At 47.8% G+C, this 72,089-nt stretch overlaps 1 long non-coding RNA gene and 1 pseudogene across 1 annotated transcript; one reads left to right on the forward strand and one right to left on the reverse strand.

Annotated features, from left to right (window-relative positions):
* Positions 1-1,898: 1,898 nt before the first annotated feature.
* LOC125991446 (DNA (cytosine-5)-methyltransferase 3B-like) lies at positions 1,899-5,858 on the reverse strand (annotated as a pseudogene).
* A 19,348-nt stretch (positions 5,859-25,206) lies between these two features.
* LOC125991485 (uncharacterized) lies at positions 25,207-37,092 on the forward strand. Its single transcript, XR_007489311.2, has 3 exons — positions 25,207-26,394; positions 36,512-36,813; positions 36,882-37,092. It is a non-coding gene; the product is annotated as an uncharacterized lncRNA (long non-coding RNA).
* The last annotated feature ends 34,997 nt before the right edge of the window (positions 37,093-72,089 follow it).

Genomic DNA, 72,089 nt, shown 5'->3' on the forward strand with positions numbered 1-72,089 from the left:
CGCCTAAATATTGTTATCCAATATATCTACTGCAATTTCACATTAGATTGCGGAAATGTATTTTTTTATTATTATTATCATCATCATTATTATTATTATTTTAAAAACATTTGTTAAAATTTGTCTGGTGTTGTATTCTTTATTTTTATATTCGCCAATCAAAACATAAAAATCAGACATTTGGTTAACTGCTTTATATGACAATATGTACATTGTTATATGAGTTGGTGTCCCCCAAAATAATAAATGTTGGCATAACGTTTTTTTTCCAACCTTTTATTCAAGTACAACACATTCGGTATAATAACACCATCAACTACAAGCCAACAAATACAAAATTAAAACATCAATGTCGGCATAACGTGTGTCGGCTGGCATAGCAGCGATGCTGTCTGTCACTCACTCGTGAATCTTCGCGAACGACCAATCAGCATCAAGCGATAGATGGAGAAGGGACTTTACGAGTCAGTGACGTAATTTAGGGGATTTTTTTTTCTCATACATAAGCTGCACTGTACGATAACACCCATGTGCCCACGAGTTATTTACAAAGAAAGATGGTAAACAGTAAGAGTTTTCAAACTTTTAATAACATACCTTAACCTTTCTTTCCAAACAATGTCTGTGACGCGGCGGTAACACAGCAGCAACACAGAAGTAACACAGCATTAATAGGGCTGGATAAAAAAACATACCGGTAAAAGTCACTGAGACGCGGCGGTAACAAAGCAGCAACACGGTAGCACAGCACGAACAGGGCTGGTAAAAAAACATACCATTAAAAGTCACTGAGAGCCGTCTTCATCTTCCTCCTGTGCACTGAAACCATCGAAGTGTCCGAATGGAATAGCGTCAGATATACTTCACCACACACTTTCTCAGTCTCTCTTTCGTTGTCGCTTTTATGCATTTTTTCTAGCATTTTCCATGATGAGGGTCTGTTCATGGTAATTTTAATCATGCAAAAGCGCTAAGTTACATTAAACTAGCGAGCTACATGTATAGCTCCAGAGTAGACGTGACCTGGAAATAAAGAAAGAAAAGGGTGACAAGATGTCATCAACAATAGCCCAGTGTCCCCTAGTGACTGTAAGAAACCTCTACACTGCATGTTAAAAGCCAAATCGACTGCCTTTAACTTAAAAGCGGCATCAAATGCATTTCTTTTGTCCCCCATGAGGGTTTGTGTATAAAACCTTCCTTTCTTTAATGTCCGTCTTGATCTCGTTCTGTCTCTTTTTGTGTCAATTATACGGCACTATTTGCCTGCCAATACACCATTCTTCTCCCCAGTGACCGTCTCTCATATCCCTCCGCCCAGCAAAGCGGTGCCCCACAACAGCGGTCCACAGACTTTTTCGAGCTTATAAGCGTATTAATCGTCACAAAAATCACGAAAAAGCCATAGATAGGCCGCACCGGACAACAAGCCGCAGGGTTCAAAACTTGAGGCAAAAGTAATGGCTTATAGTCCGGAAATTACGGTACACACTTCCCTTTAACCAAAGTAACCACAAGTTGTGACATTAATTTGTTTTTATTTTTCTCAAATTACATCCATCGACTATCTTTTTTCTTTAGTAGGGTTGTAAGAGGCAGGCTCACTGGACCAGTGGGCAGCCATTGCAAGGCACGTATTGAAAAATAAAAACCAACATTCGCATTCTCACCCAAGGCCAATTTACACATGTTCTTTGAATTGTGGGAGGACACCAACACATAGTGGCAAGCATTTGGTTTTCCGGGAAGAGCTCTCGCGCTCGTGAATGGAAGTACCGTATTTTCTGGACTATAAACTTTTTGCACAAGCTTTGAACCCTGCATTTTATAGTCCAGTGCAGCTTATCTATGGATTTTTCATGACCTTGATGATTTTGTATGATTTGTGCATATGTATGGAAATTAAACATTAAAACACCTCGAGCTTATTGTCCCGTGCTGCTTATATATAAACAAAACCAGACTTTCCCCTAATCTTATCTGGCGTGGGTTTTATTCGGCTGCGGTTTTTAGTCCAGAAACAGTATTCATGCATCTGCGGCCTTACGGACTTGGCTGGTGCGATTCACATTCGAAATAATCCTTGAGTAGCGCCATCAGGTGGCGAATGACGGCAATGCTCCAGGAATGCCCCAGGACCTTCTGGCGCTGCAGGCGGCCCATGTTGTTCACATCCGTGTAGTGTTTGGGGAAGCCAAAAATCTGTTCCATTTCGCTACACCACAGTTGCCGTTCATGATGACCGGAAGTCTCAATTTTCCTTGAATCATGGAGTTTGTCTTTGTTGTGATGGTTCACACCTCGTCCAGTTTTGCTACACAGCCAACTTCCAAACAATCCTGAAGATTCACTTTTTGATCCAGGGTGTCACGGTCGGGTGGAGCATGGAGCAGGACGACCAAGTGCAGCTTGGACAAGGGTTTATTGGCGGAACTCAAAATACAGACTCGGTAAACTGACATGACTTAGCAAAACAAAATGACTTCCCAACGAAAACATTCTTGACACCGACAGGAACCAAAACGACATGAAGACGACACGACAGCAACCAAAACCAATGATCCGACAGGGAGTGAGGGGCAGACAGGACTTTTATACACGACAGGTAACGAGAGGCAGGTGGGAACAATCACACTGATCATGGGCACACAGGAGGAGAGGGGCGAGCACACAGACAGAAACCAAGACAGACACATAGTGGAGCAGTTGGGGACGAGACGTGACACAGGGATGCGGCCTGTGTATTCTTGCCTGGGAGGTTTCCCCAGAAGTAGCGAGCTCGATGTGCGGGGCTGACAGTCATGGCATCGATGATAATTGGATTGCACTCCAGGAATCTGCAGATGTCCGTCTTATAAAGCAGACTTTGACTTTGTCTCTGCTGGACATGAACACCACATTTTCAAAGAGCCAGAAGGAAGGCCGGTCATCACCCTCCTTCGACTTCAGCAGCGTCAAAATGTGGTAGAATTCAAGGAAGAGCCTTCCGGTGCCCTCAAACAATCCTTTCTGTAGGGGATTGACCATGGAGAGGTCGTTGCAAGGACTTCCTCCAATCAGCAGGTCAAAAGGGCCCCATTCAGCAAGGTGTTTCCTTGTGATGGTGCAGACGTCGCTGACATTTTCAATCTTGCCAGCATGCTTGAGCATACCCACCGTGAAGAAATTCTCAAAAATCTCTGACGCAATGTACCGTTTCACCTTGAAGCCAAGGTCTTTGAGCACCAGGTACCTTGTTGTGATGCTGCCAAAGAAAGACAGAACCTTTAAGGACTTGCGTCTTTCTGCGGCGATGGCCGGGTAAGCTCTACGAGGCTCAACCTCCATGGCGCTGTTGTTGGCAAAGAAGTCTTGGGCCTTAACGCTCCAGTCTGGCCTGAGTTTGAGCTTTCCCTCGCACTGTGTGGGCTGGGAAATGTAGCAGCTCCACGGATCAATATCTTTCAGCTCACAAAAGGTTACCCATCCCACCAGGATCTCCACGCACTCCTTACAGAAACATCTGCAACAGCTGGCGTTGCCACAAAGAATGACCTCTGACCTGCGACAGCACACGGTACGACTGGTAGTCATCTTCATCGTAGCGATGCAGTGTTTCTGTGAAGTTTTCCTTGCAATTGAAACAAAGACCACCTTCAAAGAATGGGTGCTGCACAACCACATCAGGCGACCCGCAAGCCAAACAGCAATCTTCGATTTTTGTGCCTTTGTCTCGAAGCCTCTCAATTAAAGTGTCCCTTGTGAAAGTGTAGTTGCAGGTGCTTGCTCGACTCTTACAAGCACAGGCGGCTGGTAGTCCGACTGAGTCGAATCTGAATTGGACAATTGGTCAGCTTCGTGAATGGCAGGTGGCGCAAATCCCTGCGGCCACGATGGCAGAAATCCTTTCACTGCCCAGTTCAGCATCAGATTCATTTATTTTTCTTTATCTCTTTTTGCCTCTTCAAAGGACTCTCAGAGCTTTCACTTGCCAGCTCTATGACTTGGAAGATGGCAGCCTTGTAAGTGGGCAGGCTGGCATATGAATTTTTGCAGAAACATTTAGTGAAATTCCGAAAAGGCATCAAAGCTTCCGTCGGGATCTTTGAGAAGTTTCCATCGCCAAACAATGGTGGAACTGGAGGTGAAAATGTGGTTTTCCAAGGAATCACCAAGCCGGGCCACCAAGAGAAGCCCTCGATCTTCCCCCATATGAGCTCTCCAGCCAAAAAGCCGTTCCCATCCTGGTAATTGGCTTTCCGTCGTCCTTTGTGTGTTGTATATCTGGGTGGTGCCTTTTCCACCCTTTTGCCTGAGTCGCCGTTCTCTACCAGTAGGCTGTCATTTATTGTCAGGTCTTAACTTTGTAAGGGCTATGTGACATGGCTTTATATATTTCGTATAGCGTTCCTTCGGTTCCATAACTGTGTTAGCTTGCGGTATTGTTTGGCTATCGGGGCTGTCTGGCATGTGCCCGCCATTGCTCTCTGTCGAGCATTCACTATCAAACAGAGAGTCATCATCCGTAATTCCCAGGTCCTTGCCTTTGGCTAGCGGCTCAGGTTCACACTGCCTTTTCCACCGTTTTGCCAGAGTCGCCGTTCTCTACCACTAGACTGTCATTTATGGTCAGGTCTTTTAACTTTGTAAGGCAAACCCAATTGCACAAGGGGCCAAAATTCGAAACACACTTTAGGTCGCGGGCCGAACAGGACAAACATTTATTGAACACACTAAAATTGAAATTTTTTGGAACATAAATATGAATGAAAACAGACAGGAATATTATTCTGAAACAAACTTAAACCTTAAATAACTTATATTTAATATTTTGCTCTCCATAAAAATATCTTGTTAAATTATACAACTTAGAACTTAACTTAAACAACTTAACATTAAAATAACATTCAAATTCCTATGCTCCTATGTCAATGTATATAAAAAAATAAACTTAAATATCCCAGAAGATTTTGCTCTCCTTAAAAATATCTCCTATCAAAATTATACAATTTAGAAATATGATCATGCTACAAAACCTGGAAATATACATAAAATGTGTGCTTTTCAGCAATAACAATTCAAATCATTCAGTTTTCTTTGCTCTTATGACTCTGATCCTATCATATGCTCTGATTGCAGCTGGACACCTGTGATCTTTTTTGGCAACAAGTTGGTTTATGTGTTGGTGTGAAGTCCTGTGTTGTGGAGATTCTCAGGATGGACTGCAGGTGCTCATCAGTGAGACGACTTCTGTGTGCTGTTTTGTTAATCTTCATCACTGAGAAGAGCTTCTCACACAGATATGTGCTCCCAAACATTCGAGCCGCATGAAGACGGAGCTGGGGCATTGTTGCAGGGATGGAGTGAATGAACTGTGCGGGCCCTGCAGTGTCGTACTTTGCCTTCAGTGTCCCATTACACTGTAACTCATCAGTTCCATCTGAATCTGCACAGGTGCAGTTTCAACAGCGACAGCAAATGGGTTGCGAGCTCAGTGAGTAGTGTGCTCAGTTTGTCGGCAAAGTGTGTTTTGGGGAACACAGTTGTGCTAACTTGGTTCAACATTACTTAGCAACAGGGAAAGTGAGGCAAGTTGCACTGTTGTATTTGTGTCTCCCATTTGTGTTTCCCCCGACTTAGCCAATGCACATCTGTATGATAAGGAATGTCGGCAAACTCTGAATCTATCTACTTCATGAAGGACCGAAACTGCCGGGGATTTAACCCTTTAGCTCGGATAAATTTTACAGTTTGCGTTACAGTGCTCATTACATGGTCCATCTTCAGGACTTTTGCCACATAGTCCTGGTGTATGATGCAGTGATATGCTGTTAACTCACCGGTTCAGTTGAGCCGGTCTCCTGCATCTTCACTCGCATCCTTCCCACTAGTCCACTTTTTTCACTGCACATAGCCAGTGCTCCATCAGTTGTAAGTCCAATAAGTTTGTCTCAGGGCAGTTTCATGTCGGTTACACTTTGACATACGTTTTCAAAAATGTCTTTTCCGGTCGTTGTCCCGTACATCGATTTAATGTCCATTACTTTCTCTGTGAGGTGCAAATTGGAGTCCACTACAAGGATGAAGATGGCCAGTTGTGCAGTATCAGTCATGTCAATACTTTCATCCACAGCAAGAGAATAGGCAATAAAGTCTTTGCTTCTTTCACTCAACTGTACTCTTAAATCAGTAGCCATCTCACAAATTCAATCAGTAACCATATTTCTACTCAGGGTTATATTTGCCAGCATCTGCTTTTTGTCTGGACATAAGACATCAAACACCTTGATCATGCAGCTCTTCAGAAATTCTCCCTCCGTAAATGGCCGGACTGATTTGGCGATCTCCTCTGCCATGATAAAACTTGCTTTCACAGCAGCTTTACTTTGTGATTTTGCACAGATAAAAAAACATTTGCTGGAATGTCAGATTCTTCTTTAACTCTTCTGCTTTCTTCTTCTTCTCTGCATCCAGGTTTTTCAGCTTATCCTTATGTTTTGTCTCAAAGTGCCGTCTTTGATTGAATTCTTTAATTACAGCCACATTAGCTTCACAAATGAGACACACGGGTTTACCGGCAATGTCAGTAAACATATTGTGTCGGTCCCACTCACGTTGGTGATTGGAAGTGAAGATGGCGAGCTGCTGTTAAATGGTTAAATGGTTCCACAAGACCATCACTCTGCGGATGCAAAGGGGTGGTGCGTGTCTTCTTCATGTCCAGGCGCTCACAAATCGCAGCAAAAACCTTGGACTCGAAATTTCCACCTTGGTCACTGTGGAGAATGTCAGCAGTCCCAAACCGACAGAACATGCCCTCCAGCAGCGCGTTAGTCACCGTCTCTGCCTCCTGATCTGGAAGTGCGTATGCCTCTGGCCACTTAATGAAGTAATCCATTGCACACAGCATATAACGGTTCCCTCTGTCCATCACGGGAAAATGACCCATGGTGTCCACAGCAACACTTTCCATGAGCGCCCCAACCCTCTGTTGCTGAAGCGGTGCGTGTGACTGGTCCTGAGGCCCCTTGTAGGCTGCACATTCATCACAATGCCGGCAGAAGTCTTCCACGTCTCGACAATGCTGACCCCAGTAGAACCCTTGCCCCAGCCGTCGGAGAGTCTTCGCGCTGCCAAAGTGTCCCGAACCGGTGCCCCCGTGGCAGACCCTCAGTACAGCCTCTCGGAAAACTCTGGGCCCTACCACCTGCCACCTTTCCTCCCCGGTGGCTGGTTCCTTCCACGCACGCTGAAGCATGCCATGGTGTCGATGATCACTTCCGCAGTGATGCGTTGAGACTCCGCAATCAGGTCCACATGCTGACCATCCGGCAGGATGAGAACTCCAGCACTCAAGTCCACCACACACTTTGCAGCTGTCAAAAAGTCTCGGCCCAGAATACAAGGGTCACTCACGTCCGCTACTCAAGCTGAGTAAATTGTTGACAGCCCCTCCAAGGTAAACGCAAAGGTCCCTTTTCCTTTCATCTGGGCTGTTTCACCGGTCACCGTCCTCAGTTTGGTAAAAGTCCATTGCAAGACGGTTCCCACTGGAACATTGTCATGCCTCACAATTGTGGCTGAAGACCCTGTGTCCACCAGGGCCATGCAGGAAACATTTCCAATCAGCACGCGAACATGGCTGGGGTCCCCCACGTCTGTCCATCCGACCATCACAACAGGCTCACTCTGGACATGGGGGTCTTGGCGCACAGCCCCTCCGCATGCAGGTTTCGGTTCCCGGTCACCATCTGGAAGGGTCTGCATCATCCGGGTTACACGGACCTCTTCCCGTTTCCCTGCTGGTTTGTCATCTTCAGGCAGCGACGCAGAAGATGACCAGACCGCGGGGCGCGCACGCTGACTTCTCCCTTCCTCACACTGTGCTGAGCGAGCGTTTATCGCACACACCAACACCTCCACCCACGCCGATTTGCGTTTATCCCCTTCTAACAGCGACGTTGCCAAAACGGAACAGGTTGATGATTGTATCGTCCCCTTCACTACAATTTCCCTTTCCATGGCGAGGGCCAGCGCCTCTCCCAGCGCTGTCGGATGAGCTAGCTGGACGTGCAGGCGCAGCTCATCCGGTCTGAGAGCTTGAATAAACTGATCACGTACCTGTTCATTTTTAACTGCAACCGGCATGCCAGCATACGCGCGCCGACCCAGGCTCTCGATCTCATGGGCGAGGCAACGGAGCGGCTCATCCGGGCGCCGAACACGCTGCTTGAACTCACAGCGCAAAGAGTCTTTTAAATTGAACTCCCCAAAGCGCCTCTGTAACGCTCTCACTAGCGCGCTGTAATCTAAAATCTCCGCCAATTGTACCGCTTTCACCCTCTCCGACCAATCCGCTGCATCAGCCACCAACTCGAACTGAGCTTGATACACTTCCCAACTTCCCTTCCCGGAAAACTTAAGCGCTTTCATCGCCGGCCACACGAGCTCAAGGGGGCCGCCATGTTTATTTACGTCCAGCGCCGCCGCTGCGTCATGACGTAGCTTTACTTGGGTGGTTCACGATCAGGAAGGCGCGAAATACCACAAAAATGACGCTCGCGCTGGGGCCAACTCGGCTCGGGCATGTCAATAACACACGGCGGCCTCCTCCTTTACCTTCGGCCGCTCGCCGTAGCCGTTGCACGGCTCGGCTTCCACCTTTACCTTCGGCCGCCTGCCGTCGCCGCACAGCCCGGCCTCATCGTTCACTTTGCGACGACCGACAAAGTCGCCGAACATCCTGCCACACAAAAGCCACCGTTCAAGTGAACCCAAGACTTCTGACACCAATGTAATGCCCCTCAATGTGTCAAGGCTGTTCAGACTGTTTGATCGCCGCTTTTATTATAACAAAAGAGGCAACAGAAAAACACATTCAAACAAGAGTTGCTGGTGGCCGCAACTCACGCCCATGCGCCTCACACACAAACTGATTGCCAAGCTAACCAGCCTGGCCAGAAGAAGGTGTTTGAGAACGCTTAACTTGAACAAAATAACCCGCAGGCTCTATATGGGTTTTCCTTCTTTTTTTTTTTTTAATAAAAAAGCCACAGAGCAACGCTCGCATCCTACTTTGTGGGGAGGAGATGACAAACCTCTGGAGAACGTTTTATTAAAAAGGTTTGACAACCTTCTTGCAAGAACAACAACCAGTATGATTTTATGTGTGTGGAGTAAACGAAAAAACCTATAGCATAACACTTTTCTGAACACTTAAAATGTAATTGCGTTTAGACTACTGGTATTAACCGAAAGACTTGTTAACATAACGCATGACATGAACAGACATGCCAAAATGTTTAACAATGCAGCAGTGGTGGGCGAATCGATCTTAAATATCAGTAGTATCAATACCAATGTGGGTATTGTATTGATCAATACTGACGTGATGAGATCGGTACTTTAGTTTCAGTTAATTTTCTCTACATTGAGTACACCAACCCCGTTAAATTATACTGCTCGGGCAACAACGTTCCTCCTTCACTATCTCTCGTGTCTGAACCCCACACAGCTCTCTCATTCTCTATTTGTCACTTCCCCGCTCCCCTCTACGCGTGCACCCTCTCCGCACAGCGCGCACACCCTTTCCACGCAGCGCGCGCGCTCTCGTTCAGCAGCGTTGCTGACTTTGAGTCGTGGTGGCTGCATGATGGCAAAGGAAGAGGAGTGCCATTTGGCGCTTTTTTACATGTGTAAACAAAACTACAGCAACGTGATATTTGTAGAAAAGAAATCAAGTACTGTGGCAACACCACAAAATTTGTACAAGCACATAAAACATTCTTCTTTATTGAAATAAATAAGAAAATAAATAATAGTAACTATATTGTTACAATATCCGCACAAGACTTTTATTAACCTTTATTGTAGTTTTGTACACTTTATTGTTTTTTAAACACTTTTTTTGTATATTTAAACACTTTTGTAAATATTTTAAAGTCCAACTGACTTTCAGAAACATTCTTATTTATTTAGATAAATCAAGTCAAGTCAAGTCAAGTTTATTTGTATAGCCCTAAATCACAGACAGTCTCAAAGGGCTTCACATAGCCAAAATTGACAATTATTCTCAAAGCATCCCCTGATCATAAGCTCCCAAAAGGGCAAGGAAAAACTCAAAAAACCCCTGCCAGGGGAAAATGAGAAACCTTGAGAAGGGACCACAGATGGAAGGATCCCCCTTTCAGGATCACCAGGTTGTAATGGATGCAGAGAGTGCACAAGTAATACATAATATGAAAATCAATGAAAAAAAAAAAAAAGGATGTCGGAGGTGCCCTCGATTGTCCTGGCAGTGTCCTCAAGGGGGCCAAGCCGCAGCTCCCCCATCCCGAACTGGTCCCCGAGAATCCAGCCAATGTAATTCGGCTAATATTGGGGTAATGTGATCAAATTTTCTTGACCGTTAGAGCAGCCTCGCAGCGGCATTTTGCACTAACTGTAGACTTTTAATACTGGATTCAGGAAGACCAGAGAATAATACATTACAGTAGTCCAGGCGCGACGTGACGAACGCATGTATAATAGTTTCCGCATCCCCGGTCGAGAGGATAGGACGAATTTTAGCAATATAGAGAAAATGAGAAAATAAGAGTAAATATATCATTGCAATACCCACACAAGATTTTTATTAACCTTTTTTTTTGTTGTAAACGTGTCTGGCTCCTCTCTGCTCGCGTGCTGACACGCCCCCGCGGCCCAGCACGAGGGCATCCGCACATTGCTACCCACTGATCCATAGATGTCTATTAGACCTCTCGTCTATGTATAGAACACATTTAGACGTTTTATAGTCTTATAGACATGGATTGTCAATAATGAACACCATGTTCAAGCATAAGGGTGTCCATGTGTGCACTTGGCACCAGGACACCCTAGGCCGCAATTCGATGATCGACTTTCTAGTCATGTCATCGGATTTGCGGCCGCATGTTTTGGAGAGTCGGGTGAAGAGAGGGGCGGAGCTGTCAACTGATAACCACCTGGTGGTGGGTTGGCTCCGATGGTGGGGGTCGATGCCGGTCCGACCTGGCAGACCCAAACGCTCTGTGAGGGTCTGCTGGGAACATCTGGCAGAATCCCCTGTCAGGAAGAGCTTCAACTCCCACCTCCGGCAGAGCTTTTCCCACGTCCGGGGGGAGGCGGGGGACATTGACCTAGACATACACCACGTTCCGCGCCTCCATTGTTGAGGCGGCCGTAAGGTCGTTGGTGCCTATCGTGGCGGCAATCCCCGAACCCGCTGGTGAATACCGGCGGTAAGGGATGCCATCAAGCTGAAGAAGGAGTCCTATCGGGCCGTTATGGCCTGCGGGACTCCGGAGGCAGCCGACAGGTACCGGATGGCCAAAAAAAACGCGGCTTCGGCGGTTGCTGAGGCAAAAACCCGGGCGTGAGAGGAGTTTGGCGAGGCCATGGAGGATGACTTCCAGATGGCTTCGAGGAAATTCTGGTCCACCATCCGGCGTCTCAGGAGGGGGAAGCAGTGCAATGTCAACACTGTTTACAGTGGGGATGGCGTGCTGCTGACCTCGACTCGGGACGTCGTGAGTCGGTGGGGGAGAATACTTCGAAGACCTCCTCAATTCCACCGACACGCCTTCCATTGTGGAAGCAGGGCCTGGGGACTCCGAGGCGGACTCTCCAATCTCTGGGGTCAAAGTCACTGAGGTAGTTAAAAAACTCCTCGGTGGCAAGGCCCCGGGGGTGGATGAGATCCGCCCGGAGTTCTTAAGGGCTCTGGATGTTGTGGGGCTGTCATGGCTGACAAGCCTCTACAACATTGCGTGGACATCGGGGACAGTACCTCTGGATTGGCAGACTGGGGTGGTGGTTCCCCTCTTTAAGAAGGGGTACCGGAGGGTGTGTTCCAATTACAGGGGAATCACACTCCTCAGCCTCCCTGGTAAGGTCTATTCAGGGGTGCTGAAGAGGAGGGTCCATCGGGAGGTCGAACCTCGGATTCAGGAGGAGCAGTGTGGCTTTCGTCCTGGCCGCGGAACAGTGGACCAGCTCTACACCCTCAGTAGGATCCTTGAGAGTGCATGGGAGTTCGCCCAACCAGTCCACATGTGTTTTGTGGACTTGGAGAAGGCGTTCGATCGTGTCCCTCGGGAGGTTCTGTGGAGGGTGCTTCGGGAGTACGGGGTGCCGAGCCAACTGATAAGGGCGGTTCGGTCCCTGTATCACCGATGCCAGAGTTTGGTCCGCATTTCCGGCAGTAAGTCGGATTCGTTCCCAGTGAGGGTTGGACTCCGCCAAGGCTGAGTCACCGATTCTGTTCATAATTTTTATGGACAGAATTTCTAGGCGCAGCCGAGGCGTTGAGGGGGTCCGGTTTGGGGACCTCAGCATCGCGTCTCTACTTTTTGCAGACAACGTGGTGCTGTTGGCTTCTTCAGGCCGTGATCTCCAGTTCTCACTGGAGCGGTTCGCAGCCGAGTGTGAAGCGGTCAGGATGAGGGTCAGCACCTCCAAATCCGAGTCCATGGTCCTCGATCGGAAAAGGGTGGAATGCCCTCTCAGGATCGGGGATGAGATCCTGCCCCAAGTAGAGGAGTTTAAGTATCTTGGGGTCTTGTTCACGAGTGAGGGGAGGATGGAGCGCGAGATCGACAGGCGGATCGGTGCAGCGTCGGCAATAATGCGGACTCTGTACCGATCTGTCGTGGTAAAGAGAGAGCTGAGCCAAAAGGCAAAGCTCTCAATTTACCGGTCAATTTACACTCCTACACTCACCTATGGTCACGAGCTATGGGTTGTGACCGAAAGAACGAGATCCCGGATACAAGCGGCCGAAATGAGTTTCCTCCGCACTGTGTCCGGGCTCTCCCTTAGAGATAAGGTGAGAAGCTCGGTCATCCCGGAGAGGCTCGGCGTAGAGCCGCTGCTCCTCCACGTTGAGAGGAGCCAGATGAGGTGTCTCAGGCATCTCATCAGAATGCCTCCTGGACGCCTCCCTGGGGAGGTGTTCCGGGCATGTCCCACCGGTAGGAGACCCCGGGGACGACCCAGGACGCGCTGGAGAAACTATGTCTCTCAGCTGGCCTGGGAACGCCTTGGGATCCCCCGGGTTGACTTGGATGAAGTGGCTGGGGAGAGGGAAGTCTGGGAGTCCCTCCTGAAGCTGATGCCCCCGCGACCCGACCCCGGATAAGCGGAAGAAGATGGATGGATGGATATATAAAAAAAAAAAAAACTTTTCCTCACCCCCCCGTGGGTGGTCTCTTTTTCCCTTCAAGCTCGGGTCCTCTACCAAAGGCCTGGGAGCTTGAGGGTTCTACGCAGTATCTTTGCTGTTCCTAGTACTGCACTTTTCTGGACTGAGATGTCAGATGTTTTTCCTGGGATCTGTTTCAGCCACTCCTCCAGTTTGGTGGTTACTGCCCCTAGTGCTCCTATGACCACAGGTACCACTGAAGTCTTCACTCTGCAGGCCTCCTCCAGCTCTTCTCTGAGCCCTTGATATTTCTCAAGTTTCTCATGTTCCTTTTCCTAATGTTGCCATCATTTGGGATGGCTATGTCAACCACAATGGCTTTCCTCTGCTCTTTGTCCACCACCAAAATGTCCGGTTGGTTCGCCATTACCATTCTGTCTGTCTGGATCTGGAAGTCCCAGAGGATCTTGGCTTGGTCATTCTCTACCACCTTTGGAGGTTTTTCCCACTTGGATCTTGGGACTTCCAGTCCATACTCTGCACAGATGTTCCTGTACACTATTCCAGCTACTTGGTTATGGCGCTCCATGTATGCTTTACCTGCCAGCATCTTACACCCTGCAGTTATGTGCTGGATTGTCTCAGGACCTTCTTTGCACAATCTACACCTGGGGTCTTGTCTGGTGTGGTATATTTGGGCCTCTATTGCTCTGGTGCTCAAGGCCTGTTCTTGTGCAGCCAGGACCAGTGCCTCTGTGCTGTCCTTCAGACCAGCTCTTTCTAGCCATTGGTAGGATTTCAGGATATCAGCCACTTCAGCTATGTTTCGGTGGTACATCCCATGTAGGGGCTTGTCCTCTCATGATGGTCCCTCCAGCACCTCATCTTCCTTTGATGCCCATTGTCTGAGACATTCACTGAGCACATGATCCGTTGGGGCCTTATCCCTGATGTACTTATGGATCTTGGATGTTTCATCTTGGATAGTGGCTCTCACGCTCACTAGTCCTCGGCCTCCTTCTTTATGGCTAGTGTACAGTCTCAGGGTGCTGGACTTGGGATGGAACCCTCCATGCATGGTTAGGAGCTTCCGTGTCTTGATATCTGTGGTCTGTATATCTTCCTTTGGCCACCGTATGATTCCTGCAGGGTATCTGATTACTGGTAGGGCGTAGCTGTTAATGGCTAGGGACTGGTTCTTGCCGTTGAGCTGACTTCTTAGGACTTGCCTTACTCGATAGAGGTATTTGGCTGTGGCTGCTTTTCTTGTTTCCTCGTCAAGGTTGCCATTTGCCTGTGGAATTTCAAGGTATTTGTAGCTGTCCTCAATGTCTGCTATTGTTCCTTCTGGGAGTGAAACCCCCTCTGTGTGGATTACCTTTCCTCTTTTAGTCACCATGCGGCCACATTTCTCAAGTCCGAATGACATTCCGATGTCAGAGCTGTAGATCCTGGTAGTGTGGATCAGGGAGTCAATGTCCCGCTCGTTCTTAGCGTACAGCTTTATGTCATCCATGTAGAGGAGGTGGCTGATGGTGGCCCCATTCCTAGTTGGTATCCATAGCCCGTCTTGTTGATTATTTGGCTGAGGGGGTTCAGTCTGAAGGAATGAGGTCGAAATACAAAAAGTCCTGCCTCGCTACAAAAACAGATATGCTCAAACCTCATTGAATAAAGTACATAAGCAGACAAGTATATTCACATATTAAATAAATAAAAGAAACATTTTAAGCATATAATTATACCTACACACCAAATCAATAAAGAAGACATAACTAGACATTTTTGATAAGTGGTGATGAGAAATGTTTTTATAACTTTATGATCTGATATATTTCTGAGGACTTTGAAAAAACAAATGACTTTTGATATATTGCCTAAATAGCTTAATGACCCTTAAAGAACTGTGGAATGCATGCCTGATGTTTTTTCTCTGAATCATGGACACGGCCAGAGTCGTCTTGACCGTTCAGTACTTGATTGTATCTTATGTTTTGACTAATGCTAGACGCCAGTTTTTGATTACTACTGAACGCTCTGCACAGAGGGAAATAGTTTGCCTAACAAAGAAAAGATACGGTTGAATGAGGTACGACAGTGTCTGTCCAAGATTGGAGAAGAATGTTCACAGGAAGGTCACGTGGAGATAAAACCAGCAGGTGCCAGAAGGAGCCACCCAAAAACTCGGCCAAAGATGATCGCCAAGGCCGAAAGACGGGACGGAAGACAACAGCCCCCCTCCACACACACATACCAACAGCCCCCCACCTACACACCGAATCGCCCATAACCAGCACCACTCCCATGGAAGCAGACTCTCCTTCGAACTTGCCCCACCCCGAAGACTCATCGCCCATCAATCCCGGCCCACAATGTGGTACTGAATATAAAACTGATCTAACAACCTTGGACTTTGCCTTTTCTGAATGGAGACTTTCCGCTCTTGAAGGGCCCAGCGCTGTATTGTACTTTCCTGAAAACAGAGCTTTTTGAACAAGTATTGTGATTGAACTCAACCAATCTGTCTAAGTCTAATTTCTGCTTCAGTGTCTTTGCATTTTCCTAAATCTGAAGAAATCAAACGAGCACGCAGTGAGTGTTAGATTAATTGTATATATATGTTATCATGCGTTCCCTAATGAGTACTTATTAATAAAATTATTGCACAGAATGCTTGCTGTTTCGCCTTGCAGACGTCCACCAGACCACAACAAGTCATACGATGCTGTCTGGAGCTTCCTGACCTTCTACATCTCTGGGAATCCAAGAAAGCTGTTGATAGCTCAAACTATTTTGTTGATGTCTGCACATGGCATTTTGTCCTTGCACTCTTTTCTCATGGTGTCTTGTCTGTGACTTCTTATTTCACATAGCATTTTGTCCTTGCACTCTTTTCGATTCTCATGACATCTTGTCTATGGCTTCTTTTTGTTTATAGAATCTCGTTTCTTTTCTCATGAGACAAAGCCCACGCTTCCCCCCACCTCAGGGGCTAGTCTCACATTGTGGGTAGGGCATTCCTAAATAAAAGAGTGAGGAGTGCAATCAGACCTTTAGTGCATTTCGGGACTGCTGTAAGTCTGAATGCACTCCTCGCGAGAAAAGACTCAACATTCTGCCTCACTGGTTTTGTCTGCTGATCCTTTTTCTGATTTTGAACCTAACAGATTTTTGGGGGATCGTTCCGGGGTCTCAATAGACCTATTTCGGGGTTCCGGCCGACTTTTCGACGCAGGACAAGTCCTTGGCCAAGGCATATAGATAGAGAAACCCTTTTCACGGGGCTGTCTCGATCAGTCGGTTGGACGCCGGAGTGGTTGACGAGATCATCCGGGGAGAAGGCCCAGCAGACTGTGAGTATGAATGTTGATTCTGTTAAAAGGAATGAAGGTGCGGTGACAAGAGGTCACTTAAAACCTTGACAATTCTAGACCCTATCAAGTGCAATTAGAAACAGTAAATTCCGCTGGGATGATGGAGTCCCCTGATGAGTCAGTTAAATTCCATGGGAGAGCGGACCCATCTGTTTTCTAAAGAAGTACAGGTAATTTGGAGCAGTTAAATTCCGCTGAGGTGTCGTGGGGCCTCCTAATTAACCTTCCTAGTGTGTTAGCTTTCTGCTGCCATATGAGGTGTTTTTCTTAACTCTTGTTTAGCTGGTTTGGCTTCTTTATCCATGAAAAGATAGGTTTTATATCTACTTTAAGAAAAAGGCAAAAATAAGTTTTTCTTACACAATAGGAAGGTTAAAGAGTTTAGAGTTTGTTAGGATCCACGGGAGGGCGGACTCCCCTGCTTGCCTGTGAGACGATAAGAATGCGCATTGTGTGTGTGTGTATGGTTTGACTGAGAGTGATCTCATTTGAGCTCTCCTTTATGTAAACAGTGGTTTTGTGTAAAAGCAGAGGGAAGGAGACTTACCACTGAATATTTTACCACTGTCCTGTGAATTAAATTGGCTTTAGGACACTGTAGGTGCCATTCGAATTGCCAACTCCGAAATTTAGAAAATAAACCATGGGGACAGCAAGTAGCAAACAAAAACCGCTACCCCGACATGAATTAAAATGCAAAGATTGGAAATTGATGGAAGAAGTCGACACCGAAAAAATAAAATATCTTGACAAATGCATATTTTAGAGAGAGGTGGGGCGTTGCATTATACGATATGGCGGTGGTGAGGCTCTCTGCACTTCAGTTGCTCCCCCCACCCTTGTTATCAGCTGGGAAGATTGTCATGTCTATGTTGTGGGCCCGTGTGTTCGTTTCTGTGTATGTTTGTCTTTGTGTATCAGTTCGTTCATAAAGGTTGGAATTGCGTTAAATTGGTGCACGAAAACGGTGTGCTAGACGATGGTTTATCAGATTTGCATTGTTAAATGTAAAAATTAGAAATTATAGAATAATATGACGGTTGTGGGCAGAAACTCGTCCAACGAGGAGAGTGCCCAGCCCTCATAAAAATGTGAGAGTAAGAGAGAACATACATTGTAGAATTGGATAAAATTAAATTATGATTGCAGATTTTAAATTTAGGAGGAATTATTGATTGGTTATGACATAAGACTATACAAGGACACATGTAAGGACAAGTCAAAGATTTGAATCACTTAGAGTTAAAAACAACATTGCAAGGGGGGCACTTTTTATCAAAAGAACACCAAGTAAAGTATTAAGTAGTGGGCATTCGTGATTGGGATTGAATTAAGGATAAAATTAGGTCAATGATTAGAAATCAATGGTGCTCTACACAAAAAGGCTTAAATTTTAATGGGGAAATATTTGGAGTACTGTGTTGGTTTACATAGGTCATGGGCCTAGTTTATTTGGTTTTGATTGTGGTTTGGGTTTATTTTGTTTATTGTTAAGGTGTTCCTTGTTATTCTCTTATCCCCTGCATTGCAAATGTCCTCTTGATGCAGATAGGTTAACAGGCTGGGACTTTAGTGAGGAGGTAATTTGTCGATTGATGGGGGTTAGTAATTGTCCAAATTCTGGTCACATGTTTTGATGGACCACAGCAACAACATTATATTTAATTTCCAGGCCATTATTTAGTATGATATGACAGTGTCTAGCTAAGTAGACTCAATAAAAAATAAAAAAATAATAAAAATAATAAAAATGTGAGAGTGAAGGAGGAGGTTTGATTTGTAATCTGACATTTGGGTCCCATTTTGAAGAACATAGATTGTTTTTGTTTGTTTATTTTTAAAGATATGTTTAACAGTTTATCTCGGTGCAGTAAGGATATAGCAATTTTGCAAGACTTAAAATTAAAAATTAAAAAGCAAAATTACATTCTCATTTTCCCAGATGTGAGGGAAATTGAAAGATAAGGAAGACGAAGAAAAGATAAGAAAGAACTTGCTGTTGCACAGACAGGAAGATGATGACACAGTGTCAGTGCGAGCTCGCTTAAGACCCGCAGCTGAGAATGTGATGAATGAAAATGAGAAAAATGATCAAATTACAGAGACAGATGTTGTGGCACGGCAAAGCGAACCATACTTTCCGTCTTTGTACCCCAAATTAAACAACTCATTGCTTCCTATAATTTGAGAGGTGATGAATTACAACAGGTTTTCATGGCATCCTTAACCAAACATTGGGCAAGCGTTAAAGGCACCTGGAGTCCTTTTGATCTCCAGGGCCGTCCATTGGAATATAACGGGGTGGCATTACAAATACAAATTGACCAACTATTGCAGGATAGAAATAATATTTCAACGTAGAGCAAATTACACAGACATTGGTCGGACTAAACAAAAACAAGATAAGTTGTTTGAAGACTTTAGGCACAGACGAGAAAGAGTGTTCAACTGATGTCTATGATCAACAACTCAAAAATGCTCTACATGCAAATTTGCGACCAGTATTATGTCAACAACGAATAAATTCGACAATTTTTTTCCCTATAAAATGGTGCTGTTTGGGTTTGAAGTACATAGTCGCTTCAAAGGAGGAAAACCATGATTTCAGATACGCGATTGATCTATGAGACGGCTATCCCTTGTGCCAGGGGTGTCAAACTCATTTATCCGCGGGCCGCAGTGTAGTCATGGCTTCTTTTGAAGGGCCAGTATGACTGTCATACCCGAGTAGATGTGTGAGCGCCTCATATTGTGGGAGCTGCAGAACAAGCTGACGAGTACCTCGCTTTCAAATCGGACAAGTACAAACTGGTCCAATATTTAAAATTTAACATATTACTAAAAGTGAAGATAATTTGCAATTCGGGTAATGGCGCATGAATATGATGCACAATTTGACACCTGTGCCTTATACAAAGGTAAAGTTGGATTGGAATTTGATGAAACGGATATGGACATCCACATATTCCATTGGAGTTTAAATTGCTTGCAATGTAATTGCGAATTAGTTAACACCTGTGTGGTTGATTGATTGATTGATTGATTGATTGATTGATTGAGTGAGTGAGTGAGTGAGTGAGTGAGTGAGTGAGTGAGTGAGTGAGTGAGTGAGTGAGTGAGTGAGTGAGTGAGTGACTTTTCTGTCGCCTGCACGTCATCTTTCCTGCATGGCTACGTTGCTGTCTCAGCTGCATCTGACCGTTGAAAAGATGCACGACACTCATTCCTGCCACTCTCATTCCCCTTCCTAACGACGGCGAATTCCATGATTGTGTCGAAGCTGCCCAACAGATTGCAAAGGCTCGGCCTGATTTGGAAGATACGCCTCTGCCAGATGGTCATGTGGTTTATGGGTCTTCTAAGAAAAATGAATCTGGTGTGACCCTTACTGGGTATGCCATTGTTACTGCCGACGTGGTTTTGGAGGCTGCTAAACTGCCATCCAATATGTCTGCGCAGGCTGCTGAGCTCATTGCTTTGACTGGGGCCTGCAAATTGTTTGCAAACAAATCCGTCACTATCTGGACTGATAGTCAGTATGCTTTTGCTACAGTGCACGTGTTTGCTCAGCAGTGGAGCAACCGTGGCATGATAACTTCTGCAGGGAAGCCCGTCACCCATTCCACATTACTGACTCAACTTTTGGACGCTGCCCAGCTGCCTTTAAAGATAGCGGTTTGCAAATGTGCTGCTCACACTGCGTGCTCTGATCCTGTTTCTCTCGGTAATGCTTTTGCTGACAAATCCGCGAAGGCCGCTGCAGAAGGCCTGCTCCGTGTCCTCTCGTCTCTCACAGCTCATGATTTGTGTGTTGCTTGACATGCAGTCTCAGAGCCCCTCCCAAGAACGGCTCTCTTGGGAAAAACGGGGTGCAACTAAAAACACTGTTGGTCTTTTTGTGTGACCTTTGGGCAAACCTGTCTTGCCTCGTAACTTGTTCAAATGGGCTGCTATTTCGAGTCATGGGGTCACCCATGTCTCGACGGGGGGTATGGTGAAACAAGTTGAAGCTATTTATACAACATACGGCTTTGCAGCTTTTTCACAACAATTTTGCAGAGCGTGTTTGATCTGTGCTAAACATAACCCACAAGGCAATTTAAGACCTCAGAGAGGGAAATTCCCGACTCCGTTGTATCCGTTTCAGACAATACATATGGATTATATCCAATTACATAAATGTGAAGGGAAAGAATATTGTTTGGTCATAATAGACGCATTTTCTAAATGGGTAGAAACATTTCCTACCAAACATGCTGATGCACTCACGGTGGCAAAGGCCTTATGCAAAGACATCATTCCAAGATACGGTATTCCCAAAAAAATTTACAGCGACAATGGTCCACATTTTGTAAATCAGATAGTGCATAACATTGGGAGAATGTTCCACAGAAATCTAAAGAACCATTGTTCCTATCGTTCACAATCAGTTGTTGAGAGATCTAACGCGACTATTAAAAACAGATTAAAGAAATGTATGGAAGAAACCAAACGACCATGGACTCAGTGCTTAGACCTGGTCAAAATGTACATAAATATTACAAGTACAACAGGGCTAACTCCCTATGAAACTATGTTTGGAAGACCTTACAGGGTTCCCCAGTTCAAGAACACATGGGAGATCCCCGAGGAAGCCACGTTAGCTGATTACATGAGAAAAATGTTGGAACGTCAAAAGAATCTAACCAATAACACTGATGGTGAACCCATTTCTCCGCAGGAAGACCCCAAAGTGGTACTGGGAGACTGGGTTTTGATCAAGAGTATCAAGAGGAAGAATTGGCATTCACCTAAGTGGGAAGGTCCCTTTTTGGTACTACTCACGACACCTAATGCTTTGAAAATAGCCGGACGCAACACGTGGATTCATTTATCTCATTGTGAAAAGGTGATCTCTGCAGACCCAACCTAAGTATGGAAGGTGAGCAAAGTCTGGTAATAGTGCCTGATCCTGGTGCCAAGATCCAGGGTTGACACAAAAGCTAGCAGAAGCCAATTTCCAAGAGGCGGGTTTCAAGGCGGTCCACTCCCAACTGGCCGCTACTTCCCTCATGGCTTTCCAGAATCGAATGGCCCTTGACATGCTACTCTCAAAGGAGGGCGGTGTCTGCGCCATGTTCGGTGAGCAATGTTGCACGTTTATTCCAAATAATACTGCAGCCGGCGGAAGCCTGTCCCAGGCCCTTGAGGGCCTGCGGACCTTGAACGGGAAAATGAAGGAACACAGTGGGGTGAACACAGAGGTTTGGACCGACTGGTTGAACGTGTTCGGAAAGTACCGCACCCTGGTTTCCTCTGCCCTGGTCTCCATTGCCGTTTTCTCTGCCATTTTGACCTTGTGTGGATGTTGTTGCATCCCTTGTCTCCGATCCCTAATTAACAGGCTAATTGCAACTGCTATCTCTCCACCAGCTGAGACTTTCCCGTTGCTCCAAAGGGATGACCTTTCGATTGACGGGGTTCCTTCTCTAGTGACGACCCCGTCGGCGATTCTATTGTGGTAAACCTGTCCAGTTTGTTGCCTGAACCTGGCTTTGCCGATTATGACTCAGTTTCCTCCCGAGTGTAAGTTAGTTCTTGCGAAATGTGATCCCTTGGCTGAAAATCTTTTTGAAGTGGCCATATGGGTGATGTGTTGGTCTCCGGGAACTTATGATAAACAGGGGGAATTGTTAGATAAATTGTATGTTATCATGTGTTCCCTAATGAGTACTTATTAATAAAATTATTGCACAGAATGCTTGCTGTTTCGCCTTGCAGACGTCCACCAGACCACAACAAGTCATACGATGCTGTCTGGAGCTTCCTGACCTTCTACATCTCTGGGAATCCAAGAAAGCTGTTGATAGCTCAAACTATTTTGTTGATGTCTGCACATGGCATTTTGTCCTTGCACTCTTTTCTCATGGTGTCTTGTCTGTGACTTTTTATTTCACATAGCATTTTGTCCTTGCACTCTTTTCGATTCTCATGACATCTTGTCTGTGACTTCTTTTTGTTTATAGAATCTCGTTTCTTTTCTCATGAGACAAAGCCCACGCTTCCCCCCACCTCAGGGGCTAGTCTCACATTGTGGGTAGGGCATTCCTAAATAAAAGAGTGAGGAGTGCAATCAGACCTTTAGTGTATTTCGGGACTGCTGTAAGTCTGAATGCACTCCTCGCGAGAAAAGACTCAACATTCTGCCTCACTGGTTTTGTCTGCTGATCCTTTTTCTGATTTTGAACCTAACAGTGAGTAAATTGGATAACAGGTGATTGGCAAAGGCTTTTGCCATGAGGCGCAGATAACGCGCTCCCTAAATTGTGGACAAAATCCAACAAGTCCTATACAGAACAGCATTGGGGACAGAGCGTCTCCTTGGTATATACCACATTTGATGGTCACGTGTGCAAGTGGCTTGCCATTGGCTTCAAGTATGGTTTTCCACTGTATCATCGAGTTGGCGATGAAGGTTCTCAGAGTCCCATTGATGTTGTACAGCCTCAAGCATTCAGTGATCCAAGTATGATGCATTGAGTCATATGCTTTCCTGTAATCAATCCAGGCAGTGCTCAGGTTGGTGTGTCTGGTTCTGCAGTCTTGGGTGACTGTTCTATCCACCAGGAGTTGATGTTTTGCTCCTCTGGTATTTTTACCAATCCCTTTCTGAGCACTGCTCATGTATTGATCCATGTGCTTATCTGATATTATGCCCGACATCAGCTTCCATGTTGTGGAGAGGCAGGTGATTGGCCGGTAGTTGGATGGGACTGTACCCTTTGAAGGATCCTTCTGGATCAGGATCGTACGCCCTTGGGTTAGCCATTCAGGGTGAGTCCCATCCCTTAGCAGCTGGTTCATTTGTGCTGCCAGGCGCTCATGGAGAGTTGTAAGTTTCTTGAACCAGTAGCTGTGGATCATGTCAGGGCCTGGTGCTGTTCAGTTTTTCATTCCTGAGACTCTTCTCTGGATGTCTGCCACTGTGATGGTTACTGGGTTCTGTTCAGGGAGCTTGCTGTGGTCCTTTCTCAGAGCCACCAGCCACTGTGCATCCTTCTTATGTGATGCCTCCCGCTCCCATATATCCTTCCAGTACTGTTCAGTTTCCAGCCTTGGTGGGTCTGCTCTGCTATTATTCCCCTGCCACTGAGCGTACACTTTCGCTGGTTGTGTTGTGAACAACCTGTTTATTCGTCTGGCTTCATTCTCTCTTGTGTACCTCTTTAGGCGGCTGGCCAAGGCTTGGAGTCTTTGTTTGGCAGTTTCGAGTGCTTCAGGTATGGGCATCTGGCTGTATTTCTTGGGAACTTGCTTTTTCATTGCACCTTTCTGGGCCTCTGTCATTTGGCTCAATTCTCTCCGTGCTATCTTGATTTTGGCCTCCAGCCTTCTCCTCCATGGTGGGCACTGTTGTGGTCGCATATGGTCATTCTTCTTGTAGCCAAGCATTTCCAGGATCACTACTGCTGAGGTGTATATCAGCTCATTGGTTTCAGTGATGGTAGCCGTAGCAATTGTTGTCAGTGCTGCATTCACATCTTCTAGGAGACTTTCTGAGGGTACTTCACTTAGCCTCTGCAGTGTGTATCTAGGTTCCCGAGCATTCATTCTCACCGTGATCTTGTTCTTCAGGTCAGTTGCTGCCTCGTTTTGCTTGATTGTGCTTATTGGGGTTTCGTACCCAACCTCTGGACTTGTACATGGATTTAACTCATCTCTGACCTGGTGCTCTGGTTGACCTTCGCTATGGCATTTGTGTTGTATCTCATCAATCTCGAGCTGTGATAGCAGGTGCCGTTTATGAATATTGGAACATTGAGCTACTAGTTGCTTGGCCGATAGTGTTGACTGTGGGTATCGAAGTTGCCATTGTTCCCGCATTCTCCGCATGTAACCCCTCTCGCTCGGGTTGCTGGAGTAGTAGAACAGATCCTTATTCTCGCATCTCGCCCATTTTTGTCATGTTCCAGTAGCCCATTTTTCATCAGGGTGCTCTGGTTCCCCAGCACCTGACGCAGACCTTGTTTGTCCGGGCGACGTCTGAGCCGGCATGTCTTACGTTTCTTGTACTCTCATTATCTCTGAGGTAGGCAGTATCGTTAAGGGTCTTGCCTAAGGACCCACACTGACTGTTGGTAAGGTAATCTCATTGCTCATATTGTGCCCCACCCGGGAATCGAACCCGGGTCTCCCGTTTGTAAGTCATGTGACTTACTGATTGAGTTAGTCAGCCGTATATATATACAGTGGGGGAAATAAGTATTTGACCCCTTGCTGATTTTGCAGGTTTCCCCACTTGCAAAGAATGCAACGATCTATAATTTTAATCATAAGTACATTCTAACAGTGAAAGACGGAATTCCAAAGAAAATTCCAGAAATTCACATCATATGAATTTATAAAAATTGATAACCGTCTGATGAGGAAAAACAAGTATTTGAACCCCTGGACAAACAGCATGTTAATATTTTGTAGAAAAGCCATTATTGGCCAGCACAGATGTCAAACGGTTTTTATAGTTGGTGACAAGCTTTGTGCATATTTCGGCAGGGATGTTGGCCCACTCCTCCCCTATATATATACATACATATATATATATATATATATATATATGTATATATATGTATGTATATATATATATATATATATATATATATATATATATATAATATGTAGTAAGTCTTGTCACCGTGAGATAGTAGGAAACGTAATTACTATTATCTTTGTGTGTCTTGACATGTGAAGAAATTGACAATAAAGCAGACTGACTTTGATATTAGGTTTATGGAATAACCTAATATAGACTAAGGCTAAATCAGCTAGGATCATCACTGGTCAAGTTCTCTCCACCCCATTAGATGCTGTACTCCATGAAGCCAACCTCCCACCTCTCATCCCGTCTCCAAAACCTCTCCCTGCGCAAAGCAGATGACTGGGCACATCTCCCCCGTACTGATGACGGACAACAACTGTTCTACAAACCTGTTACAAAGCGCCTGGTACGTGGAAACTGGCGGAGTTCCACTACCCCTGTCCTCTCCCAATTCAACCTCCTACACAAACCCCACGGAAATTGTACATACCCCTAATATTCCGTGGCCGCTACCGACCCCTCCAGACCCTCTTTTTACTCCCATCCTGAAATCTGCATCCCCCTCCCAACAACTCTCAGCTGAAAAGACCATAGCCATGAATGGTCCTACAGACCTCCAACTCTATACCAATGGCTCAACGGTGAACGGCATCATCAATGGAGGAGCAGGTGTGATTGCCCAATGCGGAGAAGACGCAATCCACTCGTGGCATGCTCCCATTGGGACCTTTAACAGCTCTTTTTACTCTGAGAAATCTGCCTTGATTGCCGCCTTCTCATGGCTTAATCAACATGAAGACTGGTCCTTGGCCTCCATTATCAGCAACTTTAAATCCGTGGTCCAAACAGTCAGCAACCCTCACTCCTCAGACCCCTCCATCCTCTCCATCCAATCCTCCATTATGGCTTTTCATCCCAAAAAGATACAAATCATAAGGGCCCAGGCCATTGCAACCTGACAGGCAATGACCTTGCTGATAAACAAGTGAAGATTGGTTCCTCACTAACCCAAGAAAACCTACCACTTGTGTTGTTATGAGCATATAACAGAAACTACACTACGCAGCATGCCACACTGATGTTGCACATGCTCGGTAGCTCCGCTACTGGTGGTGGCGTGGCGGTTAGCAATTAAAGACTACGGTTAACACACCCTCCTGCTTCGTCTGCGTTTTTGAAGAATAAGGCAGACAACACATGGTGTCAGAAGTGGTCGTAAGCAGCTTCGGAGGAAAGGTTTGCTATGGAGGAGCCACGACGGCGGGAGCGGATAAAAAAGAGAGATGAAAAGTGTCTCCGATCACGTGAGTAGAATGTGCTAGCTTAGCATGATGTAACGGAGTTTGCGATGCTGTGATAGCTCGCATGATAAGCAGCGGTGAAGTGAATTAGAAGACGCGGGACGGATTGAACAAATAGAAGAGAATCTTGTGGCCAAGTGGGAGGACAACCACCACAGTGCTGTATAATCTGGGTTCACTTACTCGACGTGCCGTCATGGATAGGCTAAATCCACCGAGCTCTATGCAACTGACTGGTAATCTTGCTGATAACTGGATGCGTTTCAAGCAAATATTTAATATATATTTAGCAGCAAGTGCAGCAGGAGGTGATGATGACAAACTAAAGGCTCACATTCTTTTGCATGTCATTGGAGAAGATGCTTTGGATATACTATATAACAGCTTTCAGATGGATGAAGCTATCTTTGGCATTGCTAATGACGAAGTCTGAAGAATACTTTGTGTCTAAACAAAATGTGACCTTTGAGAGATACAAGTTTTTCACACACAATCAGCAACAAGGGATACCTTTTGATCAATACCTAGCAGAGCTCCACACACGAAGCAAAACTTGTGAATTTGGCACTCTGGCAGACTCATTAGTGAGAGACAGGATTGTTTGTGGTACAGCAGATAATGCACCAAGAGAAAGACTGCTTAGAGAAACTGGACTTACATTGGATAAGTGTCAGTATGTGCAGAGCAGCAGAAACCACTCGACCACAAGCAAAAGAGCTGCGGAGAAGTGACACAGCAGTGCATGATGTACATAAAGAACAGAGAAAGAAGAAAACCTGTACCAAACAAAAAGACCAAAAACAGAAATATACAGTGTTTAAATGTAGGAGATGTGGAAGCAGCCACAAAGCAAAATCTTTTCCTGCTTTGGAAAATCCTGTAACAACTGTGGTAAAAGCAATCATCATGCAAAATGTTGCAAAGCAACGTCAAAACAGAAAGTCTATGCAGTTGAAGATGATGACAGCGAGGAGTTTATTGTGGATGTAGTACAAGCTTGTACACTGGAAAAAGAGGAATGGATTGTGCTAATCACAGTGAATGAGACAATACCATTTAAACTAGATACAGGTGCTCACGTTAACCTGTTATCTATAGAAGACTACAAAACACTGACTGTAAAGAGCAAAATCTATCCGGTGAAAACAAAAGTGACTGGATAGACTGGTGAGCGAGTTCCTGTCAAAGGCGGATGCATCGCTACCTTCAAAAACAAAAATCAACAGATAAGAGCACAGCTACTGATTGTGGATATGAGAGTACAACCAATCCTGGGACATGCACAAAACTCAATCTGGTGAAAAGAGTGTTTGTAGTGACTTCGACAGATACAGAAAAGACTCAAGACTTGCTAATGGAGGAGTATAAAGATTGTTTCAAAGGACTTGGATGTCTACCTGGACTTCATAAGATATGTCTGGATAAAAATGTGACTCCTGTTAATAATAATAATAATAATAATTTATTAAATTTGTATAGCGCTTTTTAAAGACCCAAAGATGCTTACAGGGAAACACGGCGAGGACGTACAGGGGGGGACAGGGAGGAGACAATAGGATAAAGTTAGGAAAAGGACACCAGTTATGGGTAGGGGAGTTCGTAAGCTTGAGACAAGAGGTACGTTTTTAGACGGGACTTAAATATGGGGAGTGAGGGTTAGTCACAAACAGATTGAGGGAGAGAGATCCAGAGTTGGGGTGCTGTGCAGGAGAAGGCTCTGTCGCAGAAGGATTTGAGTTTGGATTTTGGGACTGTCAGACGTGAAGTAGAGGAGGATCGGAGGGAACGGGTGGGGCAATAGGGGATAAGGAAGTCGGATAGGTAAGGGGGAGCCAGGTGGTGAAGGTGAGGAGGAGTATCTTGAAGATGATACACTGCTTGATGGGGAGTCAGTGAAGAGAGTGGAGAATGGGAGTGATGTGTTCGCAGGACCGGGTGTGGGTAAGGAAATGGACAGCAGAGTTGTGGACTAGTGAAGTCTATGGAGTGAGTGAGCAGTGATGCCAGTGACAAGGGAGTTGCAGTTGTGCTGCCAGGATGAGGATGGAAGGACAGTGTAGGGTCGAAAATAACGCCGAGGTTCCGTGCCAGAGGGGAGAGAGTGATGGTTGAGGGGTCAATGGTGAGTGGGATGGGTCCAGTTTTATTGAGGGAGGATTTAGTACCTATGAGGAGTAGCTCTGTTTTGTCACTGTTGAGTTTGAGGAAGTTTTGGGTCAGCCATGTTTTTATTGTAGAGATGCAGGTTTCAAGGTGGGTGAGGGTTTCAGATGGGTGCGGTGCGTATGTAGATCTGGGTGTCATCAGCGTAACAGTGGAAGTCCAGATTGAGTTTGCGGATGACATAACCAAGGAGGAAGAGGTAGCAGATGAATAGGAGGGGGCCAAGAACTGAGCCCTGGGGGACACCCTGTGTGACTGGGGAGAGGATGGATGTGTGGCCGGAGAGAGAGATGAACTGGTTCCTGTTGGTGAGATAAGAGGTGAGCCAGTCGAGTGCAGTGCCCTCAACACCTAGTGGGCGCAGCCTTTGATGAAGGATGGAGTGGATCATAGTGTCAATGGCTGTGCTAAGGTCGAGTAGTAACAAGATGTTGAGGGCACCGGAGTCTGCAGAAATGAGGAGATGACTTTAACAAGAGCGGTTTCGGTGCTGTAAAGTGGGGGGAATCCGGACTGGAAGGGTTCATAGAGGTTGTTGGACTGGAGATGTGTGTGAAGTTGGGCGGAGACAATGTGTTTGAGGCCTTTAGAAAATAATTAAAGGTTGGAGATGGGACGGTAGTTGGAGAGGTTGGCTGGGTCCAGGATGGGCCTTTTGAGGATGGGGGCGATGGCGACAAGCTTATAGACAGTGGGAAAGTGGCCAAGGGATAGAGACTCATTAAAAAGGGTGGTGAGGTGAGGGAGGAGGACAGGAAGGCAGGCATTAGCGTCGTTGGAAGGGGGTTGAGAGAGCAGGTGGTTGTCTTAGATGCGGTGATGATGTCCAGAACCATTCTGGAGGAGTCGACAAGGGAGAAGGCAATTAGAGAGGGGAATGGCGGGAGGTCAGGAAGGGTGGGCAGGAGAGCAGGGGAGGTGGGGGAAGAGGAGTTATTGATGGTGGCGGTCAGAGAACTGTTGATTTGGGCGATTTTGTTGTTAAAGTTGACGAGGAAAGATTTACAGAGGGCGGGTGAGGAGGGTGGGTTGGTGGCCAGTGGCTGGAGCAATTTGTTGACGGTGGAGAACAGGATGTGGGGGTTCTGGTTGGTGCTGTTAATGAGGGATGAGAAGTAAGCGGATCTGGCAGCAAGAAGACCATCATGGTAGGAGGAGATGTGTTGTTTGAAGGCTTCAGCGTGGACGGTGAAGCAGGTTCTTTTGTAGAGGCGTTCAAGTTGACGGCCAGTTTGTTTCATGGAACGGAGTTCCAGGGTGTACCAGGGGCCAGAGTTGGTGAATGAGACAGAGGAAGTTGATTGCGAGGTCATCAGGGGAGGAGGGAGTGGGGTCAGAGGGAAGGGCAGAGGATATGAGGTGGCAGAGTGTAAGTGGGTTTACTGTCTTGATGTTGCGATAGGAGATGGTGTGTTTTAATAATAATAATAATAATAATAATAATAATAATAATAATAATAATAATAATAATAATAATAATAATAATAATAATAATAATAATATATACCATTTATAAGGCGAATGACTGGAGAGCAGCGGCAGCAAGTCGCGCCAGCAAGTCGCGCCAGCGTTCACTCACATCCGGTAGACAAAATTACAGCATATTATCGGAATGAGAAAAAAAAAACGTGACCTACTCATACACTATGTACAAAAAAGCTGCGTTAGCTCAGGCGCCGCGCGGCTAGTTGGCGAGGGCCATGCGCGTGTCGCCGCTGAGGAAGTTGAGCATGGTCTGTACCAGCTCAGGCAGGTCGTAGTCGTGTTTCCAAGCCCAGTCACGTTTGACGATATGGGCGATGGCCTGCTGGACCGGTCCACGTTGTACGGGACCTCCAGCTCGGGCATGTGCTTGTGCAGCTCCCACACCAGCTCTTCGGGCGAGAACCTCATGGCGTTGATGTTGTACGCATGCTGAGCGCATCGGCCAGCGTCTCTAGTACCTCCAGGGTGGCGTGCAAGCAGTCGTCGATGTACATCATGGAAATCCGCGTGTCGGGCAGCACTCAAACTTGCCCGTCTTGAGAATGAAATGTGTGTGCTTTCCGGTTGTAGCACACAACAGTTATGAGTTCAAGAGGATGGCAAATTCCATAGTTTCTTTTTGGATGCCAGGAAAGAAACTTCGGAACGATGTTTAACATCCTCTTTGGACAGCACTACTGCTGATCATGGTGCCTCGGGCGTGTTGTGGCTGGATGCTGCCGTCCAAGCGCACATGTCAGCGCAAGACAGGCTCTCCCTGACCTCTCTTGTGCTGGGGGTTGAGGGGTTGGGATGGGGGAAGCTCCAAGGAGGGCCCCCGGTTCCATCACATCCCTTCCAATTACTGACATCCTGCCGCCTTGAACATGTCCAGCAGTGTGAATAACTTCAATGGCAGTTTCTCTTCGCTTGGTTGAGAGTAAATAAATCCAGGGGTTGTTGCCATGTTTCACAGAGGAGGAGCAGATCCAAGTTATTGTCCAGTAGTAATTAAAAAATAACGGGCGGTTTGTTGGAAAGTTCAGCCTTGCGAAAGAGATGGATGGAAGAGCGGGGGGGAGGGGGAGCGGCGGTTGTTGAGGTTGGCAGTACGGGAGGTGGGGGTGACGGAGGGGGAGGCGAGAGGTAGCCATAAAGAGGGGATGGGTGAGCCGTCAGGGAAATGTCTGTTCAAAGATAGTCTAGAGCTAGGGTGGATGTAGCGGCGACGGGGAAGGATCCCAGCCTTGCTGGCAGCTGAAGCAGCAGCAGCAGGGAAAGGGTGGTTATTGTTGAGGCGATGAAGATCAGCAGCAGTGGAGATGAATGAGCGAGAAGTTGGTGGAATAGGAGCCTGGAGCAGTAGAAGTGATAGTCCATGGAAGAGATGAGATGTGACAGCAACTGAGAATAATCCAGCTAAAATGCTACCAGTGGCTAGTAGCTGGTTACCTAAAAGTTGGTGGGGAGTGAAATGCGTGGAAGCAGCAGTGGACCGGGTGGTGACGTTGGTGCAATGGGTGGTGGTGCTGGTCGATTCCGACAGTACCCGCACAAACGGCAAGCCCCAGTGTGCCATGGCGGCACACAGCCAAGCCACGGCACCCCCCGAGGACGCCGGTTGGGTGGCCAGAGAGCTGGGTCAAAGCTGTTGCAGAGCCCAGAGCAAGCAGTCACAGGCTCAGAACCGGGAGGCAGGAGGGTCCGGTGGTGGTTTGGCTAGCTGGCTAACGTAGCTCGGAGTCCGAGGGAGCAGGAACAGAAAGGTGCGAGCGGAGCTGCAGAGATGCGCGGTGGACGGGAGGAAACAAGGAAAATAAAAGAAGAGACGGGCACACTTAAAACGGAAACGCAAAACAAATAGCGGATAACAACAGTCAACAATTCAGACGTCAGCGTTGCTCTAACCTGGAAGACAACAGACGGACGCATGCGGAAGGGGCGGGGTGATGTTGTGCACCCTTGCAGGAAAATGCCTTTTGCGCTGTGGGAAAAAGTGAAAGATTAATTGTGTCACGCCCGTGCCACAGCACGCTCGGCCTGCACTTTGCTCGGCCACACCCCTTTCGTTACCATAATGTCTGTCACCTGCTTCCTATTGTTACCCTGTGTATTTAAGCCCTGCCCGTGTGTTTCTCCCTGTCGGTGTCTACTGTTGTGTCCATTCCTGGTCGTGCCCAGTGTTCCTGTTCGTGTCATCTGGTTTTCCCTCGGTCTGTCTGAAGGCTCACGGTCAGAATTTTAATCTTGTCCAAGGGGACTTCATGTCGGTCAGTCTGTCTGTCTTGCTGGCCGTGAGTCTTCCTCCCGTCTGTGTCGTTCGTTCCCCACCTGCCTCCCTTCCAACTCCTTTTCCCTGCAATAAATCCTGGTTCAAGCTGCATTTGGTCGCCCTGGCTCAACTCATTCCTGACAGAAGACACCGACCATCACAGCGACCAGCGCTTGGACCAACCCTTTGCCGGCTCCCGCAACTGTTCCATGGTCGCCAAGGAGATGAGTTCAAGCGACGCAAGATGCACGGTTGCCCCCCCCCAAAACAGATCCGACGGCGCGGATGTTGCGGCCGCCACTTGTTCCGGCGGCGCGGATCCAGCGGCTGTCACCGTCGGCCTTCAACGGTGCATGACGCACGGCCGCCCCCCGACCCAGTCCCGACGGCGCGGATGCTGCGGCCGCCACCAGTTCCGGTGGCGCGGATCCAGCGGCCGTCATCCCGTCGGCTTCAACGGCGCATGACGCACGGCCGCCCCCCGATCCAATCCCGACGGCGCGGATGCTGCGGCCGCCACCAGTTCCGGCGGCGTGGATCCAGCGGCCGTCACCCAGTCGGCCTTCGGCGGTGTGTGACATGCGGCCACCTCCCCATTTCCTCCCGGCTCTTGTTGGACAGTCTTGGACTTTTTCTTTTTTGGGACGTCGGGAGCCGTCCCTTGTGGGAGGGGTACTGTCACGCCCGTGCCACAGCACGCTCGGCCTGCACTTTGCTCGGCCACACCCCTTTCGTTACCATAATGTCTGTCACCTGCTTCCTATTGTTACCCTGTGTATTTAAGCCCTGCCCGTGTGTTTCTCCCTGTCGGTGTCTACTGTTGTGTCCATTCCTGGTCGTGCCCAGTGTTCCTGTTCGTGTCATCTGGTTTTCCCTCGGTCTGTCTGAAGGCTCACGGTCAGAATTTTAATCTTGTCCAAGGGGACTTCATGTCGGTCAGTCTGTCTGTCTTGCTGGCCGTGAGTCTTCCTCCCGTCTGTGTCGTTCGTTCCCCACCTGCCTCCCTTCCAACTCCTTTTCCCTGCAATAAATCCTGGTTCAAGCTGCATTTGGTCGCCCTGGCTCAACTCATTCCTGACAAATTGGCGTGCATGGAAAGACTAGGAGTCATCAAGAAGATCGACGAGCCAACTGAGTGGGTCAGCTTTGAATGACTCTCCTGTACGGATACAGCGCATGCTAATCAGGCTACAAAAATATGACGTGCACATGATGTATACACCAGAAATATATATGTATGCGGCCACATTGTCTCGGGCAGTGGACAAGGAGGAACGTGCAGACAATGAGAAAAGCACAGAAATACAGGCAAATGTGGACATGTTTGTGACATCTCTACCTGTAACTGCTGACAGAACAGAAGAAATACGAAAAGAGACTATTGCAGATGAGACAATGCAAGAGCTCAAGAACACAGTATTGAGAGGTTGGCCTGACAACAAAAAGAATTGCCGCATGGAAATACAAGATTATTGGAATTGTAGGGCTGAGCTCACAGTAGTGGATGACATTGTGTTGAAAGGGATCAACTTTGTTATTCCGTCTTCTCTACGCAAACAGATGCTCCAGAAAATACATGAGGGCCTCCTTGGAGAAGTTAAGTGTAAGCAAAGGGCTAAGGAAGTGATGTACTGGCCAAGAAGCAATCAAGATATTAGCCAGACAACAGCGTCCTGTGAACCTTGGTGCATCTACAGGCTAAAACAACAAGCTGAGCCACTGATGAATCATCCAGTGCCCTGTCATGTAACATGGGGGTAGAGATGGTGCAAATGGTAGAATATGGATTGTTCACAGGAATAAATTGGCAGAGCTGAAATTCCAAATTTGTCCAAAAGATGGCGCCAGACCAAAACGGGAGACCAAAAGAGGGGCCAGAATAAGCTAAACCGGTTAAAATGGATATAAAAAAGGAACACGGTGTCAGAGTGTGAGTCACGCATGGAAGCACAAATGTGGTTTTTATTTTTATTTCTTTGCTTGGCTAAAAATGTATTCTGTAACCGCTTTAAGCAATATTATTTGTCAATTCGATCAAGGGACCCGTCACTGAGAATAGTGGCGTGACATAAATTGTTTAGAAAAGTAGGTCAAGGGTGAAAAGGGGAAGTGAAAGGTTTTACCACTAGCTGTGCATTTGGTGGAAAGTACTGCATGGTCAGGGCGGAAACAGCTGCTGAAGGCCACAGATAACCAAGCGTGGGGAAACTGGCCAGTTCCCTCTATAGGCGTGAGAAAGCTGGCCAGTTCCCTCTATAGGCGTGAGAAAGCTGGCCAGTCCCTTCTATAGGCGTGGGAAAACTGGGCAGTCTTACCCTATAGGGAAAGTACAGGAGAAAAGAAAGGGGAGGGGGGGGGACGGAGAGGTCTATAAAAGGTCCTGCAGGAGCAGCTTCAGGGCTTTTCCCCCCAAAAGAGCTCTCATACGTGAAGAGGCCCGGAGGAGTTTCAAGATTTTTTTTCCAAAGTCCCAAAGATCTTTGTGTGAGACGCAGGATCACTGGACTGAAATTAACTTGGATTTACTCCTAAAAATTGGACTGGACAACTTTAAACGAGAAATTGGTGAGGATGACCGTTTTTATGTATTTTAGCGAGAGGGGGGAATAGTCATCGGGCCGCCGGCTTCCTCGTGGCCAGCCTGTTTCTCTAATTTGGATTTTAGAAGCAAGATCGAACTGATCACTCGACTTTGCTTCCACCAAAAATAGCACGCAACTGGTATTTACCTCTTCCCTTTTTTATGAACTGTGTTTTGCAATCGAAATGTTCTGGGATTGAATGATTTTATTAACACGGGTATCAGTGAGTGAAATTGTTCAGTTTCTGGAGTAATTGAGATTTGTAATTCTATTCCATGTTTCTACAATAAATGTGTTTTGTATATTACTTACTTCGTTGTGCGCGGATTTGTACTGAATATGCAACCGAAGGCTCAGGCCCGCTTCCCCTTTTAGACGGGCCGCGTAAAAAGGAACTCCGAACAAGTTAGAGACTTAAATAACTTCCGTAGTTATCTGAGCCACGAGTGAATTTCGATCCGTTCGAAAGTTGTTTCGTCTGAATAAATTAAAGGAAGTGTTTAAATCAGATTATTGGTTTTGTGTAGAACGGAAAGTTATCTAACTATTTGAAAGGCTCAGGCCCGCTTCCCCTTTTTGACGGGCCGCGGAAAAAGTAACTCAGAGGAAGGTGGAGAATTAAATAACTTTCGTAAATATTTAAGGGAGGAGTGGATTTCGTTAAAAGTGAATTGTTGGAAATTTACTTCTTCTAAATAAAATAACGACGACGGTTAAAATGAATCATTGGAACTGGAGGAGAATAAAAGTATTTAGATTGCCCGTCGGGCGCGGCCCAGTTCCTAAAATTGTCGGGCCGCGTCAAAAGTTAAACGGGACACGATCAAAAAATAGACTTGCCTTCTAAAGTAATTATTGGGCAAATCTAAATAGAGCACGACATTTTTATCCGGTTTAAGAAAGTTGTTATTCTTTTTAAAGCAATTAAGAGGGGTGAAGAACTCCGATGGTTAAGTGCTAGATCTACGTGTACGAGGTTAGAATTAATCATGTAAAGTGCATTAATTTTCTTCTTAAATGCTATCATTCTCACACTTTTATTAATTCGATTCTCTTTCGAATAAAAAAGTTGGTCGGCTCGCTGCATGAGCGACCAAGTGGAACGGACCCATATCAACATTTACTTCGGCAAAACTAGTGCTTGGGTGCGCTATACAAACGAATCCCTGAGGTCTTAACAAAGACATCTAAAAAATATCCGTAACGAATAAGAACTTCAAACATTAGCGGGGAGCCATCAATACGATGCGGTCACTTCGAAGTCCTGCCTCGAATTGAGTTACTCGGCACGAGCTTCGGGTGACTTGAGAGGGATTGGCGTCGTACAGAAATTAGATTGATTCCGGTGGAGTTAATTTAACTCGGGTGGTTAGATTACGGACGAATCTCCGAACCCGGCTAAAACAAACCCATTACCGGGAAGCCGGGGGCACCTTAATCCAAGAGGTGCGTTTGACAGCCCCACAGACCTTACTACAAGGTAGGAGCTGATTTGTTGACTGTGATGGAAAGAGCTACATCAGGGGTCGGCAACCCAAAATGTTCAAAGAGCCATATTGCCGCGGCCCGACAAATTTCATGCATCCTATCTAATATTAATATCGCGAATTTACCATTTATCCTCATTCTATGTTTGCAGAAGCAGTCCAGGGATCATACCCGGAGGCCACGGAGGATTCTGTTTATAAATCCATAGGACTTAGTAACTTAAAACTGTCAGTGTCCAGGAGATTTCCCTCTGGTCCACAGGAGGCAGCCGTGAGCAGGGTGGAGGAGGACCCAGAGGTGTGGCTGATCAGGCTCGTTATGGGGAGGCTCTTAAGGAGCGTGCTGCCAGCAACTCGTCGCCTGAGTGTCTACCTATGTTGATCACCTCTACGGCTCTGCCTCTCGCTTCTTGATCCCACCCTGCTCATCGGCGCCGCGTCTCTTGATCCTTCGGTCTGCCGTTCGATCTCCGCCACAGTTCTGCCGAATTCTCTGACCTTCTCTTGTTGCCTTCTCCACAGACCTCCGACAAGATCCACCCCGTTCTGGCTATACTCCACACGCTCCAACATCGCAGCTCTAACTCCATACCCCTGGCTTGGACCCTCCTGCTCTATTGCTACATTATTCCCCTCAAATAAATATTCCACATTCATCTTAGACTTCTGAGTCTGTTTCTCATGCAGTTTCTGCATGTGGGTCAAAACAATCAATAAAATGATGACAAAAACAGGTGCCAGCGTGTTCTAGTGGTGGGGGCTATCAAAGTAAAATGAACTGATTGCTTATCCCTTTGTTTATTCCCAGATGCTAGTTGTACAGTTTTTTATTTTTTTTTATTTTGTAAACTTACCCCCTCCGCGAGTCGTCACCTTATCGTGGTGGAGGGGTTTGCGTGCCCCTATGATCCTAGGAGCCATGTTGTCGGGGGCTTCATGCCCCTGGTAGGGTCACCCATGGCAAACGGGTCCTAGGTGAGGGGTCAGACAAAGCACGGCTCACCCAAGCCCCTTATGATGAGTGATATAAATGGACTTAGTTTTCCCTCGCCCGGACGCGGGTCACCGGGGCCTCCCTCTGGAGCCAGGCCTGGAGGCGGGGCTCGAAGGCGAGCGTCTGGTGGCCGGGCCTTCGCTCATGGGGCCCGGCCGGGCATAGCCCGAAATGGAAACGTGGGTCCCCCTTCCCATGGGCTCACCACCTGTGGGAGGGGCCGAAGGGGTCGGGTGCAATGTGAGCTGGGCGGCAGCCAAAGGCGGGGACCTTGGCGGTCTGATCCCCGGCTGCAGAAGCTGGCTCTTGGGACATGGAATGTCACCTCTCTGGCTGGAAAGGAGCCCGAGCTGGTGTGCGAGGCAGAAAGATTCCGACTAGATATAGTCGGACTAGCCTCCACACACAGTTTGGGTTCCGGTACAAGCCCTCTCGAGAGGGGCTGGACTCTCTTCCACTCTGGAGTTGCCCACGGTGAGAGGCGTCGAGCAGGTGTGGGTATACTTATTGCCCCCCGGCTGGGCGCCTGCACATTGGGGTTCACCCCGGTGAACGAGAGGGTAGCCTCCCTCCGCCTTCGGGTAGGGGGACGGGTCCTGACTGTTGTTTGTGTCTATGCACCAAACAGAAGCTCAGAGTACCCACCCTTCTTGGGGTCCCTGGAGGAAGTGCTGGAGAGCGCTCCTTCTGGGGACTCTATCGTTCTACTGGGTGACTTCAATGCTCACGTGGGCAATGACAGTGAGACCTGGAAGGGCGTGATTGGGAGGAACGGCCCCCCTGATCTGAACCCGAGCGGTGTTCTATTGTTGGACTTCTGTGCTCGACACGGATTTTCAATAATGAACACCATGTTCAAACATAAGGGTGTCCATGTGTGCACTTGGCACCAGGACACCCTAGGCCGCAGTTCGATGATCGACTTTGTAGTCGTGTCATCGGATTTGCGGCCGCATGTTTTGGACACTCGGGTGAAGAGAGGGGCGGAGCTGTCAACTGATCACCACCTGGTGGTGGGTTGGCTCCGATGGTGGGGGAAGATGCCGGTCCGACCTGGCAGACCCAAACGCTCTGTGAGGGTCTGCTGGGAACGTCCGGCAGAATCTCCTGTCAGGAAGAGCTTCAACTCCCACCTCCGGCAGAGCTTTTCCCACGTCCCGGGGGAGGCGGGGGACATTGAGTCTGAGTGGACCATGTTCCGCGCCTCCATTGTTGAGGCGGCCGACCGGAGCTGTGGCCGTAAGGTCGTTGGTGCCTGTCGTGGCGGCAATCCCGGAACCCGCTGGTGGACACCGGCGGTAAGGGATGCCGTCAAGCTGAAGAAGGAGTCCTATCGGGCCGTTTTGGCCTGCGGGACTCCGGAGGCAGCTGACAGGTACCGGATGGCCAAGCGGAACGCGGCTTCGGCGGTTGCTGAGGCAAAAACCCGGGCGTGGGAGGAGTTCGGTGAGGCCATGGAGAATGACTTTCGGACGGCTTCGAGGAAATTCTGGTCCACCATCCGGCGTCTCAGGAGGGGGAAGCAGTGCAACGTCAACACTGTTTACAGTGGGGATGGCGTGCTGCTGACCTCGACTCGGGACGTCGTGAGTCGGTGGGGAGAATACTTCGGAGACCTCCTCAATTCCACCTACACGCCTTCCATTGAGGAAGCAGGGCCTGGAGACTCTGAGGCGGATTCTCCAATCTCTGGGGTCGAAGTCACTGAGGTAGTTAAAAAACTCCTCGGGAGGTTCTGTGGAGGGTGCTTCGGGAGTACGGGGTGCCGAGCCAACTGATAAGGGCGGTTCGGTCCCTGTATCACCGATGCCAGAGTTTGGTCCACATTTCCGGCAGTAAGTCGGATTCGTTCCCAGTGAGGGTTGGACTCCGCCAAGGCTGAGTCACCGATTCTGTTCATAATTTTTATGGACAGAATTTCTAGTCGCAGCCGAGGCGTTGAGGGGGTCCGGTTTGGGGACCTCAGCATCGCGTCTCTGCTTTTTGCAGATGACGTGGTGCTGTTGGCTTCTTCAGGCCGTGATCTCCAGCTCTCGCTGGAACGGTTCGCAGCCGAGTGTGAAGCGGTCGGGATGAGGGTCAGCACCTCCAAATCCGAGTCCATGGTCCTCGATCGGAAAAGGGTGGAATGCCCTCTCCGGATCGGGGATGAGATCCTGCCCCAAGTGGAGGAGTTCAAGTATCTTGGAGTCTTGTTCTCGAGTGAGGGGAGGATGGAGCGTGAGATCGACAGGCGGATCGGTGCAGCGTCGGCAGTAATGCGGACCCTGTACCGGTCCGTTGTGGTGAAGAGAGAGCTGAGCCAAAAGGCAAAGCTCTCAATTTACCGGTCGATTTACGCTCCTACCCTCACCTATGGTCACGAGCTATGGGTCGTGACCGAAAGAACGAGATCTCGGATACAAGCGGCCGAAATGAGTTTTCTCCGCAGGATGTCCGGGCTCTCCCTTAGAGATAGGGTGAGAAGCTCGGTCATCCGGGAGAGACTCGGAGTAGAGTCGCTACTCCTCCACGTTGAGAGGAGCCAGATGAGGTGGCTCGGGCATCTTATCAGGATGCCTCCTGGACGCCTCCCTGGGGAGGTGTTCCGGGCATGTCCCACCGGTAGGAGACCCCGGGGACGACCCAGGACGCGCTGGAGAGACTATGTCTCTCAGCTGGCCTGGGAACGCCTTGGGATCCCCCGGGATGAGCTGGATGAAGTGGCTGGGGAGAGGGAAGTCTGGGAGTCCCTCCTAAAGCTGCTGCCCCCGCGACCCGACCCCGGATAAGCGGAAGAAGATGGATGGATGGATGGATAAACTTTACTTATAGTTCATTTTTATAATTACATTGTATTTTTCCATTGCAGTTCTTTTTTTTCCATATACAGAGATTTTTGTGGTTTTTACCCTTTCCAAAATAAAAAATATATTTGCACGTTCAGCTGTGATGGTTTGATAATGTTTTAAAAATGCATTTATTTAGATTTGCAGTTAATACCAAGAGCTCAGTATGTATCCACTGCTGACATATATATCTGTGTTACTAAAACCTAGTTATAAGTCCAAAAACACACTGTGTATTTTCCATAACATCCTGGAACTACACAAAGGTAAGGATCACAGGTTAAATGCCCCAATGATCCTAGGAGCCATATTGTCTGGAGCTTCATGCCTCTGGTAGGGTCACCCATAGCAAAGTGTCCTAGGTGAGGGTCCAGACAAAGCACGGTTCACAAAACACCATCTTTAACGTTTCCCTGCAGCAGGACATCGTCCCCTCGTGTTTCAAGGCTGCCACCATCGTTCCTGTGCCGAATAAACCTGCACCGTCCTGCTTCAATGACTACCGCCCCGTGGCACTGACGCCCATCATCATGAAGTGCTTTGAACGGCTTGTCATGGAGCACATCAAGTCCGTTCTCCCCCCCCCCCACCACCACCATTGACCCTTTCCAGTTTGTGTACCGTGCCAAGCGGTCCTCTGAGGATGCCATCTGCTCTGCCCTCCACTCGGCCCTCACCCACCTGGAGAGAAAGGACTCATATGTGAGGTTGCTGTTTGTGGACTTCAGCTCTGCCTTCAACACCATTGTGCCGCAGCGACTCATCTGCAAACTCGACGAGCTGGGCCTCAGTACCTCCCTCTGCAACTGGCTACTGGACTTCCTCTGCCAGAGGCCTCGGGTGGTGCGTGTTGGCGACAAAATCTCCGCCAGCATCACACTGAGCACGGGGGCCCCCCAGGGCTGCGTGCTCAGTCCATTGCTCTTCACTCTTGACTGCACTGCGACCTACAGCGACAATCGCATAGTGAAGTTTGCTGACGACACGACTCTGGTGGGTCTCATCACGAAGGGCGACGAGACTCGGTACAGGTCGGAAGTTGACCTTCTGACCACGTGGTGCAGGGACAACAACCTCCTGCTGAACGTCAATAAGACCAAGGAAATCATTGTTGACTTCCGGAAGGGTCACACAACACAAAGCTCAGCGCCACCTGTACTTCCTGCGGAAGCTCAGGCGTGCATGTGCTCCTCAGGCAGTCCTGTCTACATTCTACCGTGGCACCATTGAGAGCGTCCTCACCAGTTGCATCGCTGTCTGGGGTGGTAACTGCACTGAACAGAACTTGAAGGCCCTGCAGCGCATAGTGAATACGGCTGGTAAGATTATTGGTGCTTCGCTCCCCTCCCTGAAGGACATTTACACCTCCCATCTCGCCCGCAAGGCAACCTCGATTGCGAGTGATGTGAGTCACCCGGCTCACTCTTTATTTGACCTTCTGCCCTCTGGGAAGAGGTACAGGAGCCTGCGCTCCCGCACCACCAGACTCGCCAACAGCTTCTTTCTCCAGGCTGTTAGGACCCTGAACTCGCTACCCCCTTCTGTGTAGCGTGCGGCACTGTTGCGCTATTTTTCTAGAATGTCTGCTGTACGCTCACTTGCTCCTTTTTGCTACTCTTATTTATTTATTTGTTGTGTTATTTATTCATTATTTATTCAGCACGCTGTTGTTTACTTGTTTACTTGGTTGTCTATTGTGGGCCATGTCTTGTCACCGTGGGATAGTGGGGAACGAAATTTCGGTTTCTTTGTGTGTCTTTGGCATGTGGAGAAATTGACAATAAAGCTGATGTTAGGTTCAAAATCAGCAAAAGTATCAGCAGACAAAACCAGTGAGGCAGAATATTGAGTCTTTTTTCGCGAGGAGTGCATCCAGACTTACAGCAATCCGAATACACTAAAGGTCTGTTTACACTCCTCACTCTTTTTATTTAGGAATGCCCTACCCACAATGTGAGACTAGCCCCTGAGGTGGGGGGAAGCGTGGGCTTTGTCTCATGAGAGAAGAAACGAGATTCTATGTGAAAAAAGAAGTCACAGACAAGATGTCATGAGAAACGAAAAGAGTGCAAGGACAAAATGCCATGTGCAGACATCAACAAAATAGTTTGAGCTATCAACAGCTTTCTTGGATTCCCAGAGATGTAGAAGGTCAGGAAGCTCCATCGTTTGACTTGTTGTGGACTGGCGGACGTCTGCAAGGCGAAACAGCAAGCATTCTGTGCAATAACTTTATTAATAAGTACTCATTAGGGAACGCATGATAACATATATATACAATTTATCTAACAGCTGACTTTGGCTTTGACTTTTTGACAATTAAGAAAATTGGACTTAGTTTTCCCTCACCCGGACGCGGGTCACCGGGGCCCCCCTCTGGAGCCAGGCCTGGAGTTAGGGCTCGAAGGCGAGCGTCTGGTGGCCGGGCTATCGCCCATGAGACCCGGCCGGGCACAGCCCGAAAAGGAAACATGGGTCCCTCTTCCTATGGGCTCACCACCTGTGGGAGGGGCCAAAGTGGTCGGGTGCAGTGTAAGTTGGGCGGCAGCCAAAGGCAGGGACCTTGGCGGTCCGATCCCCGGCTGCAGAAGCTGGCTCTTGGGACATGGAATGTCACCTCTCTGGCTGGAAAGGAGCCCGAGCTGGTGTGCGAGGCAGAAAAGCTCCGACTAAAGATAGTCGGACTTGCCTCCACACACAGTTTGGGTTCCGGTACAAGCCCTCTCGAGAGGGGCTGGACTCTCTTCCACTCTGGAGTTGCCGACGGTGAGAGGCGTCGAGCAGGTGTCATCATCATCATCATCATCAGTTCTCTTGCTCAACGACGGGAGTGTCGCCATGCGTAGAGCCAATCAGTTTAGTTAGTCTTCGCCAGTTGGTTCGGTCCAGTGCTAGGGGCTCAGCTTCAGCTAGCGACAGGCCCAGGTGATGTAGGTCCATGGTGACGGCATCGATCCATTGAGTGCGGGGGGCACCGCGGGGTCATTTCCAGCCGGCAATTTTGGGTTTTAAATTGAGGATAGCGTGAGTCGGGTGTTCAGGGGCAGTCTTTTGACATGGCCATGCCAGCGCAGCCGACGTTGTGCTGCCAGGCGGGATGCTGGGGGCTGTTGGGTGCGTTCCCGCAGCACAGAGTTAGGGACTTTATCTGTCCATTTTATCCCCTCTATATGCACAGTGCTCTGGTGTCAAAGCCATCGATTCTGGCAGCCTGGGTCCCCCAATGATCATCGTCACACACACATCTGAGTGTGGTGAAATTTGTCCTCTGCATTTAACCCATCCCCATGTGATTTTGATCCATCCCCTGGGGGAGAGGGGAGCAGTGAGCAGCAGTGGTGCCGCGCTCGGGAATCATTTGGTGATCTAACCACCCAATTCCATCCCTTAATGCTGAGTGCCAAGCAGGGAGGCAATGGGTCCCATTTTTATAGTCTTTGGTATGACCCGGCCGGGGTTTGAACCCACAAGCTTCCAGTCTCAGGGTGGACACTCTACTACTAGGCCAATGAGCTTGTTGAGAGGCCAGGTTTCTGCTCCGTAAAGGAGGATGGACAAGACTGAGGAGTTATATATCCTTAGTTTGGTCTCTCTTGATATGGAGTGATTTCTCCACAATGGTTTCCAGAGTGTTTTCATGGTAGTGGCTGCCAGAGCACGTCTCCGATTTATTTCTGGTGGCATGTTGCCGTTGTTGGTGATTGTTGAGCCAAGGTAGGTAAATGATGTTACAAAATGGACTTCTTCTCCATTTGTATGCAGCGGCGGAGGGGATGGGCCTCCTATGTGCATCAGTTTCGTTTTGGGCCAGCTGACCTTCAGACCCAGCTTGTTGGCTTCCTCTTGGTAGATTTCCAAGACTTCTTTCAACTGATCAGGGGTGGAGCAAAATAGCGTAGTGTCATCTGCGTATTCCAGATCAGTGAGGCTATGACAACCTAGTTTAACCCCTGGAATACACACACATATCCGTTCCATCAAATGGTCAATGATACTGTTAAAAAGGTCTGGTGCAGCTACACATTCCTGTCTCACACCGCTGTTGATTGACAACCAGATGGAGTTGGTACCATTGACACGCACACAGCTTTCGGCTTCACTGTAGAGCTTTTGAAACAGGGTGGTAATTTTTCTTGGTGCTCCGAGGATGGTGAGAATCTTCCAGAGGGAGGTGTGGTCCACAGTGCCAAAAGCCGCCTTGAGATCAAGAAAGGCAATATAGAGGTGTCTGTCTTGGCGGAACTCGTGTACCTTCTCTATGATGAGGCGGAGGGCTGAGATTTGGTCTGTTGTGGAGCGGTTTGGCATGAAGCCCGCCTGTTGGGGACGTGTTTTGCTTCTAATGGCCGGGAGGGCCCAGGTGAGAAGTATGCTGTTAGATAAATTGTATATATATGTTATCATGCGTTCCCTAATGAGTACTTATTAATAAAGTTATTGCGCAGAATGCTTGCTGTTTCTTCTTGCAGACATCACCCAGTCCACAGCAAGTCAAACGATGCTGTCTGGAGCTTCCTGACCTTCTACACATCTGGGAATCCAAGAAAGTTGTTGATGTCTGCACATGTCATTTTGTCTATGCACTCTTTTCTCATGACTACTTTGTTTCCCATAACATTCACTTTTCGTTTCTCATGGGATCCTGTCCGCGACTTCTAGTTTCACATAGAATCTCGTTTCTTCACTCTTGAGACTAGCCCACGCTTTCCCCCCCACCTATCAGGGGCTAGTCTCACATTGTAGGTAGGGCATTCCTAAATAAAAAGAGAGGAGTGTAAACAAGACCTTTAGTGTATTTTGGATAGTCTGGATGCACTCCTCGCGAGAAAAGATCAACATTCTGTCTCACTGGTTTTGTCTGCTGATCCTTGTGCTGAATCTGAACCTAACAGATTTTTGGGGGCTCGTTCCGGGATCTCAATAGGACTATTTCTGGTTCCGGCCGACTTTTCGACGCAGGACAAGTCCTTGGCCAAGGCATATTGAGAAACCCTTTTCACGGGGCTGACTCGATCAGTTGGCTGGACACCGGAGTGGTTGACGAGATCATCCGAGGAGAAGGCCCAGCAGACTGTGAGTACGAATCTTGATTCTGTTGAAGTAATGAAAGTGCAGTGACAAGAGGTCACTTAAAACCTTGACAATTCTAGACCCTATCAAGTGCAATTAGAAACAGTAAATTCTGCTGGGATGTTGGAGTCCCCTGACTGATGAGTCAGTTAAATTCCATGGGAAAGCGGACCCATCTGTTTTCTAGAGAAGTACAGGTAATTTGGAGCAGTTAAATTCCGCTGAGGTGTCGTGGGCCTCCTAGTTAACCTTCCTAGCTTTCTGCTGCCATCTGTGGTGTTTTCTTAACTCTGGTTTAGCTGGTTTGGCTTCTTTATCCGTGAAAAGATAGGTTTTATATCGGCTTTGGGGAAAAAAGCAAAAATAGGGTTTTTCTTACACAATAGGAAGGTTAGAGAGTTTAGATTTTGTTAAGTTCCTCGGGAGGGCGGACTCCCCTGCTTGCCTGTGGGAAGATAAGAGTGCGCATTGTGTGTGTGTGTGTGTGTGTGTGTGTGTGTGTGTGTGTGTGTGTGTGTGTGTGTGTGTGTGTGTGTGTGTGTGTGTGTGTGTGTGTGTGTGTGTGTGTGTGTGTGTGATTTGACTGAGAGTGATCTCTTTTGAGCTCTCCTTTGTGTAAAATACACGGGACTGTAAACCGTGGCTTTGTGTGGACGAAAGCAGAGATTCTCCGTTTCCTCCACACATCGAACATTTAAACACTGTCCTGTGAATAAAGTCAAAACTGAAATTTAGAAAATAAACCATGGGGACAGCGAATAGCAAACAAAAACCGCTACCCCGACATGAATTAAAATGCAAAGATTGGAAATTGATGGAAGAAGGCGACCCCGAAAATGTAAGATATCTTGATAAATGGATAACTGATTACAAATTTGATGGTCAGCTGAAAACGAATTCGTTGAATAACCTAAAGCAAGCAATTGATGCTAAATGTGGTGTAAAGAAGAATAGAGACGGGTATCATCTGATAGTACAATGGGAATTAGAAGCGGAAAAGAGAAAATGTGGGCAGATAAGAGAAAAATTGAGAGATAAGGAAGACGAAGAAAAGATAAAAAAGAACTTGCTGTTGCACAGGCAGGAGGATGATGAGACAGTGTCAGCTCGGACCCGCTTGAGGGCCGAGGCTGACAATGCGATGAATGAGGATGAAAAAAATGATCAAATTGTCAAGGCGGAGATTGCGGCACGCCGAGGCGAACCAACTTTTCCGTCTTTATACCCCAAATTACCAAACACAGATCATCCTCCCGAGTATAGTGCTTCTGCTCGTGGTATGTTGGCGCGGAGCCGTGCTCGTGGTATGTTGACGCGGAGCCGTGCTAAGTTGGATCATTCGGCTGACGCATACCCGATGATTGAAGTGGCAAATCCTCATGATGATGGAGGACCCACAATTTTAGTGTACAGAACATGGACCAGTGCTGATATAAAATCGGCAATTGAGGGTATAGCGTTGCCCACTGAAGATGTTGATCAATACTGTACTGACGTGAAACAACTCATTGCTTCGTATAATTTGAGAGGCGATGAAGTACAGCAGGTTTTCATGGCATCCTTAACCAAACATTGGGCAAGCGTTAAAGGCACCTGGGATCCTTTTGATTCCCGGGGCCGTCCATTGGAATGTAACGGGGTGCCATTGCAGACAGAAATTGACCGCCTGTTGGGCAGGATAAAAATAAAATTCGAACGTAGAGCAAATTACACAGACATTGGCCGAACCAAACAAAAAGCAGATGAGTTGTTTGAAGACTTTAGACACAGGCTCGAAAGAGTGTTCAAAGCCAATAGTGGCTTGGAGCATGGAACTGATGTTTATGACCAACAACTCAAAAATGCTCTACATGCAAATTCGCATCCAGCAATCCAAACCTGGATCACTAAACATATGATCACTTTCCCGACATCTACCTTGCCACAGTTCATTGATCATGCAATACACGCCGAAAAAGTTGTCAATTCAAAAAGAGCAAAAGATAAGGGGAAAAAAGACACCGTGTTTTTTGTTGAAGGAGGGCAGTCTGAAGTGTTCTATCAAAATAAGACCTTCGAACCACGCCTAGGGGGGCGTGGTCGTAACAAATTCCGTGGCAGAGGTAGCGGGGGGTACAGTCGTGATTCTCCCAATTACGGAACAAATGACCAGCCCGCTTCAGGTCAGTCAAAGCGGTACAATTCTGAACCTATTTGCTGGTCATGTGGGAAGAGAGGCCATATAGCAAGAAACTGCCCAGGTAATTACAAGGGCGGGAATAGACCTCCCTTATGACTAGACAAAGATCAAAATACAGTTGGAACAACTGTCTTGTCAACAGCTCCCCCTGTTGATGTCGATTTGAACATTCAAGATTTGTTGATGAACAATATTGAGAAGCCAGTAATAACTCTAATGGTAAACGGGACTCCAATAACCTTTTTGTGTGACTCAGGGGCATGTGTGACCACATGTCGTGACATACCTGCAGGTGTGCAACCAAACGGTAAATCCTTTTGGGTGAGAGCAGCAAATGGGCTGGCAACCCCAGTTCCCCAGTCTCGACCAGTTTGGATACGGGACCTGGAAGGGGGAAGTTGTTGCATTCCCATTTTGCTGATGCCCAGTTGCCCTATTAATTTGCTAGGTAGAGATGCTCTCACTGCCCTTGGGCTTTCCCTTGTGTCTCTTGACGGTCAAATTGTTGTCAAAAGGCGACACCAGTTACAGATTTTTGGTCAATTTCACTGCTACTATTTTTATTCATTGGATTTGGCTGATGCGGAAGTGATGGAATTTGGTTCCCCTCTTTTGGCCCGAGTGGCCACTCTTTTGCGTTGCCCTGAACAGGCAATGGAGGCCGATAAACTGCACCTAACTATGTGGCATAAAGACACACCTGGTCCTGATCACAACTACGAGAACATGCTTGAGGCTGTTACACCTGCCACGTTGACGGCATCTTTCCTTCTGCATGATGGTGAAAGCCGTGCTTGTGTGGTTATACAAACGGCTCCCCCTGCTGTTCAAAGATTGCACATGTCTCCCACTCCGCTCCACATCTCTCTCTACAGGCCTCACACCGCAGCGTGGCAATGTTTGGGATTTATGGCTGGTGATGCCTTGGCAGCTTCTGACTGGACTCAGGTTAATTCTGACTCCTTTTATAGTCCTTCCACCAAGCTTTTCAAACAAAATATGGCTCGAGATTTGTCATTCATTAGTGGAATCCATGCTGATCCTGGTGTTGAGCAAACACCCTCATTTTGAGATTTTGTGCTGACGTCAGATGACGAGCACGTCCTCGCTGAGGTCCCGAGTCATCTTTGGTCTACGGGTCCTTCTGACGTTGGTTTAGTGAAAGGTGCGCTTCCTGTTGTCATAAGACCTAAGACTGAATACCGCCCTTGTGTGAGGCAATATCCTTTAAAATCTGATCCCTTGCAGGGGATCGCACCTGTTATTTCTGATTTATTAAAAGCAGGTGTCATTGTTCCTTGGCCGGATTCTCCTTGCAATACTCCAATTTTCCCTGTGAAGAAGGCACTCCCTTCTGTTGGGTGGAGACTGGTGCAAGACTTGCAAGCTGTAAACAATGCGGTTATTCAGAGGGCACCTTGTGTCCCTGACCCGCATACCTTATTAAATTCATTGACACCTGATGCGAAATTCTTCACAGTGATTGACATTAGCAATGCTTTTTTCTCTGTCCCTATTGCGGAAGAAAGTCAATTTTGGTTTGCGTTTACATATGCTGGCTCCAGGTACACCTTTACGAGGTTGCCACAGGGGTATTGCGAAAGCCCGACAATTTACTCACAGGTGATGGCAGCCAGCATGGCTAAATTTGTCCCGCCGATGGGAAGTCAAATCTTGCTCTATGTTGATGACATTTTGATAGCGTCTCCTGATTTGGCCTCTTGCCAGAAAGACACGCTTGCTGTGCTGCATCACTTGGCAGGTGAAGGCCACAAGGTCAGCAAGAACAAGCTTCAACTGTGGTCCGCTGAAATTAAGTATCTAGGCCACAATCTGAGTTCCCAAGGTCGATCCATAATTGAGAGCAGAAAGGCCTCTATTTTACAAGCTCCTAAGCCGCTAACAAAGAAGCAAATGATGTCTTTTTTGGGTCTCACGGGTTATTGTAGAAGCTGGATACTGGATTATGCCCAAATTGTTGCTCCTCTGTCCAAATTGATGTATGTGGAGGACATCTCGATGTCCACTCACTTAAAATGGACTCCTGAAGCTGAGGATGCTTTTGTTTTGATCAAGCAGACTTTGGTCTCCAGCTCCACTCTAGCCTTGCCCAACTATGAAAAGGTATTTGTCCAAACTGTTGACTGCAAAGGTCATTACATGACCTCCATTTTGCTCCAATCACATGGCTCAAGGTTGCGACCTATTGCTTTTTATTCCTCTAAATTGGACAGTGTTGCATGTGCTCTCCCTCCGTGCGTGAGGGCCGTGGTGGCGGCCTCCATGGCTGTGGAGAGCAGTGCTGGTGTTGTGTTGTTTCATCCTTTGACGCTGAAAGTTCCTCATGCTGTCTCAGCTCTTCTGCTGCAGACTAGAATGACCTTCCTGTCGCCTGCGCGTCATCTTTCTTGCATGGCTACGTTGCTGTCTCAGCCACATCTGACCGTTGAAAGATGCACGACACTCAATCCTGCCACTCTCATTCCCCTTCCTGGCGACGGCGAATTCCATGATTGTGTCGATGCTGCCCAACAAGTTGCTAAGGCTCGGCCTGATTTGGAAGATACGCCTCTGCCAGATGGTCATGTGGTTTTTGTTGATGGGTCTTCTAAGAAAAATGAATCTGGTGTGACCCTTACTGGGTATGCCATTGTTACTGCCGACATGGTTTTGGAGGCTGCTAGACTGCCATCCAATATGTCTGCACAGGCCGCTGAGCTCATTGCTTTGACTGGGGCCTGCAAATTGTTTGCAAACAAATCCGTCACTATCTGGACTGATAGTCAGTATGCTTTTGCTACAGTACACGTGTTTGCTCAGCAGTGGAGCAACCGTGGCATGATAACTTCTGCAGGGAAGCCCGTCACCCATTCCACATTGCTGACTCAACTTTTGGACGCGGTCCAGCTGCCTTTAAAGATAGCAGTTTGCAAATGTGCTGCTCACACTGCGTGCTCTGATCCTGTTTCTCTCGGTAATGCTTTTGCTGACAAATCCGCGAAGGCCGCTGCAGAAGGCCTGCTCCATGTCCTCTCGTCTCTCACGGCTCATGATTCGATGTCACACATCCCCCCTGATGTGTTGCTTGACATGCAATCTCAGAGCCCCTCCCAGGAACGGCTCTCTTGGGAAAAACGGGGTGCAACTAAAAACGCTGTTGGTCATTTTGTGTGACCTTTGGGCAAGCCTGTCTTGCCTCGTAACTTGTTCAAATGGGCTGCTATTTCGAGTCATGGGGTCACCCATGTCTCGACGGGGGGTATGGTGAAACAAGTTGAAGCTATTTATACAACGTACGGCTTTGCAGCTTTTTCAAAACAATTTTGCAGAGCGTGTTTGATCTGTGCTAAACATAACCCACAAGGCAATTTAAGACCTCAGAGAGGGAAATTCCCGACTCCATTGTATCCATTTCAGACAATACATATGGATTATATCCAATTACATAAATGTGAAGGGAAAGAATATTGTTTGGTCATAATAGACGCATTTTCTAAATGGGTAGAAACATTTCCTACCAAACATGCTGATGCACTCACAGTGGCAAAGGCCTTATGCAAAGACATCATTCCAAGATACGGCATTCCGGAAACAATTTACAGCGACAATGGTCCACATTTTGTAAATCAAATAATGCATAACATTGGGAGAATGTTCCACATAAATCTAAAGAACCATTGTTCCTATAGACCACAGTCAGCTGGCCTCGTTGAACGATTTAACGCCACTATAAAAAACAGATTAAAAAAAAATGTATGGAGGAAACCAAACGACCATGGACTCAGTGCTTAGACCTGGTCAAAATGTACATAAATATTACAAGTACAACAGGGCTAACTCCCTATGAAACAATGTTTGGAAGGCCTTACAGGCTTCCTCAGTTCAAGAACACATGGGAGATCCCCGAGGAAGCCACGTTAGCTGATTACATGAGAAAAATGTTGGAACGTCAAAAGAATCTAACCAATAACACTGATGATGAACCTATTTCTCCGCAGGAAGACCCCAAAGTGGTACCGGGAGACTGGGTCTTGATCAAGAGTATCAAGAGGAAGAATTGGCATTCACCCAAGTGGGAAGGTCCTTTTTTGGTACTACTCACGACACCAAATGCTTTGAAAATAGCCGAACGCAACACGTGGATTCATTTATCTCATTGTAAAAAGGTGATCTCTGCAGACCCAACCTAAAGTACGGAAGGTGAGCAAAGTCTGGTAATAGTGCCTGATCCTGGTGCCAAGATCCAGGGTTGACACGAAAGCTAGCAGAAGCCAATTTTCAAGACACCAACCCGAAGCTCAGGGTGTTGACTCTGAGGAGATCCAAAAAACATGAGCATTAGAGAGTCATTTGGTGTGTGCTTTAATCAGGCTGTGGCCTGCGCTAAGTCTGCCATGTGTTTTTGGTTGCTTTTGCTGGTTTGTGTTACCATTGTGTTTTTTTCAGGGGTTATTTTATTTGGAGGGATAGAGTACCATGAGCCTCGAACATTATTCTCTCAGGCGACTGCTAACGCTAATTCTAATCAATATGGCTCATGGGGAGAAATTGCTAGACATAAGCGCGACACTAAATCCCCTTTTGATCATGTTGTTTGTGTTCCAGGAGCCGTCCGTGTTCCAACCTGTGTACCATGGCTTTTGTCTTGGACTTATAATAACTCATTAATGTTTACTGTGGCTCCCAATACATCTTCTTCTATTATTTTACCTTTGAAAAGTTTGAAAGGGTTTCGTAATGGTCGCCCCACTACTGGAGATAAATGGCTCGGGTATTGGTGGTATTTAACTGGCCACCCGGTTAACACCGGCTGGGGCACCCTTGTCACCACACAAATGCGAGGGTATTGGCCCTCTGGTTCCAGTGACGAGGCTGTGTTCTTTGCTAAACGAGTGACTTTGATAAATCGGGGCACAAGCCTCCTTTTGACTCTTACACTCCCTGATGGTCAAATTCGTCCTCCAAATGTCACCTTGTTTAACACTTCTTGTTGGGGTTTTCAACTGTGGGCTTGGTCCTCTGGAATCGATCCTCGCTTTCCCATTGCTATTTGCCTTAATAGAACAATGTCGGTCGCAGACCGTCCCGTTACAAATAAATACACCCTGTCAGCAGGAGCAAAAATCAAAAGTACGCTCCTCACTGATGTAGATAGCTATTTTGTGGCCTCCACAGGGATAAGCGGTCATACTAACAACTGGCTTCTTATGGCTGAGCAGGCCGCAAAGATGGCTGGCGCCAGTTGCGTTGCATGCATGGGTCCAAGACCTCTTTTGAAAATCATACCTGCGAATATAGGTCCTAAGTGTGCTGTTACTTTAATGTTAAGCCTGTCCATTTCACCCGCTCATGATTGTTTTAAATGGGATAAGGTTTACCCTGTTGCCTCTATGACAAAATATAAACCCCTTTTTTCGTCCGATGTAGCTAAGGGTAATTTTACATGTCTTAGATTACCTGGTACGGGTGAGAAGCTCGGCGCCCTGCCTCCTCTATGGTGTGGGTCCGTGACCAATGTCACTGCCCCTTTTTTGCCCATTGCTCGTAGTGATGTTTGGTTTTGGTGTAATAGTAACAAACTTTATGATAGGTTGCCTTTCGACAGCTCCGGAATTTGCGCTTTGGTAACCCTATTGCTGCCCGTTCATTTGATACCGATGTCCTCTTATGATCTGACATCTTTTGCTAAGTCCGTGGTTCCCGTATTCTGGCCGAGAACAAAACGAAGCGCCGAATGGCGGGGCGCGGCTAATCCAACTTACATTGACGCCATTGGTGTTCCTAGAGGAGTACCGGATGAGTATAAGCTGGTGAATCAGATTGCAGCTGGTTTTGAATCCGCCCTGTGTTGGTGGTGTACTATTAACAAAAATGTTGACAGGATTAACTACGTCCATTACAACGTGCAGAGGCTTGGAAACTGGTCCGAGGCGGGTTTCAGGGCGGTCCACTCCCAACTGGCCGCTACTTCCCTCATGGCTTTCCAGAATCGAATGGCCCTTGACATGCTACTCTCAAAGGAGGGCGGTGTCTGCGCCATGTTCGGTGAGCAATGTTGCACGTTTATTCCGAATAATACTGCAGCCGGCGGAAGCCTGTCCCAGGCCCTTGAGGGCCTGCGGACCTTGAACGGGAAGATGAAGGAGCACAGTGGGGTGAACACAGAGGTTTGGACCGACTGGTTGAACGTGTTCAGAAAGTACCGCACCCTGGTTTCCTCTGCCCTGGTCTCCATAGCCGTTTTCTCTGCCATTTTGACCTTGTGTGGATGTTGTTGTATCCCTTGTCTCCGATCCCTACTTAACAGACTAATTACAACTGCTATCTCTCCACCAGCTGAGACTTTCCCGTTGCTCCAAAGGGATGACCTTTCGATCGACGCGGGTTCCTTCTCTAGTGACGACCCGGTCGACGACTCTTTTGTGGTAAACCTGTCCGGTTTGTTTCTTGACCCTAGCTTTGCCGATTATGACTCAGTTTCCTCCCGTGTGTAAGTTAGTTCTTGCGAAATGTGATCCCTCGGCTGAAAATCTTTTTGAAGTGGCCATATGGGTGATGAGTTGTTCTCCGGGAACTTATGATAATACAGGGGGGAATTGTTAGATAAATTGTATATATATGTTATTATGCGTTCCCTAATGAGTACTTATTAATAAAGTTATTGCGCAGAATGCTTGCTGTTTCTTCTTGCAGACATCACCCAGTCCACAGCAAATCAAACGATGCTGTCTGGAGCTTCCTGACCTTCTACACATCTGGGAATCCAAGAAAGTTGTTGATGTCTGCACATGTCATTTTGTCTATGCACTCTTTTCTCATGACTACTTTGTTTCCCATAACATTCACTTTTCGTTTCTCATGGGATCCTGTCCGCGACTTCTAGTTTCACATAGAATCTCGTTTCTTCACTCTTGAGACTAGCCCACGCTTTCCCCCCCACCTATCAGGGGCTAGTCTCACATTGTAGGTAGGGCATTCCTAAATAAAAAGAGAGGAGTGTAAACAAGACCTTTAGTGTATTTTGGATTGCTGTAAGTCTGGATGCACTCCTCGCGAGAAAAGATCAACATTCTGTCTCACTGGTTTTGTCTGCTGATCCTTGTGCTGAATCTGAACCTAACATATGCGGGTGAAGATCTTGCCTGGGATAGAGAGAAGTGTAATGCCTCTGTAGTTGTTACAGACCATTTTATCGCCCTTATGTTTCCAGAAGGGGAGAATGATGCCTCTGGTCCAGTCTTCTGGGGGATGCTCAGTAATCCAGACATGATTGATGATATGGGTGAGCCAGTCAATGATGTTTTCACCAACCACTTTCATCATTTCCGCTGTGATGTTACAGATACCTGGGGCTCTGTCATTTCGAAGAGTAGCCAGGGCTTGCGAGACTTCTTCTTTTGTGATGGAGTCTGTGCTGCAGTTGTAATTTCCACTGGCATTTACGGATGATATGGTGAGAGCGTGGTCAGTTTGGGGTGGGGGGTTATGCAACAGGTCACTGAAATGCTCCTTCCAGCGGCTGATACAGTCGACCTCGGAGTTCAGTATGTTGCCCTGTGCGTCCTTTACCAGGACTGCCTTCTGTTGGGGGCCTGTTTTCACTCGCCTCAGGGTCCGATACACTTGGGTGAAGTTATTGTTTTCTGCAGCAGACTCCAGGCATTCTGCTTCTCCTTGCCAGAATTTCTCCCTGTCTGCTTGTATTGCTGTGTTCCGTATACTATTCAGGCGCCAATATTCTGTCATATCGCCCCTGAGATGTGCAGCTCTGCGCAGTTCTATGATGTCTAGAGTTGTTGGTGATATCCAGGGATGCCTAGGTGTATGGTGGGTGCGTCGGATGGACTCGGGGTTGCTTGGTTTATTGTAGACACGAAAAGGTCCCAGTTGGTAAGTTCTTTCTTGGCCAGGGTCTTATACCTGTTGGTGATGGAGCGGGTAAACACTAAGGTGATGGTAGGGTCTTGAAGATGGGAAGATCTTCGTCGAGGTGTTATCTGTGATGATGGGATGGCCTTTAATTTCAGTCTTAGCTGGGCTACCAGTAATCGGTGGTCTGTGTTTTCTAGCTGGGCCCCACGATACACACGGCAGTTGGTAACACTGGATTTCCAGCGACTGGAGATGAGTGTATGATCTAGGGCCTTATGGGTTTTGCCATCATTGCTGTACCATGTCCATTTGTGTATATTCTTCCTGGGGAACTATGTATCCGCGATAGATAGACTTCCAGCATTGCATAGGTGCTGGAGGCGGACTCCGGTGTTGTTGGTGATGGGATCTGGGGATTCTGGGCCAATGACGTTTTTGGCCTGCAAGTCCCTTGAGGTGGACGAGACAGTGGCGTTAAAATCTGCTAGCACAATAATGATGTCATGTGGGGGTATCTGCTGGATGAACACATGTAGCGGATCAAAGAAAGCATTCTTTGCCCGGTCGTCTGCGACCTCTGTTGGTGCGCAGGCGACAATAACTGACATCCTGCCGTGTTGGTGTTGGAAACGGGCAGTAAGTAGTCGTTCGCTGACTAGGGTCCATCCGATAAGGGATTTCCTAACCTGACACGGCATTGCTAGGGCGACACCATATACCCCTCAGTTATCTTTTGGGCCACTCCAGATGTAGCTGTGGTCACCCTCTTTTTTCGCGCCGCTATCGCACCAGCGTGATTCACAGAGTCCCGTGATGCAGATGTTGTATCGAGACAGTTCACGAGACAGAAGAGCGGCGTGACCTGTTCGTCAAAGTGTTTGCACATTCTATGTAGCAACATGGAAGGGATGTCGGAGATTGATCGATCGTAGGTCAGGGACGGGCGGGGGTCGATACCTTGGGTCAGTCCGGCTATTTCTGATTGGTTTCGTAACAAAAGGTTTTTTTTCTCTGGAGGAGGTAGTTAGCCCACTGCCAGATAGCCAGCTGTGGGGGGCTGCCCCCTTGGGGCCTCCTGGCCTGCCCTGAACCATTCTTCATCGGGCCCCTCGCCTGAGACCAGTTTGTTAAGGGTGGCCCTACCAGGAACTGAAAGCTCCAGACATCATAGCTCTCAGGGCCATAGGGACGCACAAACCCCTCCACCACGATAAGGTGATGGTTGCCGGAGAGGGTCAAGCAGGTGTGGGTATACTTATTGCCCCCCCAGCTGGGCGCCGGCACATTGGGGTTCACCCCGGTGAATGAGAGGGTAGGCTCCCTCGGGTGGGGGGGACGGGTCCTGACTGTTGTTTGTGTCTATGCACCAAACAGCAGCTCAGAGTACCCATCCTTTTGGAGTCCCTGGAGGAAGTGCTGGAGAGCGCTCTTTCTGGGGACTCCATCGTTCTACTGGGTGAGTTCAAGGCTCACGTGGGCAATGACAGTGAGACCTTGATGGGCGTTATTGGGAGGAACGACCCCCCCGATCTGAACCCGAGCGGTGTTCTATTATTGGATTTCTGTGCTCGACACGGATTGTCAATAATGAACACCATGTTCAAGCATAAGGGTGTCCATGTGTGCACTTGGCACCAGGACACCCTAGGCCGCAATTCGATGATCGACATTCTAGTCATGTCATCGGATTTGCGGCCGCATGTTTTGGACACTCGGGTGAAGAGAAGGGCGGAGCTGTCAACTGATGACCACCTGGTGGTGGGTTGGCTCCGATGGTGGGGAAAGATGCCGGTCCGACTGGGCACGCCCAATCCCCTGTCAGGAAGAGTTCAAATCCCATCTCCGACAGAGCTTTTCCCGCGTCCCGGAGGAGGCGGGGGACATTGAATCCGAGTGGACCATGTTCCACGCCTCCATTGTTGAGGCAGCCAACCGGAGCTGTGGCCGTAAGGTCGTTGGTGCCTGTCGTGGCGGCAATCCCGGAACCCGCTGGTGGACACCGGCGGTAAGGGATGCCGTTAAGCTGAAGAAGGAGTCCTATCGGGTCGTTTTAGCCTGCGGGACTCCGGAGGCAGCTGACAGGTACTGGGTGGCCAAGCAGAATGCGGCTTCGGCGATTGCTGAGGCAAAAACCTGGGCGTGGGAGGAGTTTAGCAAGGCTATGGAGAATGACTTCCAGACTGCTTCGAGGAAATTCTGGTCCACCATCCGGCGTCTCAGGAGGGGGAAGCAGTGCACCGTCAACAATGTTTACAGTGGAGATGGTGTACTGCTGATCTCGACTCGGGACGTTGTGAGTCGGTGGGGAGAATACTTCGAAGACCTCCTCAATTCCACCGACACGCCTTCCATTGTGGAAGCAGGGCCTGGAGACTCTGAGGCGGACTCTCCAATCTCTGGGGTCGAAGTCACTGAGGTAGTTAAAAAACTCCTCGGTGGCAAGGCCCCAGGGGTGGATGAGATCCGCCCGGAGTTCTTAAAGCTTCTGGATGTTGTGGGGCTGTCATGGCTGACACGCCTCTACAAGATTGCGTGGACATCAGGGACAGTGCCTCTGAATTGGCAGACTGGGGTGGTGGTTCCCCTCTTTAAGAAGGGGGACCGGAGGGTGTGGTCCAATTACAGGGGAATCACACACAGCCTCCCTGGCAAGGTCTATTCAGGGGTGCTGGAGAGGAGGGTCCGTCGAGAGGTCGAACCTCGGATTCAGGATGAGCTGTATGGCTTTCATTCTGGCCATTTAACAGTGAAGCAGTTCTACACCATCGGCAGGATCCTCGAGGGGGCATGGGAGTTCGCTCAACCAGTCCACATGTGTTTTGTGGACTCGGAGAAGGCATTCGACCGTGTCCCTCGGGAATTTCTGTGGTGGGTGCTTCGGGAGCACGCGGTGCCGAGCCAACTGATAAGGGCTGTTCGGTCCCTGTATCACCGATGCCAGAGTTTGGTCCGCATTTCCGGCAGTAAGACGGATTCGTTCCCAGTGAGGGTTGGACTCCGCCAAGGCTGCCCTTTGTCACCGATTCTGTTCATATTTTTTATGGACAGAATTTCTAGGCGCAGCCGAGGCGTTGAGGGTGTCCGGTTTGGGGACCTTAGCATCGCGTCTCTGCTTTTTGCAGACAACATGGTGCTGTTGGCTTCTTCAAGCCGTGATCTCCAGCTCTCACTGGAGCGGTTCGCAGCCGAGTGTGAAGCGGTCGGGATGAGGGTCAGCACCTCCAAATCTGAGTCCATGGTCCTCGGTTGGAAAAGGGTGGACTGCCCCCGACCGATCGGGGATGAGATCCTGCACCAGAAAGAGGAGTTCTAGTATCTTGGGATCTTGTTCACGAGTGAGGGCACGATGGAGCGCGAGATCGACAGGCGGATCGGTGCAGCATCGGCAGTAATGCGGATTTTGTGCTGGTCCAACGTGGTAAAAAGAGAGCTGAGCCAAAAGGCAAAACTCTCAATTTACCGGTCGATCTACGCTCCTACCCTCACCTTTGGTCACGAGCTATGTGTCGTGACCGAAAGAACGAGATCCCGGATACAAGCGGCCGAAATGAGTTTCCTCCGCATTGTGTCCGGGCTCTCCCTTAGAGATAAGGTGAGAAGCTCGGTCATCCCGGAGAGGCTCGGCGTAGAGCCGCTGCTCCTCCACGTTGATAGGAGAAAATGGATGGATGGATGGATGGATGGATGGATGGATGGATGGATGGATGGATGGATGGATGGATGGATGGATGGATGGATGGATGGATGGATGGATGGATGGATGGATGGATGGATGGATGGATGGATGGATGGATGGATGGATGGATGGATGGATGGATGGATGGATGGATGGATGGATGGATGGATGGATGGATGGATGGATGGATGGATAAATGTAGTAAAGAGAAGCTCATCTAATGTTCAATAGACGTCTAGATGTTCAAATGATCACCAGCTATTAGCGCGATTAGCATTCATAGTCATTCGAACATCTACACAATAAACGTATAAAAAGCTTTCACATATAGTCGTGTCATAGACGTCTATAGCACCGCTATTCGGCCGCTTTTTGGCCGCTGTTCGGCCGCTTTTTGACGACTATTTGCTATAGACATGTCTATGGAACTTTCACTTTTAGTCCTATTTTAGCCGAGTTATATCCTAGACGTCTAGGTAGCATATAACGCTCTAATAGAACCCTTTTAGACCAGACAATGCTCAGTGGGCCAGAGGTAGTGCTCATTGCCTTTTTGCTATGTACGCGGCAGCGAGCTGCGCACCCAGCCCTTGTCCACTATCAGCGCTCATTGCTATTGTCCCGACTGTTTCTGCACGACGGTGCATTTTTCCTTCGTGCGCGGCTGCGCCACGTCTCCGCTCTCGCCCTGCTGGCCGGCTCACACGCCCTTCGCGCTGGACTTCTGAGGCACGTGTCGCCAATGCGGAACTGCTAATGTCACCGTTTTGTCTGCTTTGACACACACGCCTGCCACCTAATTCTCGTTTGCCTTGACCCGCTGTCTCACTGACCGGCTCGCCATTTTCAAGTGTAAACGTGTCACGGCTCCTCTCTGCTCTTGCCGTGCTGACGCGCCCCCGTATATGTATACAGAACATGGACCCAAGCTGATATAAAATCAGCAATTGAGGGCATAGCGTTGCCCACTGAAGATGTTGATCAATACTGTATCGACATGAAACAACTCATTGCTTCCTATAATTTGAGAGGCGATGAAGTACAACAGGCTTTCATGGCATCTTTAACCAAACATTGGGCAAGCGTTAAAGGCACCTGGAATCCCTTTGATTCCCGGGGCCGTCCATTGGAATGTAACGGGGTGCCATTACAAACAGAAATTGACCAACTATTGGGCAGGATAAAAATAAAATTCGAACGTAGAGCAAATTACACAGACATTGGCCGAACCAAACAAAAACAAGATGAGTTGTTTGAAGACTTTAGACACAGACTAGAAAGAGTGTTCAAAGCCAATAGTGGCTTGGAGCATGGAACTGATGTTTATGACCAACAACTCAAAAATGCTCTACATGCAAATTTGCGACCAGCAATCCAAAACTGGATCACTAAACATATGATCCCGACATCTACCTTGCCACAGTTCATTGATCATGCTATACACGCCGAAAAGGTTGTCAATTCAAAAAGAGCAAAAGAGAAAGGGAAAACAGGCACCATTTTTTTGGTTAATGGAGAGCAGTCTGAAATGTTCTATCAAAATAAGACCTTCGAACCACGCCTAGGGGGGCGTGGTCGTAACAAATTCCGTGGCAAAGGTAGCGAGGGGTATAGTCGTGGTTCTCCCAATTATAAAACAAATGACCAGCCCACCTCAGGTCAGTCAAAACGATACAATGCTGAACCTCCTATTTGCTGGTCATGTGGAAAAAAAGGCCATATAGCAAGAAACTGCCCAGGCAAGGGCGAGAGTAAACCTCCCTTATGACTAGCCGACAGTCAAACTACAGTTGAAACAACTGCCATGCCAACAGCTCCCCCTGTTGATGTAGATTTGAACAGTTGCCCTATTAATTTGCTAGGTAGAGATGCTCTCACTGCCCTTGGGCTTTCCCTTGTATCTCTTAACGATCAAATTGTTGTCAAAAGGCGACACCAGTTACAGATTTTTGGTCAATTTCACTGCTACTACTTTTATTCATTGGATTTGGCTGATGCAGAAGTGATGGAATTGGGTTCCCTCTTTTGGCCCGTGTGGCCATTCTTTTGCACTGCCCTGAACAGGCAATGGAAGCAAATAAACTACACATAAATATGTGGCATAAAGACACACCTGGTCCTGATCACAACTACGAGAACATGCTTGAGGCTGCTACACCTGCCACTTTGACAACATCTTTCCTACTGCATGATGGTGAAAGCCGTGCTTGTGTAGTCATACAAACGGCTCCCCCTGCGGTTCAGAAGTTGCATGTGTCTCCCACTCCGCTCCACATCTCTCTCTACAGGCCTCACACTGCAACGTGGCAAAGTTTGGGATTTATGGCTGGTGATGCCTTGGCAGCTTCTGACTGGACTCAGGTTAATCCTGACTCCTTTTATAGTCCTTCCACCGAGCTCTTCAAACAAAATATGACTCAGGACTTGTCATTTATTAGTGGAATCCACGCTGATTCTTGTGTTGAACAAACACCCTCATTTTGAGATTTTGTGTTGATGTCCGATGACGAGCACATTCTCGCTGAGGTCCCAAGTCATCTTTGGTCTACGGGTCCTTCTGACGTTGGTTTAGTGAAAGGTGCGCTTCCTGTTGTCATAAGACCTCGAACTGAATACCGCCCTTGTGTGAGGCACTATCCTTTAAAACCTGATGCTTTACAGGGTATTGCACCAGTTATTTCTGATTTGCTAAAAGCAGGTGTCATTGTTCCTTGCCCTGATTCTCCTCGCAATACTCCAATTGTCCCTGTAAAGAAGGCACCCCCTTCTGTGGGATGGAGAATGGTGCAGGACTTGCAAGCTGTAAACAATTCTGTTATTCAGAGAGCACCTTGTGTCCCTGACCCGCATACCTTGTTGAATTCATTGACACCTGATGCGAAAATCTTTACAGTAATTGACATTAGCAATGCTTTTTTCTCTGTCCCTATTGCAGAAGAGAGTCAGTTTTGGTTTGCATTTACATATGCTGGCTCAAGTTACACCTTTACAAGGTTACCACAAGTATTGTACTGTGAAAGCCCGACAATTTACTCGCAGGTGATGGCAGCCAGCATGGCTAAATTTGTCCCGCCAATGGGAAGTCAAATCTTGCTCTATGTTGATGACATTTTAATAGCATCTCCTGATTTTGCCTCTTGCCAGAAAGACACACTTGCAGTGCTCCATCACTTGGCAAGTGAAGGCCACAAGGTCAGCAAGAACAAGCTTCAACTGTGGTCCACTGAAATTAAGTATTTAGGCCACAATCTAAGTTCCCGAGGTCGATATATAGTTGAGAGCAGAAAGGCCTCTATTTTGCAAGCTCCTAAGCCACTCACAAAGAAACAAATGATGTCTTTTTGGGGTCTCACAGGTTATTGTAGAAGCTGGATACTTGATTATGCCCAAATTGTTGCTCCTCTGTCCAAATTGATGTATGTGGAAAACATCTCAATGTCCACTCACTTAAAATGGACTCCTGAAGCTGAGGAGGCTTTTGTGTTGATCAAACAGACTTTGGTATCCAGCTCCACTCTAACCTTACCCAACTATGATAAGGCATTTGTCCAAACTGTTGACTGCAAAGGTCATTACATGACCTCTGTTTTGCTCCAATCACATAGCTCAAAGTTGCGACCTATTGCTTTTTATTCCTCTAAACTGGACAGTGTTGCATGTGCTCTCCCACCATGCGTGAGGGCCGTGGTGGCGGCCTCCATGGCTGTGGAGAGCAGTGCTGGTGTTGTGTTGTTTCATCCTTTAACACTGAAAGTTCCTCATGCTGTCTGGCCCTTCTGCTACAGACTAATATGACCTTTCTGTCGCCTGCACGTCATCTTTCTTGCATGGCTACGTTGCTGTCTCAGCCGCACCTGACAGTTGAAAGATGCACGACACTCAACCCTGCCACTCTCATTCCCCTTCCTGGCGACGGCGAATTCCATGATTGTGCCGATGCTGCCCAACAGATTGCAAAGGCTCGGCCTGATTTGGAAGATACGCCTCTGCCAGATGGCCATGTGGTTTTTGTTGATGGGTCTTCTAAGAAAAATTAATCTGGTGTGACCCTTACTGGGTATGCTATTGTTACTGCCGACGAAGTCTTGGAGGCTGCTAAACTGCCATCCTATATGTCAGCACAGGCCGCTGAGCTCATTGCTTTGACTGGGGCCTGCAAATTGTTTGCAGACAAGTCCGTCACTATCTGGACTGATAGTCAGTATGCTTTTGCTACAGTGCACGTTTTTGCTCAACAGTGGAGCAACCGTGGCATGATAACTTCTACAGGGAAGCCCGTCACCCATTCCACATTACTAACTCAACTTTTGGACGCTGTCCAGCTGCCTTTAAAGGTGGCGGTTTGCAAATGTGCTGCTCACACTGCAAGATCTGATCCTGTTTCTCTTGGTAATGCTTTTGCTGACAAATCCGCTAAGGCCGCTGCAGAAGGCCTGCTCCATGTCCTCTCGTCTCTCAATGATCATGATTCGATGTCACACATCTCCCCTGATGTGTTGCTTGACATGCAGTCTCAGAGCCCCTCCCAGGAACAACTCTCTTGGGAAAAACGGGGTGCAACTAAAAACACTGATGGTCTTTTTGTGTGACCTTTGGGCAAACCTGTCTTGCCTCGTAACTTGTTCAAATGGGCTGCTATTTCGAGTCATAGGGTCACCCATGTCTCGACGGGGGGTATGGTGAAACAAGTTGAAGCTATTTATACAACATACGGCTTTGCAGCTTTCTCACAAAAATTTTGCAGAGCGTGTTTGATCTGTGCTAAACACAACCCACAAGGCAATTTAAGACCTCAGAGAGGGAAATGCCCGACTCCATTGTATCTGTTTCAGACAATACATATGGATTATATTCAATTACATAAATGTGAAGGGAAAGAATATTGTTTGGTCATAATAGACGCATTTTCTAAACCAAACATGCTGATGCACTCACAGTGGCAAAAGCCTTATGCAAAGACATCATTCCAAGGTACGGTATTCCAGAAAAGATTTACAGCGACAATGGTCCACACTTTGTAAATCAAATAGTGCATAACATTGGGAGAATGTTCCACATAAATTTAAAGAACCATTGTTCTTATCATCCACAATCAGCTGGCCTTGTTGAAAGATCTAACGCGACTATAAAAACAGATTAAAGAAATGTATGGAAGAAACCAAACGACCATGGACTCAGTGCTTAGACCTGGTCAAAATGTACATAAATATTACAAGTACAACAGGGCTAACTCCCTATGAAACTATGTTTGGAAGACCTTACAGGCTTCCTCAGTTCAAGAACACATGGGAGATCCCCGAGGAAGCCACATTAGCTGATTACATGAGAAAAATGTTGGAATGTCAAAAGAATCCAACCAATAACACTGATGATGAACCCATTTCTCCGCAGGAAGACCCCAAAGTGGTACTGGGAGACTGGGTTTTGATCAAGAGTATCAAGAGGAAGAATTGGCACTCACCCAAGTGGGAAGGTCCCTAATGCTTTGAAAATAGCCGAACGCAACACATGGATTCATTTATCTCATTGTAAAATGGTGATCTCCGCAGACCCAACCTAAGTACGGAAGGTGAGCAAAGTCTGGTAATAGTGCCTGATCCTGGTGCCAAGATCCAGGGTTGACACGGAAGCTAGCAGAGGTCAATTTCCAAGACACCAACCCGAAGCTCAGGGTGTTGACTCTGAGCATTAGAGAGCCATTTGGTGAGTGCTTTAATCGGGCTGTAGCCTGCGCAAAGTCTACCATGCGCGTTTGGTTGCTTTTGCTGATTTGTGTTACCATTATATTTTTTTCGGGGGTTATTTTATTTGTATGGATAGAGTACCATGAGCCTCGAACATTCTTCTCTCAGGCAACTACCAACGCTGATTCTAATCAAAATGGCTCATGGGAAAAAATTGCTAGACATAAGCGCAACACAAAATCCCCTTTCGATCATGTTGTTTGTACACCAGAAACCGTCCGCGTTCCAACTTGCGTACCATGGCTTTTGTCTTGGACTTACAATAGCTCATTAATGTTTACTGTGGCTCCTAATACATCTTCTTCTATTATTTTACCGATGAAAAGTTTGAAAGGTTTTCGAAATGGTCACCCCACTACTGGGGATAAATGGCTCGGATATTTGTGGTATTTAACTGGTCACCCGGTTAGCACCGACTGGGGCACCCTTGTCACCACACAAACGCAAGATTTTTGGCCCTCTGGTTCCAGTGAAGACGCTGTGTTCTTTGCTAAACGAGTAACTTTGAAAAATCAGGGCACAAGCCTCCTTTTGACTCTTACACTCACTGATTGAATTTCAAGATGGCGGCGCGTGCACACGCAGTGGCCACTCTCTGTCCCGTCGGTACGGTGATTTGTTCGTCTAATGAGTGTTCGTCCGACAGTCTTGTGTGTTCGTCTCGTCCGTGCTACAAGTACAGCAGGCAGCTTCTGCTTGACATCGGCAGAAGTGGGTTTTGCGGCGTTCTGGACTTTGAAGCGTCGACATTAAAGGCGCTCGGACTGCTACGTCCTGAAACGTCGCCGACCTCACCCGCTATTCCTCCCCCGGTTGGGAGCCGTCGGAAACGGTGTGCGAGGAGGCAGAAGAGGGGCAAGCGCGGAGGCGTCCGGGCCAGGCTGGCGGCCAACCCAGCGCGACCGGCGGTGCCCTCCATTCTTCTGGCGAATGTTCGATCGCTGGACAACAAAATGGATTACGTTCGCCTGCTGAGGTCTACGAACCGGACGGTGCGGAACTGCTGTGTGCTCGTGTTCACCGAGACCTGGTTGAGTGACAACATTCCGGACTCTGCAGTGCACCTGGAGCGGCTAGCGTGCTATCGGGCGGACCGTGCCATTGTACGAGGGGGAAAGTCGCGTGGAGGTGGAATATGCGTCTACATCCGAGAAGAATGGTGCCGGGACTCTGTGGTGGTATGTAAGCACTGCTCGCCGCTTGTGGAGTTTGTGATCATTAAGTGCCGTCCTTTTTATCTGCCGAGGGAATTTACCGCGATTCTGCTAGTCACGGTATACATCCCGCCTTCCAACATCGAAGGAGACAGGATCGCGGCGCTTGGTGAACTGTACCAGGCTGTCAGTGAACAGCAAACAGCGCACCCTGACGGTTTCACCATCTTCGCTGGAGACTTCAATCATGCCAACCTAAAGTCTGTTTTCCCGAGGCTTCACCAGCATGTTCCTTTTCCGACACGTGGCGACAGCTTCCTGGACCTAATCTACTCGGCGCAAAAGGGAGCTTTCAAAGCCACCCCCCTCCCCCATCTGGGGCTTTCTGACCATCTCACCGTTTTGCTTTTGCCCGCATACAGACAATTGGTAAAGGCATCCAGGCCGGTTCGGAGGCAGGTTCGAGTGTGGCCTGAGGGTGCCTCCGATGCACTTCGTGACTGCTTCGACACCACTGACTGGGACTTGTTTAAGCAGGCAGCCACCTACAACGATTGGACGGACATAGAGGAGTATACTGACTCTATTACCTCTTACATCACGAAGTGCATCGATGATGTGACTTGCTCGAAATCCGTCGTCACTCGCGCGAACTGGAAGCCGTGGCTGACCGGGGCTGTCCTCAGACTGTTGAGGGCCAGAGACAAGGCTTTCAGAGCGGGGGATGAGGCTGGCTTGAGGACAGCGAGGGCCGACCTGTCCCGAGGCATCAAAGAAGCGAAGAAGGCGTTCTCGTGCAAGGTCTCCACCCACTTCAAGGACAGCAAGGACGCACGTAGCCTTTGGCGGGGCATTCAGACCATCACGGACTACAAGCCCGCGCCGAGGAGCTGTGAGGGCGACGTCCGTCTGCTGAACGATCTGAACCGCTTCTTTGCTCGCTTCGACGCCCAGAACAGCACTTGCCCGCTGAAGACCACTCCCCCCCCACACGAGCAGCCCCTGCGCCTCTCTGCCGACGGTGTGAGGAGGGCGCTTGCCGCTATTGACACCCGTAAGGCGGCGGGCCCTGACAACATCCCGGGTCGAGCGCTGAAGGACTGCGCTGGGGAGCTGTCGGGTGTCTTCACGGACATCTTTAACGTTTCCCTGCAGCAGGCCATCGTCCCCTCGTGTTTCAAGGCTGCCACCATCGTTCCTGTGCCGAAGAAACCTGCACCGTCCTGCTTCAATGACTACCGCCCTGTGGCACTGACGCCCATCATCATGAAGTGCTTTGAGCGGCTGGTCATGGAGCACATCAAGTCTGTTCTCCCCCCCACCATTGACCCTTTCCAGTTTGCGTACCGTGCCAAGCGGTCCTCTGAGGATGCCATCTGCTCTGCCCTCCACTCGGCCCTCACCCATCTGGAGAGAAAGGACTCATATGTGAGGTTGCTGTTTGTGGACTTCAGCTCTGCCTTCAACACCATTGTGCCGCAGCGACTCATCTGCAAACTCGACGAGCTGGGCCTCAGTACCTCCCTCTGCAACTGGCTACTGGACTTCCTCTGTCAGAGGCCTCAGGTGGTGCGTGTTGGCGACAAAATCTCCGCCAGCATCACGCTGAGCACGGGGGCCCCCCAGGGCTGCGTGCTCAGTCCATTACTCTTCACCCTGCTGACGCATGACTGCACTGCGACCTACAGCGACAACCGCATAGTGAAGTTTGCTGACGACACGACTCTGGTGGGTCTCATCACAAAGGGCGACGAGACTCGGTACAGGTCGGAGGTTGACCTTCTGACCACGTGGTGCAGGGACAACAACCTCCTGCTGAACGTTAATAAGACCAAGGAAATCATTGTTGACTTCCGGAAGGGTCACACAACACACCTGCCGCTGATCATCGATGGTGCTGTGGTGGAGAGGGTGAGCTGCACCAAGTTCCTGGGGGTGCACATCAGTGAGGACCTCTCCTGGTCCGCAAACACCTCGTCACTGGCAAAGAAAGCTCAGCGCCGCCTGTACTTCCTGCGGAAGCTCAGGCGTGCATGTGCTCCTCAGGCAGTCCTGTCTACATTCTACCGTGGCACTATTGAGAGCGTCCTCACCAGTTGCATCGCTGTCTGGGGTGGTAACTGCACTGAACAGAACTTGAAGGCCCTGCAACGCATAGTGAATACGGCTGGTAAGATTATTGGTGCTTCGCTCCCCTCCCTGAAGGACATTTACACCTCCCATCTCGCCCGAAAGGCAACCTCGATTGCCAGAGATGTGAGTCACCCGGCTCACTCTTTGTTTGACCTTCTGCCCTCTGGGAAGAGGTACAGGAGCCTGCGCTCCCGCACCACCAGACTTGCCAACAGCTTCTTTCCCCAGGCTGTTAGGGCCCTGAACTCGCTACCCCCTTCTGCGTAGCGTGTGGCACTGTTGCGCTATTTTCGGGAATGTCTGCTGTACGCGCACTTGCTCCTTTTTTTTCTGCTCCTCTTATTTATTTATTTATTGTTGTGTTATTTATTCATTATTTATTCAGCACGCTTTTGTTATACTTGTTACTTGTTTGTCTGTTGTGAGCCACGTCTTGTCACCGTGGGATAGGGGGGAACGAAATTTCGGTTTCTTTGTGTGTCTTTGGCATGTGGAGAAATTGACAATAAAGCTGACTTTGACTTTGACTTTGATGGTCAAATTCCTCCTCCAAATGCCACTTTGTTTAACACTTCTTGTTGGGGTTTTCAACTGTGGGCTTGGTCCTCTGGAATTGATCCCCACTTTCCTATTGCTATTTGCATTAACAAAACAATGTCGATCGCAGACCGTCCCGTTACAAATAATTACACCTTGTCAGCAGGAGCAAAAATCACAAGTATGCTCCTCGCTGATATAGACAGCTATTTTGTAGCCTCCACAGGAATAAGCGGTCAAACCAACAACTGGCTTCTTATGGCTGAGCAAGCCGCAAAAATGGCTAACACCAGTTGCATTGCATGTATGGGTCCAAGACCTCTTTTGAAAACCATACCTGCAAATGTAGTTCCTAAGTGTGCTGTTGTTTTAATGTTAAACTCATCCATTTCACCCACTCATGATTGTTTTAAATGGGATAAGGTTTACCCTGTTGCCTCTATGACAAAATATAAACCCCTTTTTTCGTCCGATGTGGCTAAGGGTAATTTTACATGCATTAGATTACCTGGTACTGGTGAGAAGCTCGGCGCCCTACCTACTCCATGGTGTGAGTCCATGACCAATGTCACTGCCCCATTTTTGCCCATTGCTCGTAGTGATATTTGATTTTGGTGTAATAATAACAAACTTTATGATAGGTTGCCTTTAAACAGCTCTGGAATTTGTGCTTTGGTAACCCTATTGTTTCCTGTTCATTTGATACCAATGTCCTCTTATGATCTAACATCTTTTGCTAAGTCCGTAGTGCCCGAATACTGGCCGAGAACGAAGCGAAACGCCGAATGGCAGGGCGCAGCTAATCCAACTTACATAGACGCCATTGGTGTTCCTAGAGGGACACTTGAGTATAAGCTGGTGAATCAGATAGCAGCTGGTTTTGAATCCGCCCTGTGTTGGTGGTGTACTCTTAACAAAAATGTTGACAGGATTAACTACATCCACTACAACGTGCAGAGGCTTGGAAACTGGACCGAGGCGGGTTTCAAGGCGGTCCACTCCCAACTGGCCACGACTTCCCTCATGGCTTTCCAGAATCGAATGGCCCTTGACATGCTACTCTCAAAAGAGGGCGGTGTCTGCGCCATGTTTGGTGAGCAATGTTGCACATTTATTCCAAATAATACTACAGCCGACGGAAGCCTGTCCCGGGCCCTTGAGGGTCTGCGGACCTTGAATGGGAAGATGAAGGAACACAGTGGGGTGAAAACGGAGGTTTGGACCGACTGGTTGAACGTGTTCGGAAAGTACCGCACCCTGGTTTCCTCGGTCCTGGTCTCCATTGCCGTTTTCTCTGCCTTTTTGACCCTGTGTGGATGTTGCTGCATTCCTTTTCTCCGATCCTTAATTAATAAGCTAATTACAACTGCTATCTCTCCACCAGCTGAGACTTTTCCGTTACTCCAAAGGGATGACCTTTCGGTCGACGGGAGTTCTTTCTCTAGTGACGACTCTGTCAGCGAATCCATTGTGGTAAACCTGTCCGATTTGTTTCCTGACTCTGGCTTTGACGATTAAGACTCAATTTCCTCCCAAGTGTAAGGTAGTTCTTGCGAAATGTGATCGTGATCCCTTGGCTGAAAATCTTTTGAAGTGGCCATATGGGTGATAAGTTAGTCCCCGAGAACTTATGATAAACAGGGGGGAATTGTTAGAAAAATTGTATATATATATATATATATATATATATATATATATATATATATATATATATGTTATCATGCGTTCTCTAATGAGTACTTATTCACAATGTTACTGTTCAGTATGCTTGCTGCTTTGCCTTGTTTATTCTTATCTTGTACAACAGAACAGAAGGATTACAGCTGGGTCAGGGGCGAGATGACGGTTGTGTTAAACAAGATACTGCTGACATCTCAGCGTCCACCAGAACAGATCGTGAAAACAACACGTCAAACGATGCGTCATGAACCTTCTGATCTTCCTTAAAGAACGTCACTTTCTCTTCTCATCTCTCGGAATATTGCTTAAACTGTTTTGCTGATATAGCCATATCTGCACACAACACTTTGTGCGTCACTTTTTGTTTCTTTTCTTACGAGACGAAGCCACAATCTCTATCCCCCCCCCCCCAAGGGCTAATCGTCTCACACTGTGGGTAGGGCATTTCCAAATAAAAAGAGCGAGGAGTGTAAACAGATTTTTAGTGTGTGTAGTCAGATTGTAGAAAGCAATCTGTATCGCACTCCTCGCGAGAAAAATCAATATTCTGCCTCACTTGTTTTTTTTTTGTCTGCTGATCCTTTTCTCTTATTCAGATATTCAGTTAGCACTTTGAACCCAACAGCAGAAATGTGAGACAATTCAGGACTGAGTTTTTTCAGGCCACTTCGACCAACCCATTCAACGGTGTGACAATTGTCTCTACATGCATGAAAATTTTTCACAGTCAATTACTGACCCCACAGACATTTGCCATTTTACCTGCAGAGAATTACATGAGTCAGTACAAAACCTTTTCACAACTCTAGCCAATATCTGCTGTGGGTCATGTATAATCAAAATATTCACATTAAACACGCATTGAACAGAGGTGAGGTCAATATAGAAAAGTACGCTGTAATAATAATAATAATAATAATAATACATTTTATTTGTAAGGCGCCTTTCAAGGCACTCAAGGTTGCCGAACACATAAAATAGCAGGCACAATTAAAATAAAAGAAAAGAGAGTCTAAAAGCAAAGAACATCTGCAGCAGAGTCATAAAATTAGACAAATGCCTTCCTAAACAGGTGGGTTTTGAGGTGGGATATGAACAGTTAGATGGAGTCAATGTTTCTGATGTCCGGGGGGGAGGGAATTCCAGAGGCGAGTGGCAGAGCAACTGAAGGCTCTGGCCCCCATAGTTGACAGACGAATTGGGGGGACAGTGAGGGTGATACTGGAGGCAGACCTGAAAGACCGGGTGGGAATGTGTATGTGAATGAGGTCTGACAGGTATGGAGGGGCGAGGTTATGGATAGCCTTGAATGTGTGGAGGAGGATTTTATAATCAATGCGCTGTTTTATGGGGAGCCAGTGAAGTTGGTGTAGAACGGGAGTGATATGATGGTAGACAGGGGTTCTGGTGACAATGCGAGCAGTAGAATTCTGGACCAGTTGCAATTTATGGAGGATTGTTATTAATGAGGTGGATGTGGATCTGTGATGCAAAGAATTTTTCGAGAATTTTGGAGAGAAATGGCAGGTTGGAGATTAGACGGAAGTTACTGAGGATATTGGGGTCTAAGCCAGTTTTTTTAAGAGTTGGTGTGACTGTAGCAGATTTGAAAGATAGAGGGACAGAACCAGAGGTGAGGGAAGAATTGATGATGGCAGTAATCAGGGGGAGCAGAGAGGGGAGGGAGGCTAAGACCAGGGAAGAAGGCAGGGGGTCAAGTTGACATGTAGATGGCTTTAAATTTCGAATAAGTTTAGATAGATCAGCAGCAGAGGGAAGTTGGAAGCAGGAAAGAGAGGGGGGGATGAGGAGGGAAAGAAGATGAACAGCTAGACATGTTAGGGGTTAGTTGTTGGTGGATAG

This window comes from Syngnathus scovelli, chromosome 21, assembly GCF_024217435.2.
Source record: "Syngnathus scovelli strain Florida chromosome 21, RoL_Ssco_1.2, whole genome shotgun sequence".
Classification (NCBI taxonomy): domain Eukaryota; kingdom Metazoa; phylum Chordata; class Actinopteri; order Syngnathiformes; family Syngnathidae; genus Syngnathus; species Syngnathus scovelli.